This window comes from Vitis riparia, chromosome 19 (assembly GCF_004353265.1).
Source record: "Vitis riparia cultivar Riparia Gloire de Montpellier isolate 1030 chromosome 19, EGFV_Vit.rip_1.0, whole genome shotgun sequence".
NCBI lineage: Eukaryota > Viridiplantae > Streptophyta > Magnoliopsida > Vitales > Vitaceae > Vitis > Vitis riparia.
The window spans coordinates 18,244,217-18,316,305 of NC_048449.1; the positions used below are offsets into that span (position 1 = coordinate 18,244,217).

Consider the following 72,089-nt stretch of genomic DNA (forward strand, 5'->3'; position numbering starts at 1 on the left):
AATGTACTTATTTGGTTCCAATAATTGATTATTGTTATCATAGCCAAGTGTCATACTTTTGACTGAAAATCATATGTTACATAAGAGAACCAAGCATATTGATGTTGTAATGCATTTTATTAGAGATGTGATTGAACAAGGCACTAATGTAATGAAAAAGATCCCTATAGTTGATAATTTTATATATATAATAACTAAACTTATTTCTATGATTAAGTTCATGCATTGCTTAGACTTAATTGGTATTGACATTACTTGAAGTCCCCTTAAGGGTGTATAAGTGCAAAGTAACATGGAAGACTTTTGAGTTTATTTGAATCTTGGGAATTTGAGCCAATGTGGAGATTGTTGAAAAATATTTCAAATTGTTTTGAGTCAATTTATAAGTCTTTAATATTTTACTATTATGATATATTTATATAAGATATTTTTCTTTTATTATAAAGGAAATATCATATTATAATATTTTTCTTTTAGGAATAGTTATCTTTGATAATTACACAATTAATTCTCTATGGAATATTCTTATATAATCAAGAAAATAAAGGAAGAGATTTTGATTAAAAAAAAGTCCATTTTTAGTGTAGTTATGGGATTTGAGAGCTTTAGGATTGTAATCTCCTTTAATAACAGTGGAAGTTCTTCATTTTCACGGATAAATGTAGGTTTTAGGCCAAACCACATAAATCGTCCTACTTTACAACTTTTCTATTTTTGTTATTTTATTTCTTCTCCTTATTATTGTTATTTGCCATGGTTTTTCCATAACATATTAAGATAGCAATTAAAATAGTAGTAAAGGTATGTGCAAAGAGAAACATTTTTTAACTTTTAGCTAAGATGTACTTGTTAAGAATGATCCACTAGTAAACTTGTAATGCAATATGATAATAAATACACTTCTTATCAATATCATCATTTTAGGTTAATAAAAGCATAAGAAATTTTGAAAATATGTTTCTATAGAAACATGTTTTCATCATCATCAACATATTTTCTTAGAAGTATGCATCTAGTAAGTGATTACAAAGGAAACACCATAAAAAAAAAAAAAAAAAAAAAAAAAAAAGCAAAATAATAAAGAAAATTATAAAATTAAAATATAAACACCTTACATTGGATTCAAGTATTGAAAATAGAAACAAAACCATTGGAAGACCAAGAAACAATAGAAAGGATTAAAAAATATAATTGACAAAAAGCTTGGAAACAAAAATTGATGAGCTGATATTAAAGGGAAAATATGCCGTGTATGACTTATAGAGACTTGAACCAAGTTGCATTGGTTCATAAAACAAATACATTTCAAGGACATGCTAAACTCAATTGTTCGGCCTTTTAAAGAAAATCTTCAAGAGCATTAACAATGGAGATTATGGAGAATTTTGAATCCACCATTCCTCTCTCAATCAACAATTCTCTTAATTTTTGTTGAAATAATGCAATGCAGGTTCTGAAATATCAGGTTGTCTTCTAGTTTACAACTGTAACAAGTTAAATACATTTGTTCTTCTTCACCCTGCATCCAAAGAAATTTTTCCTGCATGGGCCACACCTATTGAAATAAGAGAAAAAAATAAACTTAAGATGATTTGAGCCTTTAAGAATAAAAAGGATAAAACTATCCCTAGGGAATATAACATGATTAAATAAAACACATGGAACTTACTTTTCAACATAATAATCATCTCTGAGATTCACATTGCACTTGTTGCATTGCAATAAGTCAATAGTACTTATGATGAGATTATGGACCATATCAAAATTAAAATTCTGACATTAATATAATAGTACAAAAAGAACTAGAAAATCATTATCCATCATAAAGCTAATTGTAACCATCTTTAAAAGTATAGAAAGAGTAGCATTCATATATTGTGAAATTGATCTACTCTATCTTCTTTTTTATCAAACATAGAAGTTATTTATTTTCCCTACAAATAATCAAACAAGAATTTATCATTTGAAATCCACTATAGAAAAAGATTAACATTAGGCTTGAATAATAATTTTCAATAGTTGAAACCTTCAAGCAAAAAATTTATATCAATGTTAAAAATATCATTAGAATGTGCTAGAAAGAGGATAAATATGCCTATAAATGTTTAAATACTCTAGAGTTATGTTGTTTGGAACAAACTGAATTCATGCTAAAACTAAGATGGTAGACAGTTTGAAAGGCCTTGCTTTAGTTTGAGTCCCACCATTTGTTATGTCACACATTCATTAGGGGAAGATCTTCCTAACATTGTATACATAGTAGACTTCTCTTAATAGTATAGATGAGTTTTAAAACCGTTAGAGCCCATTGGATTTAGACCAAATAATATCTATACAATTAGAGGTTGGTCATTATAAATGGTACCAAAGGATCTCACAATCCCATGTAATGCAATAAAAATTGTATTTGCATGATTGTGAATGTGATATCCCACGTTAGTTAGAAGAAGTTTTTGGTACTAGCAATATGACCATGTTTGGTACATGAGACTAGAGGATGGAAATGAATACTTTATTTTCATTTATATTTTTATTTCTTGAATTGGAATGAATTTAGTGATACCAATTCTTGTCATTGGATTAGGAATATTGTAAGGTTTGATTGATTATTTGTTTCTATTTCAATGTTAGATAGGAATGGAAATAATAATGGAAAAAGAAATAAATTTACAATAATATATGTACACATAATTTTACATCATTTGTATTTTCATTTTTTTAAAACTCTCAAATCAAACATAGATTAAAATATAATTTTTATTTTTACTTAGAAATAAAAAAACATCTTTTGAGAGGCCTTTTATAAATAATAAAAGTTTGTTTCATAGTGTGATAAGTAAATTAAACAAAAATAAATAAATAATGTGTTGGATTCATTAATAAGTCTAATAATTTTTAAAATTAATTTAAAAATCAAATAATAAACTAATAAATACAAAAAATCTATGGATAAAAATTAATTTAAAATGATTCTATTGTTTTTCTTTTTCACAAAATAATTTTTTTTTTTTCAATTTTTTCACTAGAGAGATGAATTTAAAATTAAGGGAAACTTTGTATTGAATTTATTAATGAGTTTAATAAATTTTAAATATATATATATATAATCACTACAAGATAATAGACTATTAAATGAATCAATATAAAATAAAAGATTCATTAAATGTAAAGTCATGACTTTACTATTTCCTCTATACATAAAACTATATTTTATGAATTTTCTTACTATATAAATAAATTTTAAATTAAGTTAAACATAATAAACACTTTCAATTCTTTAATGAATATTATAATTTTTAAAAACAATTTAGATTTCCAAAAAATTGATTAATTAGTTATAGATTAGATAAAAAAATTTAGAATACACTATTACTAATTAAGTATTAAGTGTGTATATGTAATGAAAAACTTATGTATACCTTAAAAAATTAAACTTTATTTATTTTTAAATCCATTTAAAATAAAATCGTACTAGTAATTATTATTGTATTATTATTATTATTATTACTTTTTTATAAAATAAATTAATTACGCTTTTATGAGGATAAGGATATTAATATTCATATTTTTATAATATTTATAATTATAAAAAGTGAACCAGGCCTAGTGCCCAAATATTTCTCTTCCAATAAATGCGCTAAGGAATACAAATATATGATTTTATTATAATATTAATATTAATATTTTATTAAAAATTATTCCTTGGTTTGGATGTTGGCCACTCATAGTGGCAAGACAAGAGGATCAAAATTGAAAATCAAGGCTAAGAAATGAGAACTGCCAATTGAACAAATGAAATACAAGTTTATAAATAAACTACCTTACTTAAAACCAACCTTCATCTCCCTTATATAAAGTCATTTCCACACCAACTCCACAAGAGGGTACGAAGCAAAATTAGAAATTGGAGCAAGGAGCACAACTTAATGGGGAGGTTGGTGGAAGCTTTTCTCAACTTTACCAAGCAATTGCAATAGTAGTCAATCTTTTGTTGGCATGGAAAACACTTGACAAGGAGGCTAAGGTAGCTAGAGCATGTGGTAGCCTATAGCTGGATAATGTAACAACTATTAGTTGGATGATGTGACAACTATGGAGTAGAAAATTAGCAACCAATACATGAAAATATAATGGCTAGCAAAAATGTGATATAAACATACCAAAAATGAAGGAAAATATTTAAAAAATACATTAAACCCAAAATTAAGGACTTAGGAATAAAATTGAGTAAAGGGATGAAACTAGAATTGGATATTAAATATGAATGCTGAAGTTTAGGCACACAAAATGTAATTATTTGGTTCCAATCATTGTATATTGTTATCATGGTATCAAGTGTCATACTTTTGACTAAAAATCATATGTTACATGAGAGAACCAAACGTATTGATGTTAGAATGCATTTTATTAGAGATGTGATTGAACAAGGTACTAATATAATGAAAAAAATCCCTACAGTTGATAATTATATATATATATATATATATATATATATATATATATATATATGATGACTAAACTTATTTCTATGATTAAGTTCATGCATTGCTTAGACTTAATTGGTATTGACATTACTTGAAGTCCCCTTAAGAGTGTATAGGAGCAAAGTAACATGAAAGACTTTTGAATTTATTTGAATCTTGGGAATTTGAGCTAATGTGGAGATTATTGAAAAATATTTCAAATTGTTTTGAGTCAATTTATAAGTCTTTAATATTTTCCTATTATGATATATTTAAATAAGAGATTTTTCTTTTATTATGAAGGAAATATCATATTATAAAATTTTCTTTTAGGAATAGTTATCTTTGATAAGTACACAATTTATTCTTTATGGAATATTCTTTTATAATCAAGAAAATAAAGGAAGAGATTTTGATTTTAAAAAAAAGTTTTTTTTAGTGTAATTATGGGATTTGAGAGCTTTAGGATTGTAATCTCCTTTAATAATAGTGGAAGTTCTTCTTCATTTTCACGGATAAATGTAGGTTTTAGGCCAAACCACATAAATCGTCCTACTTTGCAACTTTTCTATTTTTGTTCTTTTATTTCTTCTCCTTATTATTGTTATTTGTTGTGGTTTTTCCATAACATACTAAGATAGCAATTAAAATAGTAGTAAAGTTATGTCCAAAGAGAAACATTTTTTAACTTTTAGATAAGATAAGATGTACTTGTTAAGAGTGATCCACTAGTAAACTTGTAATGCAATATGATAATAAATACACTTCTTATCACTATCATCATTTTAGGTTAATAGAAGCATAAGAAATTTTCATAATATGTTTCTATAGAAACATGTTTTCTTAGAAGTATTCATCTAGTAAGTGATTACAAAGGAAACACCATAAAAAAAATTAAAAAAAAATAATAAAGAAAATTATAAAATTAAAATACAAACACCTCACATTGGATTCAAGTGTTGAAAATAGAAACAAAGCCATTGGAAGACCAAAAAACAATAGAAAGGATTAAAAAAAATATAATTGACAAAAAGCTTGGAAACAAAAATTGATAAGCTGATATTAAAGGGAAAATATGTTGTGTATGACTTATAGAGACTTGAACCAAGTTGCATTGGTTCATAAAACAAATACATTTCAAGGACATGCTAAACTCAATTGTTCGGCCTTTTAAAAAAATCTTCAAGAGCACCAACAATGGAAATTATGGAGAATTTTGAATTCACCATTCCTCTCTCAATCAACAATGTTAATTTTTATTGAAATAATGCAATGTGGGTTCTGAAATATGATGTTGTCTTCTAGTTTGCAAGTGTAACAAGTTAAATACATTTGTTCTTCTTTACCCTTCACTTAGAGAAATTTCTCGTACATGGGCTGCAACTGTATATTGAAATAAGATAAAAAATAAACTTAAGATGATTTGAGCCTTTAAAAATAAAAAGAATAAAACAATCACTAGAGAATAAAAAATGATTAAATAAAACATGGGGGAACTTACTTTTCTACGTAATAATCATCTTTGAGATTTGCATTACACTTGTTGCATTGTAATCTATCAATAGTACATACGATGAGATTATGGACCATATCAGAATTAAAATTTGGACTTAATATAATAGTACTAAAAGAACTAGAAAATCATTATCCATCATAAAGGCAATTGTAACCATCGTTAAAAGTATAGGAGTAGCATCCATATATTGTGAAAGTAATCTACTCTATATTTTTTCACATCAAACATAGAAGTTGTTTATTTTCCTTACAAATAATCAAATAAGAATTTATTATTTGAAATCCACTATAGAAAAATATTAACATTGGGCTTGAATAATAATTTTCAATAATTGAAACCTTCAAACAAATAATTTATATCCATGTTAAAAATACCATTACAATATGCTAGAAGGAGGATAAATATGCCCATAAATGTTTAAATAAATCTATAGAACTCTTATATAGATACTTGCAATATAAGTGCTAAATTAATCAAGGTAAACGTCCTCATTAGTGTCATAAAAAAATTTCAGGTACAAGTACAAAAACTAGTAAAATACCCAACCCATGAACTCCAATCGCAAAACTTGTGATGCTTTTGTAGCTTGATGATGCTTTGGTACAAATAAAAACAATATACACATTATAAACAAATTGTAGAAGTCATTAAAAAAAATTGGTTGTAAAGAATAGATGATAACAAATATATATGATGGACAATGCATATAAAATTAAGATATCGAAGATAGAAAGAATGATAAACTCAAGTTAACTCTTATACTATACATCCACAATCTACAACATTCAATATGAATCTCCAAAACATAACTGGTGCTTTGCAATCCTCATTGTTATAACTTTTCACATAGGCTTGGTAGTGATAGCAACTAGAAAATATACTTCTTAATTTTCTTTTGTTTTTGTTTTCAAAACATGCTGAACCAATTGTAAAATAACTTTATCAATTTAGCATATAAGTACCTGTTAATGATTGCAAACATGATTCGACACACAATTGTCAACTCAATTTTTTTTCTTTAAATAAAGATAGAAAATGTGAATAGCGGTAACACAATTTCTTTATGAAAGAGTTGTAAAATGATATATAGTGTCAAGTTGTTAGATTATTAAGTTTGGTAACCGCTAACGTATTGAAGCTCCTTTTAAAGAGACTTCACCCACCATTTACAACTTGTCAATATGAGTCTCCAAGACATAATTTAATATTTGAAATCCTCATTGTTATAGCTTTTCACATTGACTTGGTAGTGATTACATCTAGAAAGATATACTTATTATTCTTTTCTTTTATTTTTTATTTTTGAATATGTTGAAACAATTGTAAAATAACTTTATCAATTTAGCATATAAGTGCCTCTTAATGATTGTAAGCATGATTTGACACACAATTACCAATTCAATTTTTTTTTAAATAAAGATAGAAAATGTGAATAGAGGTAACACAATTACTACATGAAAGAGTTGCAAAATAATATATAGTGACAAATTGTTATATTATTAAGGTAGGCAACTACTAACATGTTGAAGCTCCTTGTAAAGAGGCTACACCTTTGAGATAAGGTTCATATACTTCACTTGATATTGTAAAAATTATAAATATATAGAACCTACACATATGTGAATACTATAAGACTTCATGCTAAAAAATTCAATTCATTATGACATGCATATATATGCTAGCAAAAATATTGGGCTATGAATGTTTTCAATGTGCACAAATTTATGGTCAAAAGAAGAGAGGAAAATGGAAATGAAGAAGATATATTTTTTTTCATTATAAATCCTTTAGATGCAAATGCAATGACATAATAGATGTCAATCGAGGATATGATATCGGTAACCCAACTAATGTCACTTATTTTGTGAATGGTCCTCCACTTTAACATGTCTTAAAGTTTTTCAAATTGGGTTCAAGTACCTTTAGAAATAGAAAGAATGATACTTTGATTACCTTGAACAAAAATGAAAAAAAACAAAAAGGATTTGAGAAGAGAATTAACTGAAGGGTTATACCAATTAAGTAGCATATGCTTCTTATTCAACTTATTATTCTATTGCACATGAGAATAAAAAAATCATTACTGCAAATAAAGTTGAAATTCCTTTTAATAAATCAATTCAAAAATTATAAACAATAAAGGGATGAAAAAAAGAAGAAAAAAGATAAGAATTATAAACCTGATTAATGAAGGTTGTATATAAGCTTGAGCTTGTAAGTTGGTGATGCAATTGAGCCAACTTTTCCCATATCCTTCAAAGATGCAAAACTTGTGAGCATTTGTCTCTAGAATAGTGAATAATGGTTAACCAAAACTAAATATTATTCTTTTGGTATTAGCCATAGTACTAAATTGAATTCAATATAATAATTGTTTAAGCCAAGTATCTTTACAATCAATAATTGATTATTACAAGCATGATACTAAATAGCATTACCAATATTTGATTTCTTTTAATTGAAAACCCAATTAAGTAATCACTTCTAAGTATATCCATCAATATAATAAAGAAAAAATAAAAATGAAAGAGTATAGAGAATACTATTCATGCAAGCATGTTCACCAGTGTGGCATGACATGTAAGAAATTCTTGCCTAGTTGATTACAAAAAAAATAAACATGAAGCAACAAATGGAAATAGAGCAAACTCGAAATATTTTGCAAAAGACTCATCTCATTTAAAGAAGACTTGATTCCTCTACACAAAACCCAATACAAAGATAAACTTTTCTTAATTAATCAATTTCTTTATGTGCATTTTCTAATATCTTCCATGCTTTCTTGGTAGTGCATGGTTGCATTTGAAAATTTTCCAAAAATTTTCTTCTTTTTTTTTTTTTTTTTTTTTTCCTTAAACCTTTCAAAAAATTACTTTGCTTTTAGAATAGTGGTTTTATGTTATGACTCCTTGTTTATAGCCTTCCTCTATAAGCTTTTCATGCATCTTGTGAATCAAGTAAAGGCTTCATCTTCATACTCCAATTATTGTAAGTTTTTTTCATTGAGCTAAAGAACTTATAACAAATATGTCCTACTTGTCATCTTTTTCTTACAACTTAATTTATTCAAGTAATAGAGTTGATAACACATAAACAAATCCATAGAGAGAAATAAGTCATGATGGAAAGTCAAGGTAAGAAGGTAAGTAATGGAGAAAAATCAAGAAAATGACATTATTTTCCACCACTCTTGTTTAAGTATCACACTTTTTTTTTTTTTTATGGACACCTTTACCTAACAAATAGATATTCTTAATAACAAAAAGTATAAAAAAATAACTTGTAAGATTTATGTATAAACATATAATTAAATCAACCACTCAAATTTGTAAATATTCTAATTGACTTTTAGAAAACTAAATCAAATCCTAATAATTGGGAACTTCCTAAACTCAAGGTTCCTTTCTAACTGGTTTTGAATGTGAATAAAAGATAAGGAAAAATATGCAATGGATCCAAGTAATTGTATTTATTGGGTTGGATGGTGGGCAATGTGGAAAGGGAATGGTGAAGTATTCCAAAAATCGATTTCAATTGAGGATGAAACCAATTCCTATTTCAAATTCAGATAAGAAATTGACTTGAAAAATGTTAGGAAATAAACCTCCCAATAGACCAAATTAATGAAGTGAATAAAAAAACATGGAAATAATAATAAAATAGAGCAAACAAAACAACACATGAAATTTACATGGTTCACCCAAAACCAACTATGTCCACAAAATTGTTGTAGATCTTCACCTTAGGGAGAAAAATTACCACAAGTGTATACGAGCATTGAATCCTCACATCCCAAATCTCGATTACACCCGAGAGAATAATAATTCTCTAATTCTTAAGAGAACCTCAATTTTCACTCAAAGAATTAGACCACTCTTTTTTTTTCAATTATGAGATAAATAAAATGAGGAGATTAGACCTCTATTTATAGGCTCCTAGTAGATCTTCGCATCTCGTTCACTACCTGAAAAAATCACAAACTTCTAATTTCTTTTTTAGAAAATAAACTCATACTTTCCTAGTAGAGTCATCAATGAAGGTGATGTAGTACAACGAGCCTTCAATAGTTGAAACTAGTGATGACCCCCACATGTCCATATGAACCAACACTAACTTCCCTACTTTGGATGGCTTGCTAATCTTTGAAACAAGAACCTTCATCCATTTCTCGCTCATATGACTGAGTCTCTCGTGCTAGATTTTCTACTTCTCATCTAATTCTACAACTTCAACAATATTCTCGATGCTATAAGTAACATAGAGAGTACCGTTCTTCTTTCCATGAGCTATGACCATAGCTTCCTTGGTGATCTTTCATTCGCTCCTTATCAAGTTAATCAATAGCAATTTTTTTTAAAAAAAAAAAACTAGGAATAAATATCATGTCTTTAAATTTCCACATGGGCCCATTTGGTAGCCTCACTTGAATATCGTTTTTTCTGGTAATCTTCAAGGTCTCAACATTGGCCAGGTCAACATTCTCATAATCACCACTAATGTAGTTCTTCATGACTTCATAGTAAGAGGTGCAGTGATACAATGCCCCAGAATCCAAAATCCAGGATTCAACTAGACTATTGACACTTAGGATTAGAGCATCGCCAATATCTTCGGCCACGTTCACGGATTCTTTTCACTGCCATTGTTCTTTTTCAGTGCTCTCTAATCTTTCTTCTAGTGATCATTCTTACTGCAGTTCCAACAACTATTCTCTTTCTTCCTAGACCTAGGCTTGCTCCATTTTAATCTGCTTTGATTTGAGTTTCTGTCATCATGTCTACCTCTAGATTCAATGTTTAAGGTAGAACTTGATGTTTCTCTTAGTTCTCTTTGGTGTATTTCTTTGCCTAGAATTAGATCTCGAACTTCCTTAAATACCATCTTCTTCTTCGCAGAAGAATTGCTCACTGTTGTTACCATCATGTTACAGCTTTTCAGTAGAGAGGATACAAAGATTAAAGCTCAAACTCCATCGTCAAACTTGATTTCCACCAAACTTAGTTGTGTTGTAATTGTACTAAATTCATTGATGTGAGTTGCTATAGACGCACTTTCTATCATTCACAAATTGAATAACAACCTCATCAAGTGCACTTTATTTGAAGCGAATGGCTTCTCATACATGTTAGAAAGAGTCGCCATAAGACCTATTGTGATCTTCTTTGCTATGTTGAAAGCGACATTATGAGATAACATCAATTGGATAACTCCAAGTGCCTGCCTGTCTAGTAGAGCCCACTCTTCATTCTTCATATCGGTTCTTTTCTCCTAAAAAATGCAAATGCACATCTTTCTGATATAGATAATCTTCAATTTGCATTTTTCTAGAAGCTAAAATCTTCACCATTGAACTTCTCAATTATGATGCTCTTTCCTTCATTTTCTGCCAGCAATCCCACTCAAATTTGGTTCTTTAGGACTTCTGCAAAAATTATACTTTTTACAGTACCTTTGTACTTGCAAAAAATTATAGAGAAACTTCCACCCAAAGCTTTAAACTAGTAAAAAAAATTCTGAGGAAAGACCGGAAGGATCACAACAATCCCACTTAAAACCTAGTCTTCTTAGACAAAAATAAAAGTTCCTAAGAAAGACTAGAGGGGTCACAATTGTCCTCTTAAATTCCAACCTCCTCAAACTACCACTAAGCTCCTAAAACACCATATGATGTGTCACTTTGATACTAGTTGTTACGAAATAAACTTCCCAAAAGATTAGAGTGATGAAGCAAATAAAAAAAAAAAAGTGGAAATAATAAGGAAATAGAGTAGACAAAACAAAACACGAAATTTACATGGTTCACCCAAAACAAGGCTACGTCCATAGAGCTACTATAGATCTTCATTATAGGGAAAAAAAATAACCACAAGTGTTTATAATCACTCACTCCTCACAATCCATATCCTGATTACACCCAAAAGAATAATAATCCTCTAATTGTTAAGAGAACCTCACTTTTTCACTTAAAGAGTTAAACCACTCTTTCTTTCAATTTTGGGATAAATAGAATGAGGAGAGGAGACCTTTATTTATAGGCTCCTTCCACCATCAAGTTTCTATGTAAATCACATGCTATTGCCAAAATATAAGTGATTCAGATTTGGCCATATCCACAATTTCCTCATCCAACATTCTTTATATATATCATATATGCACACACACTATTGTGAGATTTGTCATGTGCATCCCATGTCCTTAAATCAAAGACTCCATTGCCAACACAAAATGATTTGGAGCTCTTAGTCTAGTGATAGAAATTGAAATTTCCAATTTATAGAAAAGAGAGAAATTGGAGTTTCGATTTAATAGGAAAAAAGAGAAAAAAAAACATATTTGATTAAAATCAATTTAAAAATCAATTTGAAGTCTAAGTTTAAGCACCATTTCAATTTTCATAGTAAAAATTGAGGTCATGCTTTGAAAACAGTTTTCTATTATCTAGAATATAAAAAAACAAGAAAGTACAGTTTGATAACTAGAAAACATAAAAATAAAAAATAAAAAAACTTTTAAACAAAAAAATACAATGTTTTGAAAGAACATCTTTTAGTTATTTTTGTTTCTTTTTACTTCTTTCTAGAGTTGTTTTAAAAAAATCATTATACAAATGTGGAGAATGATTAAAAATAAAGCAATACATATGAAAATTATTTTTAAAAACATAGGAAACAAGTTAAGAACATTTTAGTTTCTCAAACAAACTTATGTGCTATAAAATATTAGAGAATAATTTTCAAAAGTTGTTATCAAGAAGTGTTTTTCCAAACTATTTTCTAAAACACTTCTAAAAAGAGACTAAAATTTTGGATTTGGTCCCTCTAAAATTGATTTGAAAGATAAAACATATCGTCCTAAGTCTCATCTACTTGCACATTATTTGGGGCTCTCCAAATTATACACACCAAAGATAATCTTTTAATACTTGGATAATGTACTTCATTATTTATCCAAAATAAGTATAGTTTCTCCTATACAGTTATTGGATTTTGATAAATTTTTTATAAATGGATTTTTGTCATTTATCGTATCAAAATAAAATTTATAACATAATTCAACTACGTTAAGGTAACTTATATAGGATATTTTACAATTAATTCCTTATAGAAATAGGTTTGCCTATAATATAAGAAAAGTTGTAAGAATTATCTCTATACATATTTTAATTAGGTCATGAGGAGAAAAAAGTAATAAGATAAAAATAGACATGAGAAGTTTATATGTAGGTAGAAATTTGAAAAAGAATATGAGACATTTTGTGGGGTGAAAGTCCATGGATCAGAGTGTAAATACAAAAAGTAGAGAAATATAGGATGTTTTTAGGATCTTAAATAGTTTTATATTTTTTTTCTATCTTCTCAAACAATAAATCGTATGAATGAATTAATATCTTCATGTCCTTGCACTAACATGTTGGTGTTCAAGCTTCCAACTACCCAAAAAGTATTAGCAACTCTCCGCTAATGCTATAACTTTCACATGCCAGCTTAAAGGGGCATGATAAAACTAATATTACTCAGTCATCTCCAAACAACAAACACATATGACAGAAAACCATTCAAGATCCATTATGTTGCAGTTTCCAAGAGCATTTCTTCTTTACATATAATTCAAATCCCAAAATACGCTCCTTGAGACAATTACAACTTCAATATTTTCTCAGTTCTTGCCATTTATTACTATTGTCTTTATCATTCTTAGTTTTTCTCGAAGTCATTAGTACATTAGTTCGATTACCAACCATCAAGCATTTCCAACACACCAGATACCAATCTATAGTTTTTTCTTGGTTGTAGTAATCCAAAGATAAAATTTCAAATAATACACTCCAAAGGAATTTTAATTCACTTGACTGCATTTTCTCATCCAAACTGCATTAACATTAAATAATTTACATTAACATTATTCTTTGGAGCTTCAATTTGTACTATAGCAGCAAAAGACTAAATAGACATTTGTTTTTTCTTATGGGGTCAAACTGCACATACCTTCCATAATAGCCGAGTATCATATCATTGTTTGTTCATTGTAGTTTATTCACCAATAAAATAGCAGATGCGTGAGCATGAAGAGGTAGCTATATAATAGAAGCAGTACAATTTGTTCAGACTTTGGAAGAAGATTAAGCATCTTAGGCACAAGTCCTTGGCAGTTGCTTGTCCAGTAGATTTGGCTTAATGTTCTTGCATTGTGACATGGCAAGGCCTTCATTTCCGTTGTTGTCACCAAGCTCGACATCTTGGCATGGTACTCCTTGGCTGCAAACAAGCTTGACAGCAACCTGAGTTGAGGTAGTGCCCTGGATGTTTCTGAAGCTAACATTGCTGAGCTTAATGCGTGATAGACTCTGAAAACAACGGATAGTTAAGTTCCAAACCAATAAAAATGAAGGGAAAAAGAGGGAAAATAAGCAATAAAAATGGCAATTTTCATTCCTTTAGAAGTACCTTTAAGTTGCATTGGTTATGGGGGCAATACTTTTGATCTATGATTATGGGATTGCCAACATTATTCATGACAATATCTTCAAGATGCATTTCAGAGGTAGTGTCTTGATGAGAGAAGCAGGCCATGTCTTCACTCTGACGCCATTCTGGGTGTTGATGAAGGTGCAGTTCTTGACACTAATGCCAACCATAGGTTCTTCATTGGGGTACTTTCCTAGACCTCCCACACAGATGCCATGGCCAAGTCTACAGGTTATTCTTTGGATATTAATTTGCCCACTGCCATCACCAATTGAGACACAATCATCTCCAGTTTCTATGGCTGAATCGGTGATATCGATCCCTGAGGAACGTCCAATGTGAATTCCATCTGTGTTAAGGCTGTCTGTTGGTGCACTAATTGCAACGTTGTAGAATGTCAAATTCCCGCACCCCAGAAGATTAATATGAAACTGTTTGCTGTCTCTTGAAGTTATGTCCTTGACCATGTTATTGGTGATGAAGTTGAACCTCAGATTCTGCGATAGATATTTCAAGTTAAAAAAAAATAGACACCAAAGCTTATACTGTTAGTGTCTTCATTATGCACACAATTACATCCACAATCCACAACTCTCAATATGAATCTCCAAAACAAAACTGAAGCTTATACCCTCATTGCTATAGCTTTTCACATGGGCTTGGTAGTGATTACATCTAGAAAGATATGCTTATTAATTTTTTTTTTTTGTTTTTCAAATATGTTGAAAAAAATGTAAAATAACTTTATCAATTTATCATATAAGTACCTATTAATGATTGTAAGCATGATTTGACACACAATTACTAATTCAATTTTTATTTATTTTTAAATAAGGAAAGAAAATATGAATAGAGGAAACACAATTACTTTATGGAAGAGTTGCAAAATGATATATAATACCAAATTGTTAGATTATTAAGTTAGGTAACTGCTAACATGTTGAAGCTCATTTTAAAGAGACTTCACCTTTGGGATAAGGCTGATATACTTCATTTGATGTTTTAAAAAGTATAAATATATAGAACCTATAGATATGTGAATACTCTAAGACCTTATGCTAAAAAATTCAATAGATTATGACATGCATATATATGCTAGCAATAGATTATGATATGCACATAAATTATGATAAAAAAAGTAAGGAAAATGGAAATGAAGAAGATATTTATTTTCATCATAAATCCTTTAGATGTAAATGCAATGGAATAGATGTCAATCGAGGATATGATATCAATAACCCAACTGTAGTTATTACTTGTTTTGGGAATGGTTCTCCACTTTAACTTGTCTTAAAGAAATAGAAATAATGATACTTTGATTACCTTGAACAAAAATGGAGAAAAACAAAAAAAATTGAGAAGAGAATTGACTAAACGGTTATATCAATTAAGTAGTGTATGCTTCTTATTCAACTTATTATTCTATTGCACATAAGAATAAAACAAATCAGTATTGCAAATAAGGTTTAAATTTTTTTTAACAAATCAATTCAAAAATTATAAACAATAAAGAGATGAAAAAAAAATGAGATAGGAATTATAAACCTTAACAATGAAGGTTATATATATGGATGCTATAAGGAGCTTGAAAGTTGGTGATGCAGTTAAGCCAATCTTTTCCATATCCTTCAAAGATGCAAAATTTGTGAGCACTTGTTTTTAGAATAGTGAATTATGGTCAACCGAAACTAAATATTATCCTTTTGGCATTAGCCATAGTACTGAATTGATTTCAATATAATAATTGATAAAGCCAAGTATCCTTACAATCAATAATTGATTATTACAAGTCACCATTTTGGCATGACAAGAAACCCTTGCTTGGGTGATTACAAAAAATAGATATGAAGCAATAAATGGAAAGAAAACAAACTTGAAATATTTTGCAAAAGGCCCGCCTCAATTAAAGAAGGCTTGATTCGTCTACACTACACCAATGCATTACCTTCTAATATAAAAGGAGTATGAGATAAACAAAAATGTCAACTTTGGAAAATTATTGATAACTAATTTAAAAAGATAGCAACAAGATGTCCAAACCATGTCAAATTAAATACTTCTTCCAACTTTCTAGACAAATATAGAACTTGACAATTTCCCCTACAAATAATAGCAAAGCCATGAATTCCATTTAAGGGCATGTTTTAAAAACAATATTTCGGGAGATCAATAGTGAATAAAATTACATAATGGAAGAAAAGGTTTTATTTTTTTTTTTTTCCTTACTGAAGTTGAACTTAGGCTTCAACAGTAGTTTTGAAGAGTTGAAACTCATAGACAAACACCACTCACAAGTCTACTAAATGTCATTGAAGCTTGGACAATAGACCATATACATAAAGCATGAATCTCAAGTAATGTCCAACTAAACTTCATAATTAAATTGCCAAATTACTCAAGAAAGCAATATCAGACCAATGATACTTGTGTTGTTGTCAAGATTAATGGTCATTTCTCCCATTCAAAAAAGAAATTTGAAAACATTAAATTATATAAAATAATGAAACATTTTATAAATATGAATACATGAAGTATATTAGTGGATAATAGGTTGGACATTTCATGCATGATATAATTGTTAAAAAGTCATTGAAGTCAATTACTAAGAAAAATAGGAATGATTATTTAGTTATTATAGCAATCAAATAATCATAATAAGATTAATTAATCACCTGAATTGAAATCCAACAAAGCACCTACGCACCAAAGTGAAAATCATCAAACCCTATTAACATCAAATGTTTTAGCTCCAAGGTACTTAAAGATTACCTGATAGCCGAACATCTATTACAAATTGTATATCATGCAATTAGCATGTTGTTCTACTGTCTATAAGAACAAAGAGATAAGATTTATAAATAGTGTACACCACTTTCTTAGAAATTGATGGCCATGTAATAGACCATAAAAAGACAAAAGGTTAAAAATGAAAAGTTTAATGATAAAGACATATTATATATGAACCTTGGATGACGACTAGAGAGGGCAAAGAAAAGAGAGTATGATACAAGTGCATTAAGTGTTTCCCTTGGCACTAGCCCTCAGTAGTTTTTCAACAAATAGGCTGAGCATGGACTATATTTAGCATCCTCACCATCACCATTTGTGCATTAACTTGAAAACTATCATATCTGTAATTAAGTACTTAGTTTAAAAAAAAATTAAATATATAAAAAGCATGCATGGACCAAGAGGATCATTTAAGAAAACATGTCTAATTTCTCAACCTATTTTTAGGATTGGGAATGAGGATGCTACAAATTGCCTTCTAATGAAAATAAAGATGATGAGAAAGACTTATTACCATCATTTTTGTTTGTGTACTCTAAGGTGTTTTAATTCAAACATGAAGAAGCTTGAGATTAGGAAGGTGAATAAATTGACAAACGATTTAGTAAGATGTGCTCCTCACTCAATTTGTTGGTATCCTATTACATATGGAAAAAAAAATCATCTCCAAATAGACTAACAATTTTTAACAAATTAAATAGAAAGTAATCAATTAAAAATCAAAAGTTTTTAACACATGTACATATAAGCATATAGTATATGGAAAGCAAACAATGTGATTTTTTTTCTTGATATGTCTTAATTCATTTGAGAATCAAGAAATAGAATTGTACAAAAGGAAGAACATCGATAAAATATTGATTGTAAAATAATTCAAAAAAATAAAGCCAACAAAAACAAGAGAAATGTAGGATTACTAACATGAAACATATAATAAATGACACACTTGAATTAAGGAGACCATGAGTAGTTTATTAATCAACCATGCTTAGGCCAATATTCACTTTTTCCTTTTGGCATTCTTAATAAGTGGTACGAGTAGTAGATTATGAGTTTCTATAAAGTGCTCGTGGGTCCTTTCTTGTAGTGATTTCAATTCAGGGCATTCAATAATTTGAAGTTGCCTATCCAATCTAACAAAGTTGCAAAACCATAGTACTTACACTTCTTAGAATTTCCAAACTGGTTACATGTTGAAACACCAATTGTATTGACAGCTTCTAAAGCTTCAAGGGCAATGAGGTGCTAAAGCACTTGAGCCAAAGACATTATGCTACCACACTTCTAAATTTTCAACAACTTAGAGAGAAGTCAAGTGTGGCAGCAATTGAGAAAGACATTAATCTATGAAAAATCATCATTTTCCATTTTTGCTTTAACTTGGCAACAAATACATTTGCAATGAAATAATTAATACATATGATAAGTAAGAAAACAATATTATAGAAAACAGAACATAATGCTCTTAACACATTGATACTAAAATAATATATAGCATTCGGAAATAGGAAAAAGACTGGAATTGCAAGCAACACACCTAATTTGAAAGAGAGAGAAATTTTGAATGCTACTAGATTCTTGACCCATGTAGTAGATATGAATTTCTCAGACACCGAGAAATGTTTGTGCCAAGGGATAATCATGAGATTCTTGAGCAAGGTGAAATCTGTTACAAAATAATAGTTCAATCGACCCTAACATTTTTCCCGAACTCTTATAATGCAAGACTTAAAGTAATATGATCAGTTTGGTCTTTAATTACTAATTAATTGAAGATGCAAACTTTTCAAATTAATCATCTAAGTCCTTTTTTATCTATATGCTAATACATACCATAATTACCAAATAGAATGTAAACAGAGTATATTGATAAAAACAAAACCATAACAAATGAGAAGGTTAGGATTTCAAACTTCAACTAACTCTATATTAATCCAATCTTCACCAAAATATCAATATCTAGGATTGAAGATTAATGGCCCAATCTTCACCTATTTCCCTTATAAGTCTTTCTAATAAACATTGACAATAAAAGATCATGAATCTTTGTTGGGATATAAGTGAACCAATCTCTTCTGACAGTGATGTGAATTCGAGGTAGCTATTAATTCCAGGGTATGTAAGTGAAGTGATGATGTCTATCAAGTCTGGTAATGTTGCCAAAATAGAGAAGCCTTGAATTGTGAGTGTCAATTGAGGTTTGAGTGAACATCTAGTCTGAAAGTGATGTCAATTCAGGGTAGCCATGAATTTGAAGCTCTGTAAGTGGTGTAAGGTTACCTATCAAGTCTGTTGAATGTTTCCAAACCATAACAGTCTCCAATTGTGAGTGCCCATAGGGTGTTAAGGACACACATGTCTTTGAGTAGTGATGCTAGTTTAGGACAACTATAAATTTGAAGGTGTTTGTAAGTGAAGATAGGTTGCCTATCAAGTCTGATAATGTTGCCAAACCAGAATTGTCCCAAACTATAGCTGTCTATAGAGTACTGAGTGAACTCATCTTGTGGCAATGATGTCAGTTAACAACAAAGATGAATTTTATGTTGTGTGAGTAAGTTGAGGTTGCCTATCCAGTGTTCTAATGTTGCCAAACCTAAACAAGACATAATTGAGAGAGTTTGAAGCATAGCAACACATTGAAACGACTCAACTGGGAAAGATGCTATTTTATTTATGTCAATTCAAGGCAGCAATCTGAAAGGCCAATGTGACATCAAAGTACTACCATAGAGAGAGTTCCTTACTTTTCGGTTACTTCTAAGAAGTTGAAACCACATCACTATTCGGCTTTGCTTTGACTTGACAACAATTATATCTTCAATAAAATAATTAGCCTAATAAAGCTCTTCAACATATAGAATGCAAGCAAGAAGTAACAAGGGCACACATTGATTATAACCATTAAAGTAAAAACACTAGCAATTTATGTAGTCTTCAAGAGGAGTAAGTGGGTTAGAATTGCAAACAACATACCTAAATTTAATAGAAACCAGAAGTTCTTAGCACAATCAGATGTCTTATCCATCTTGCAAATATGAATAATCAAAAGCTTTTTAAGCAAGGTGAAATCTACAAGAAAATATTAAAATCAAATTTAGTAATTTCCCAAGCCTGAGAATGAAAAAGCTTTAAAGTAACAGTGGAAAAGGTTCACATTATATGCACAAACATACATAAACACAGATAAGAGGGAAAGAAAGCAGTGTAAAACTAAAATGAAGTTATCAAAAACAAGAAGAGGGGTTGAAGTATGAACCTGAAGTACATTATAGATGGCATAATCAAAGAGCCCATCAGTTCTTCATGAATTAGAAGTCCATTTCTACTCCATATCAGGAACATGAGAATGCTTAGCGGCACATCCTTCTAGCAGTGATTCAAATTCAAGGTAGACAATGATTTGGAACTCATTAATAAATCTAAAGGCCCCCTGGAAGAGACAACAACTCAAGCTTTTAAGTCCTTAGGATTTATATGCCAACCTCATCCCTACTATGTAGCAAATGAAGCTTTTTGCAATATTTATTCTAAGGTCTCAAGAGTGATAAAATGTAGCATTTGTTGATATAGAGACCTAGTTTAAAAAACCCTAAATTCAACTTCTCAAGGAAGTCAATGCCTAATCCCCACAGTCATCCATTTCTGTATTGATTTGAGAACATTATATTTGCAATAAAATTGCTAGTCCAACAAGCTTTTGAAACATGAAGAATGCCAACACAAAATAACTTGAACAATATAGTTATTAGGCTACCTACTGATTAACACAATGACAAGCATGATTTCTAAATAAATAAATAAATCAACTAAATTATGATATATAACAATAATAAGTTTTTTGTTAGTGATATTTTTTAAAATAATGAAAAGCATAGTTGATACACACAAAGCAAATACAAGGGAAGTAGTATAGAAATTTTTTGCTCTACAAGTTGCAACTTTCTCAATCTAGTTACTGTCTTATTACATAAAAAAAATTAAGAAATATAATTACATCTTGTATGATGCTCTCAACAAATAGATAACAGGGAGATTACTTAAAACATAAGGCAAAAGTCTTTTTTGCTTTAACCATCTAGTAGATATGAGTTTCTAGGTCATGAGAAAATTTTAGGTCAATCTAAAACTTTTTGTAGTGATAGAGGAATGGAAGAATGGAGGCACTCATTTTAAGATGGACTAGAGAATAATCACAAACTTCTAAAGTGAAGTAAAATTTGCAATAATAATAATAATAATAATAAATTCAACTTTTGAATGTAAAATTTAAATCAATTTGATTAGTTTGGCCTTCAATTATCAAATGATTTGAAGAGAAAATTTTTCAAACTTACTTGTTTAAGCATTTTATCAAATGCATAAGGTGTAAATATAAAATAAATAAATAAATCAGTTTTGCTTTATATGCTAAATGCAATTACAATAAACTTTTACTCAACGACATGGATGCTATTATTTTAGGAACAATGTGCTTGATGGCCGTCAAGAATTTTTTACCCTTACTGGTAAATAGAATACTAATGTCCTATTTTCATTTAATCTAGTTCTTTATTCTATTCTCTACAAGAATTTTTAGCCCTTGTTAATAGATGAGTAGAATATTGCATGGATGTAGAAAAAAATAAAATTAGTTGGCACCTATCTTGTGGAAACCAAAAATTTATGAACCTTAAGATCACCTGAGACACTAGTTATCCTAGGGAATTCTATTTTAATCATGTTAACAAATAAGGTGCACTAGTAATAGTATAGAAACAGTGATAGGAAAAACACAAAAATCTAAAATTTGACCTTTGCTTTGATATATTTTGATATATTGAGAATGTTGCATTAGTTTCTTTTCACCTTGTCATGGTGTGAGTGGTTCCAAGTGTTGCCTAGGAGGTGGAAGCAAATCAATGAGAAAGGATTTCAAGTGCTTAAATATTTCCTTAGGCTTCTCTATAATAAAAGTATGCTCTATGTTATTAATGATCACAAGTTGGGCCTCCTCACCCAAAATGCCTGCATGCAGTAACAATCTCAATAGTGAGAAAGACATAAGCTAGTGTTTGTATTGTTGTAGGCATGTAGGCAGGTGATACAAGTTTACCTTTTCAATTTGTAAGTTGGTTCTACTGGGAATGTCATATCTTGGTCTCCCCAAATTATTAAGGTAGGTTGCATAACAAGTAAAGGTGAATTGTAACATAACAAAGATGACATAAGTAGAATTAGTGGATTGTAAATTGGATGAATCCAAATTCAACCTATGGGATCTTGGGCGGCTTTGAAAGTTTTAGTCTTTAGGAATATCTTGGATCAAATCTTTCTTCTCTTCTACAAACTCTATGCACATTACCTATCAATCTTATGTCTATATTAGAAAACGAATATGTCCAATAGCTAATAACAATAATAATAATAATAATAATAATAATAATAATAATAATAATAATAATAAACTTGAATTTTAATCACTCAACTGTGATCAAATTTTATGAACAGTTAAAAATGATATTTTGAATTATTCTAAAAAGAAAAAAAAAATCAAAGAAAATGTGATATCCAAACAACTTCAATGAAATTATTGAGCAAGCAAGAAAATCTAATATCAAAATAAAATCAACAAAAATAATATCAAATGGATATTGAATAAAAATGAAGTCATCAGAAAATGAGAAGGGAGGATTTCATACCTGACATGGTTCTCCGTATTGATGAAACCTTCACCAAGTATGGCCCTCTATATTCTTGGGCAAGTATTCACCTGTTTCCCTTTGGTATCTTGCAAGTAGGTGCATATAATGAAAGATTTTCCATCTGGAACACATCTTTTCCAAAGTGACATCAATTTAGTGCAATCACCAATAGAAAGGTCTATAAGTGAGTTGAAGTTGCCTTTCCAATGTAGTAATGTTACAAAACAAGAGCAGTGTTCAATTTGAGTTTGGATCATATCACCTGTGCATCCAATAGACAGAGACTTGAATGAATAAGTAAAGACAAAACATTACCTTAGATAGCACCTTAGCTCAATAAGAGATGTGAGGTTGTCTATTTAATTTGATGAAGCTGCTAAAGTAAAACATTTAGGTTATGTTTGGTTCCCAAAAAGTACTAAGAAAAAAATGATAGGGAAAATTATTTTCTCATATTTGGTTGTCCTATGAAAAATATCAAAGAAAATAAAATATAATTAAGATTAATTAGAAATTTATACATTTTCCAATTATTTAATCTTTATATCAAAGAGTTAAAATAAGTGAAATGAATTTGAAGTAAAATATAAAAATTTATACATTTTCCAATTATTTAATATTTATATCAAAGAGCTAAATTGAAACTACTTTTTGTATCAGGCATCTAGTAAATACAAATGTTTAGACCATGTGAAATCTTCAAGCCAATCCAAAGTTGTTTCCTTTGGGCATTAGGCCAATGGTAAGCTTCTTAGGAAAGGTGGACTCTGTGACCAATACTATTTATATTAGAGCTCAGTATTTCCTCAAACTCTTAGGATGTAAAACACTCAAGTAAAATTCTAACTTACTGAAGTAAGCATTTAATCAAACAAGGTGCAAATACAAAGAATCACCAAAACAAATTAAAACAGAGCATTTTAAATGTAAGATAATACAAATGAAGCAACAGAAAATGAGAAGAAAAGTTAGGGATTTCAGACCTGAAAGGCATTTCTATATCAATTCAATCTTCATGCATGTATGATATCAATTTATGCAATATGAGCAATCTTGGGTTAGTCTTCACCTTTCCTTTCGGCATCTTTCCTCTTAAGTGTGAACAGATGCAGATTGTCAAGTGTCAGCAGGTTTTTGAGGGAACATATCTTCTGGCAGTGATGTCAATTCAGGGCAGCCATGAATTCCAAGCTCTGTAAGTGAGGTGAGGGTATCTATCAAGTGTAGTAATATTCCAAACACAAAACAACGTTTAAGATTGAGAGTTATCATACCAGACCTCAGTATTTCCTCAAACTCTTAGAATGTAGAACTCCAAGTAAAATGATTAGTTTAGTGCTCAGCATCAGAAAATGTAGTCAAGCTGGAAAAAAATTTTGAAAAGTTATTGATGTGAGCATTTAAACAAACACATGAGGTGCCAACATAAAAGAATTACCAGAGACAAAATGAAAATATAGCAATCTGATTCTAAGTTAATAAAAATGGGAAGAAAGGTTAGGGATTTCGGACCTACCTCCAATTCCATATAGGAATCACTGTTGAAACGAACATGTGGGATATGAACAATCTTGGCCCGGTCTTCGCCTGTTTCCTTCTTGTATCTTTCCTCTAGGTGTGGATAATCACAGAAATAAAATGTCTGCAATTTTTTAAGGGAATAGATCTCTTCTGGCAGTGATGTCAATTCAGAGCAGTAATAAATAATAAGTTTCGTAAGCGAGGAAAGGCTGCCCATCCAGTGTAGTAATGTTGCCAAACCAGAGCACTCAACAATGTAGAGAGTTTCGAGAGTGGAAACACATTGAAGCGGCTCCTCTGGGAGAGATATCATACCATCAATCTTCCGTATATGCAAAGACTTCAATGAAGAAGAAGCAGAGACAAACATTAACTGCCTCAGTACCTCTGCTCTGACTCCACACAGGCTTAGTTCCTCAAGACGAGGTAATGAAGCCACATTGAAGGATGCCAAGTTAGGGCATTTTATGATCTTTAATTTAGAAAGACAACGGGACGGCGGCAGTTCCAAGGATGCCAAGTTATGGCAATTTCTGATTTCTAATTGAGAAAGAGAAGGAGAAGAATGCAGTGATGCCAAACCGGAGCATTTATGAATATGTAACTTTGAAAGATGAGCAAATGAAGGACCTTCCTCTGCTAGTAAGTCCATCCTCCACAATTCCTTCAACTTTGGCATGCCAGAGAGTTCGAGCGATTCAAGAGAAGGGAAGAGTGGCGTTGCTAATGAACCCTCCTTTAAGTCCATCACTTCTTTCATATCATCAAGCTTCAAAGACTTGAGAGAAGGAAGTTGAGAAAAGGGTGGCAGAATTTTGCATCTTGAACATCCCGAAATTTCGATTTTAATTAAGTCGGGAAGCAGGGAACCCAACCTATCATTCATCATCCAACTTGGAAACTCCGTACCTCCATAACCTTCTATAAAGATATCCTTTAGGTGTGGGTGTGGTTGAAGGCCTTCCATCACTGACTTATCACCCTCATCCCCCCCATCTTGGCCCGACCGATTCCATTCCAATCTCAAGGACTGAAGATATTGTTTTCCTTTCAAAATTTCTCCCCTGGATACCAGTTCAACATCCCTCACGTTTTGAAGATTACTTATGCATAACCCTCCTCTTAGATGGTTCAGGCTTTCCAACTCAATCAAGCTACCAATTTTGAGATTCCTTGACCACCCTGTCTCATTCCCAACAACAAACAATGGTAGACTTTGAAGTAAAGTCAACTTTCCTATTCCACGTGGCATATGAGTCAAGTTGCTCCATCTCTCATTCTCCAAGTGTCTAAGATTGATAAGTTGCCTTATATTTTTTGGAAGTTTTTTCAAATTCGGACACACTTTGAGTTTGAGTGTTTGCAAATTCTTTAACCTTGTAATAGCATCGGAAGTACCTCAAAAGTATTGTAGGAAAGATCAAGATACCTTAAATGACTCAATTTACCTAAACAGTTTGGCACCTTCTTTGACAGGAAGCCATTTAAGCTCAACACACGTAAACACATAAAACTTGAAATAAATGAATTCACAACTTTACTATCATATTCAAAATTATATCTATATTGGTATAAAAAGGTCCTTATAGGTTTTTCCTTTAGAGCCTCTATTATAGGATTCACCTTTTCAAATGATGATACATGACGAACTTCTTTTGAAATGTTTTTTACATCATTTCTTAAAATGAGGACCTCAGATCCTATAATTGACTGTGCAAGATCATGTATAAGGTCATGCATTTTATACCTTAATGTATTAGTAAAATGATCGTTTCCCGCCTTCTCCAACAATGACCTTGACAATAATTCCTCAAAATATCGATCCCCTATATCCTCTAATTGCTCATCATTATCATTTGAAGATTGAATATAACCTTGTGCTATCCATAGTTGTACCACCAACTTTTTCTCAATCTCATAGTCTTTTGGAAATAAAGCACAATATGTAAAACATTGTCTCAAATGAGTTGACAAATTATCATAACTTAATTTCAGCACCCCTAGAACATTCTCATTTTCATCTCCAAGTGACAGCAAATTTTTATTGTTTCTAATAGACAACCACTGCCCCGGTTCTCTTTTAGACTGCAATATCATTGCTAAAGACTTAATAACGAGAGGAACTCCCTTGCACATTCTTGCAATTTCTTCTCCAATATTTACAATTTCTGGCTTCAAAATCTCCTGTTCTGTAAATGCAAATTTTGAAAATAAAGCCCAAGACTCCTTTTCTCCTAGACCTTTCAAACTAACGGGAGACTTATCTTCCATAATGGATGCAACATTAAGTTTTCGGGTGGTTACTATAATTTTACTACCTTTAGCACCAACCATCAACAATTTTTTCACTTCATACCATTTTCCAGGATTTTCGTTCCAAACATCATCAAGTACTAACAAGTACTTCTTTTGACTTATTTTTTCGTGAAGCTTGTCTTTCAAACCATCCAAGGTCATACTCTCCACACCCTGAACTCCCATAGATTTTAAAATCTTTTTGACCCACAGTTTGACGTCAAGACCATCACCAGAATCATCAGAAATGCAAACCCATGTCTTATGCTCGAAATGTTTTACTCTTTCGTCATTGTATACCAACTGAGTGAGGGTGGTCTTACCCAATCCCCCAAAGCCAACAATGGCAACAACGGAAAGAATTTCTTCATTGTTAGATGACAGCTTCCTTATTATCTCCTCTTTGTTTTCTTCTCTTCCCACAATTTCAGATGGCAACGAGAATGAGTGGGTTTCTCTCCAACTATTCTCTTCCCCTGTGTTTAGTACTATGTCCCGTGGAATGAGATTTAACATGGGGATGTCGTTTGCAACATCATCTAGCCTTTCTTTGATATCCTCGAGTCTATGACTCATCTTAAAACGAAAAGCAACTTGATTTTCAGATGAGAAGAAGTCACTGACCTGCCTTGCCAATCCTCCTCGCTGAAGATAATGGGTTGCATAGTCATCCAGCAAGTCATCTGCGTCATAAACAACACCCCTGAGCCTCCGGACCCAATCTTTGACTGCACGATTGCTCTGCTGCTGCTGCTTCTCCTCAGCATCCAAAAGCACAGCCTTGATGGTGCCCAGTTTCCCATTGAGCTGGGTTATCTCCTTTGGAACACCATACATGAATCCAATTTCTTGAAACGCCGAGGACCCCAAGTTGGTCAAAATGTGCTCCACAACACCGAATGGAATTTGGTAAGCCATTTTGGAACAACTCAAAGTTGCAGAAAGCCAAGAAAATACAGCACGTACAAGATCAGAAGCTGAGGGAATTGTGAGAGAATAGGGAACAAAGTAAGAGATATCTTTATAGGAGTGGATGGGCCAAGTCACATGGTTACTGGCTGATATTATGGATTCGGTGGACAAGTCAACACGCTGCAATTAAAGGTTCTGAAGGTAGTCAATATAAAATTGATGTACCATTTATGCTCCTGTACTTCATTCATTTTATTTTTTTTCGTAACATTCAGTTACTTTTGGATCCGAAATTTGGAAAAATGCTAAGGTTAGGTTTGGTTCTTAGGATAAATAAATAAATAAATAAATAAGTTTTCTCTTTGGTTTCACTATAAATTTTTTTTAAAAAAATTAAATATAATTAAAATTAATTAAAAACTTATGTATTTTAAAATTATTTTAAAGGAAATTAAATGAAATAAATTTGAAAAAACATATAAAAATAATTTATTAATTTTAATTTTTTTTCTTCATTTTTTTTATTTTATATTTTCTCTTTATTTTTTTTCCCTCAAATTTTCCAAAATCCAAACATAACCTAAAAGAAAGGGGAACAAATTTATTATTTTTAAATACTATGGAAAAAAACAAGGGAAAACAACATTAACAAAAAAAGAAGGAAAATACTAAGGATTTGTTTGGTTATCCGTAAGTTTAATAGAAAATGTGAAGAAAAAAATAAATAAAAATTAAAGATAGTTTTTAATTTAATAAATTATTTTGTATGTTTTTAAAATTCATTTTATTTATTTTAACTTTTCAACATAAAAAATAAATAATTTTAAAATACAAAAATTTTTAACTAATTTTAATTATATCCGATATCTTCAATATGAAAACCAAACATTAGAGAATAACATTTTTTTTATATTTTTTATTGTTATTTTCCAATAATCAAATATAACAAAAAATATTTGAGGAAAGTTTGGGAATCGAAACTACATTGCAAAATAATAAGACAATTTAATTTTCTTTTTCTTATTTATTCCATACACATAATTTTTATTTCATAACCCTTATAGTGGTAAAAAGATTTGTAGCACATCAAGGATGAAAAGTTGTGAAATATAAGAGTAATTTTTAAAAAATGAAAAACCAAAAATTAAATTGGTTATGTTATTTTTATTACTTAAATGTTAAGTAAAAAAATATTAATTTTTAGTTTTTTTCTTCAAATTTAAAAGATGAATTTAATTGTAAGCCAAGATACATGGATAATATTTTCATAAAATATGTACGGGAAGCCAAGATAAATAAATATAATTATTAATTAATTTATAAAAAATAGCACAATCATGTAAAAATAAAATAAAAAATAAAAAAAGAATTAGAAGATTTTATTATTTAAATGAGGTTACTGATCTATCCAACATTTTATGGTATTATACAGTATGTAAAGTCTCCAAATTAATGAGGTAACATGTTCACTTTAAACTATTCAAAGTCCTCTGTGGCCTGGTAGAAAAATATGGACATTTATTATTGATTAGGTGAAGAATTTAAATTAGTGGTTGAAGATTTCAAATCAATTATTAACTTGTCTACCTAGAACTATTCCAAGTCCCATGTGACATGATAGAAAATATGGACATTTATTATTGATTAGGTGAAGAATTTAAATTAGTGGTTGAAGATTTCAAATCAATTATTAACTTGTCTACCTAGAACTATTCCAAGTCCCATGTGACATGATAGAAAATATGGACATTTATTATTCATTAGATGAAGAACTTAAATTAATGGGTGAAGATTTCAAATCTATTAAAATATGGACATTTCTTATTGCTCGTGATCAGGTCACATGTGTACTGATATGAATAAAAAATAAAAAAATGTGAATTATTATTATGGATACAACATGATTAAGGGTTGTTGAAGGGGTGTGGCTCCATTGATTTATATTCCAACTTTATATAAAATGTATACTATCTTTAACTGTTTTTTCATTTTATTTTTCTCTAAGTTCTCTCTCTCTCTCTCTCTCTTCTTTTTTGTTCCTCCTGGGTGTTTGGTTGATTAAAAAAGGTCCATATTTTATGGGATATTTCTAAAAAAGAACAAACACATATGGAAGATATATAGAAAAAAAAAAAAAACTAAGAAAAATTATTTTCTGGTATTTGATTTATAATAGAAAAATCAAATCAAAATAATTAAAATAATTATATGTATTTAAATTATTTTATTTTATATAAATAAAAAAAATAAATGAAATGAATTTGAGAAACCAATTAAAAATAATTTATTAATTTTATTATTTTTTTTTTTAACTTTCCTATACTTTTTTATATTTTATTTTTATTTTTATTTTTTTCTCTTGTATTTTTTGAAAAGTTTCTAAAAATAAAACTCAACCCTATAAAAGTAACACAAAATTACCATAAAAAGTAAATAAAAAAATAAAATAAAAAAAAAAAAAACAGGGAAATTGAACAGCTTCACATATATCAAAATTCAAGCTAATGTGGACATATCACATGGGTTACATGTAGTGGATGTGGTTTTTGATGACGCATCCGTGGCATGAATTTTACAATACAATAGGTGGAGAAGTGGAAAACATCATGCTTTATAGTATTCAGATTAAGATAAAAAATTCAACCACTAATATCACTCAAATGTATAAGAAAATCAAGAAAGACTAACTTATTATTTGTTTTTTTATTTAATTTTAAATAGAATCTTAATATTTAATAATGTTAAATATTAAATTATTTGTTTTTTTAATATTTTATTTCTGTTAAGTATTAAAAAGTAAAAAAAAAAAACTAATATGTTTTTTTTTATTTAGAAAAAACTACATATTTTATTTTTTTTTATTTAATAAAAAATTTATAATAAATTATAAAAAAATAAAAAATCAAACAACCTAAATTTTGAAAATAAATTATTTTTAACAAAAAGCCAAAAAAACAAAATCAATCTAAAAAATTTAAAATATTTACTTGTTTGAGAATCGTGCATAATTTTCTTTTTTATGAAAATATGATAATTTTATATATACAAAATTTTATAGTTATTATTAATGTTTTTATGATCAAAAAGCACAATGCATGAATCCAAAAAATTATCTGATTGGTGGGATCCATGATCCAATTACCATTAGTTATAAAATTAAATATTATTAAATCTAGTGACAAAACCATTTCCTTTTAAGTTAATTTTTTTTAGATATTTTGTTCAAATAATTTTTTTTTAATGAAATTTCAACTCTAAACAACAGTTTTCCATCATTTTCTATTTAGATTTCAAACAAAATAAGACTTCAAATGGAAAAAAAAAAAAATCACCAAAGTAAAATTTTGTCGGATCACACACAACCCATTTTAAAATGTTTGGATTCTTAAAAAAAAATATATGATATGAAAGAGTGATAGTCATTGGTGACTGGGCTGTCCACGAAAGGAAAAAATATGACAGAATCTGCAGAATATTTAGATGATATATATATCCCCAGTGGACTTGACTTGTGAGGCAAGAATCTGCAGAATATGATATGACTTGTGTGGCTCTAAATCCCACCCTTTTATGGCCACTGTTAGAGATTGACATTACAAATAATTTTCCTGCCAAAAAAATTACAATGCATTATGATGCTTTAGGTGAAAAAGTAAGACGTGGTCCCCTAATATGAAACCTTCTTCGTACCCTTCTAAAAGGGTTGGATTTTTCAAGATTCTCGTTTAATGAGAATGACCCCACAATACCCTTTATGGCCACTGTTAGAGATTAACATTACAAATAGTTTTCCTACCCGGACAAAGTGGCATTGAATGACCTTTAGGAAAGGGTCCATTAAGTAGTGGGGGTTATAAATCCCTCATGTTTAAAAAGAGATTTGGATGCAATTATGGATTTAATTTTTTTATTTTTATATCTGGATGGCAAATATGAATGTGATTCAGAGTGTCCAAACATAATTGAAATCAAATTGATTAAATTATAAATTTATATATTTTTTAAAATACTATCTGGATAGTCATACTTTGGTTGGGTCATTTATTTTGTATTTTAAGTTATATATATAAAACACAACCTTAAACCTTGGGCATTAGAAAGAAAGAAAAAGAAAAGGGCCGAAAATCTTGATTTTCATCCACAAAGTTGTGTGGATTCTACCTTTTCATGTTATTGATTTGTGTACAAGTCTATAAATAAGAATTATGTAGCCTTGGTCTTATCTTTTAAAGAAAACTCTATATCAATAGCTAGAAGTCTTGGTCTTTCCTATAAAGTAGTTCTAGCTTTTAAAGCACAAACGTGTCTAGTGGATTAGATTGAGAGACAAAAACTTAAGGTTGAAAAACTTCATTGTATATAAATGTTGTTTCCAAGTAAAAATAATCTTCACTTTCAAAGGGAGAAAGTTTTGTTGTTGAATTGTTTGTTTTGTACTTGCATCGATATATGAATCTTAACATTTATAATGTATATTTTATGATTTGTTTTTCAGAACATATGCATAAATATCGTACATGAAGTTACATTGATGAACAAAATTTTTCTAAAGTTCTAAGTCATGTATCTAAATACATATTGGTTTCCAAATAAAAGTAATTGTTGTAGGTAGCAAGGAATGTTGCTAAGATATAAATAGCATAATAGGATGGATGCTTTGAAAATATTAGATATAGGAAAATAGTACAACAATAAAAAAAAATGTATGATAAAAGTGTTGTTAAAGAGCATTTGAAAAAAAAAATTATGTTATTTGAGAGAAAATAGACATCAAATATATGCATAAAATCTAGATTTCCGTTATAAAACCATATGAAACTTCCTTATGTTATTACCCTACATAGAAGTCAATTAGTCTTAGCCTTCATATCACAAGGGCAAAAGTCTAGTCTTATCCATGGAAAATGTGGCCCATTAGATGAGTTAGGTACACGAAAGACATAGAATAAAGAAAGCAAAAAGTATTCGCCTTGGCCTTCTGTAGGCCTTAAAATTTGTCTCAATTTTATTTTTACATTAACTTTGAACCCAATTTTGTCTTTAGATTTTAAATCCCAATTACAAGTGATGTTTTTAGTCCACTCACTATTTAATTATTAGTTTTTATCATTTTATATTTTATTTTATTTTTACTATTATTATTATTTTTATTTTTATTTATTTTTCTTTTTCCTTTTATTTCCCTCATTTTTCTCCCCTCTCTCCCCTACCTACCCTTACCTACGCTTCCATCACTCCACGTCCAAGCCCTCCCCAATTTCTACTCTTCATAATTTTTTTTTCCATTTTTTATTAACATCTCCCCATTCCCAATGCAAGACTGGCCGGCCCCCCATTCAAGCCCTAGGGCTTTTTTTAGTTCATCTCCTCCATTTCCCAAATGGAGGATGGCCGGGCTGCCCCCACTTGGAGTCCCCATTTTCCCCCCCATTTTTTCTTCTTTAGTTTTTCTAACAGAGACACGACAGCCCAGCCCCTAATTTTTTTTCTCTCTTTTCCCCCTCTCTGCAACTCCACTTAAGCAAACGCCCAGGGATTCACTTCTTTTTTATTTTTCATCATTCCATTCACTCCACTACACCTCACCGGTCGAACACCCCTTCATTTCCTTCCCATTTTTTTCCTTTCATTCTCCATTTTTTTCCTTATTTTCTTTACTATTATTATTATTATTATTATTATTTTCAAAAACTCAACCCCTCACCGTAGTCGGGACACCGACCAGTCGCCGTCGGCGAGCCACTGTCGATCAGCGACCTCCTTCCCATCTCATCCGTTTCTCATTATTATTATTATTATTACTATTATTATTATTATTTATCATTATTATTATTCATTTTTCTTGATTTGATTATACTAGTAATTGTTGTTTGTTATATTTGAATTGTTGAATTAATATGAAATTTGAGTTAATTTGTTGGTGGTGAATTAATATGAAACTTGGGCTATTTTTGTTTTTGCATGGGCTCGTTCTGCGAACCTGTTGGCTGAGCATAAATTTATGACACGTGGAGCACAGAATTTCATGGAACAAAGTGAGAGTCGAAAAGCTGTAAATGGAGCATTAAACTTGTTGTAAGCCTACTGGGGTACATATTTAATTTCTCATTTATATTTAGTTTATTTCTATTGATTTCTGTAAATATTTATCCATGTATATTTACTTGTATGTACAGAATTGAACATCGAACAAACTAGAAATTTTGTTTAAATGAGAGGAATAATTCAGTAAATGTGTTTTGATGAAACAATGATTTTAAAATATTGTTTTTAATAAAAAAAAGTTTTTTTTATTATTTATAAAAATTCAGAAAAATGCATTTAGAAAAATCCAAAAAATTGTTTTTAATAGAATTCAAAAAATTGGTTTTAATGACGTTGTCCAAAAATTTCTTTGTTTAATAAAAATTGTCCAAAATTTGTTTTTAATAAAATTGTCCCAAAAATTAATTTTTAATAAAATTGTCTAAAAATATTTTTTTCAAATGAATTCTTTTTCCTTAATTAAAATGGGATTAAAAGTGTTTTTTAGAAATAGAAGATTTAAATATTTGTTTTTTTTTAATATTTCTTTTGCAAATAAAGTTATGTCATTTTAAATAATTTGTAAAATCACTCTTTTAAATGAAAATGAATCTAAATACTTTTGTAAATAAAATTGTAAAAATTCATCATTTTCTTGTAAAAGCAAATAAAAATAATTTTTGTGCCCAAATTGAAATTTTGTAATAAATTCTTTTGATACTAAGTGTAAATAACTTTTTTTGAAAATTAATTACAAACGAAGTTGAGAAATTAAATTGATTCTTTTTTGTAAGTAAATAATTTAAAATCATTAATTTAAAATCATTTTTAATAAAATCCTTTGAAATTTCTTTAAAACTTTTTTTAATGTCTTTTATTTATTTAATTCAATAAATCATTCTGCATAATTCTCTCATTATTTATTTTGTGTATTTTCGTAATTAGATTTCATCAGTATTATATTGCTTTTCACTATGACTTATACATGCTCATTTGCTTGATTATTAATTTTGGTATCCATGATTAATTAGTTAATTGTCACCATTGCTTCATTTTATTAGTAGAGACCCGACTTTAGGGACTTAGAGGGGTGCTGCGGTCTTTACCGTACCTTCTCAATAAGTAACCCTGATCCCCAAACCTGATCTGGTTTTTCACAAATCACCTTTTCCAAAATAAGGAATCACACTTAGGGTTTTTCTTTCTTATTTTGTTTTCCCTTTAAAAAAATTAAAATAAGTGGCGATTCCAAGTCTTTGTCCAAAAATCAAATTTCATCAAATAAAACAAAAAGCGAGTTTCGCCATCGAGTGGGAACGCATGAGCCGAAAATGCAGGGTCCACACCTTCATATCACTAGGCCAAAGGTCTAGCCTTATCCATAAAAAGTATGACTCATTTGGATGGCTTAGATACGCAGAAGACTTGGAATAGAGAAAGCAATTAGTCTTTGTTTTAGCCTTGGATAACAAAAGGGGCCAAAAGTTTAGTCTTCTCTACAAAAACTATAAAAGTATTGCCCATTGAATGAATTAGATATACAGATGGAGGCCTACATTGAGTGAAGTTTAGGTCCCCATGCCCTTAATGCTTTATTGTTATGTTTAGGCTTAATTAATTTGGCTGTTATGAGGCTTTCTCAAATTTCCATCCATTGAATTAGTTTTAAAAGCAATTCCATGATTTTTAATTTTCTCTTTTTTATCACTATCTTTTTTAAAATAAAATTTCTTTCCATTCAAATCTTCATAATTACTTAATGATTGCCTATAATATTGTGTTAGAAGTTCTTTAAAGAACTTCCAATTTTCCAATCAAGCATCTTGATTCAAATTAATGATAAAAACTTACATTTGAGAAAGTTTAATCCAAATGTTAGCTTGTGTTTGTATGAATATGATTCAACCTATCAAAGAGGAGAGTATTCCAATAGTATTACCATCTTATTATGCTTTCATTGATGTTAGGCAATATCTAGTCTCACTCAATTTATAATTTTTCATATTTATTGTTTGGGTGAAGCTTTGTTGAATATGTATTCATTGTTATATGATTCTAACCATAAAAAATGATAAGAAGTATAGTGAAAATGGAATTGAAAAATAGTGCATATAATTTTAATGAATTAAGTGTCATTCATTTTCTAAACTTAACAAAGACTTACTTTAAAATGATAATAACTTTTTAAGATTATTTGAAAAATATAAAGAATTAATAATTAGTGAGTGTCAATAAGATTTAATAAATAATAAAAATAAAAATATTTTTTTTAATATCTTAATTAAGGTTTGTTTTCAAAAAAATAAAAATAATATTAAAGCTTACATTAACAAAGTGAAAAAAGATTTTTTTTTTCTTTTTTTTTTTTGTTTTCTATCAAATGCGTGCACAAAATTTATTAAAGTAAAATTTCAATGATAGGAGTTTTGAATTTTATTAAAGCAAATTTTCTCTTTTTCAATGTTTCCTTATTACTCTTGTTTTTTCTCTTTAAATTTAAATTAATGCATACATTTTTGTCTTTTTCACTCTTTTCTTGTACATATTATTCATGTCATCTTTTTTCCTTTTTTTGAAATTTAATGGATTTTTCAATGATAGGATCTTCTCAAATAAATTATTTAAAATATGAATGGGGATTATTTTATTTCTATTTTCAATATTATAGATGCTCACATAGGGATGAAAATAAAAAGTAAAAAATTTGTTATAATAAGTAATGTATTTCTTTAATATTTTTATTAGAATAAATAATTCTCCAGCTTGAGTGAATTCTCAAATTTAACCTCATTTTTATCATTGTAGTTATATGTCTATTTTTATATCACTTAAGTCATGTCAATTTTTATATCACTTGTAGTGTCCAAGGAATGTAAATTTTAAATATAGGAAAATGCTACAATAGTTGAAAAATAAATATAATAAAAGTTTTGTTAAAGATTATTTGAAAAAAAAATTACATTATTTGAAGGAAAAGTGTATATATATATATATATATATATATATATATATATACATATATCTTATAGAGAAGTGTATGTACATGACTTGTAATATTGGAGAAAGCAATTAGTCTTTAGTCTTCATATCAATTGGATTTAAGTCCTCATGCCCTTAATGCTTTATTTTTATGTTTAGGGTTGATTACTTTGGCTGTTAGGAGGTTTTCTCAAATTTCCATCAATTGGATTAGCCATGACTTTAATTTTTTCTTTTTGATCTTGATATTTTTTTAAAATAAAATTTCTTTCCCCTCAATTATACCTATAATAATTTTCTTTGTAACTTCTTTAGAGGACTTCCAATTTTGCAGCTTGATTCAAATTAATGATGAAGACTTATATTTTAGAAAGTCCAATCTAAATTTTAATTTATGTTTGTATGAATATGATCCGACCTATAAAAAAGGAGAGTATTACAATAGTATTATTTAGACTCATTCAATATATAATTTTTCATATTCACCTGATTGAAGTTTTGTTGAATATGTATTCAATGTTAAATGATTCCCACCATAATTTTATTTTTTTTTGAAAAAAAAAATTGATAAGAAGCATTATATTGAAAGTGGAATTAAAAATAGCACAATACAAAACTAGTTGGGAGGTATATAATTTTATAAAAAACTACCAGAGACTTACTTTAAAAAGATAATAATTTTTTAAAGCTATTTAAAAAAATTAAGTATTAATATGTAGTGAGTGTCAACAAGATTTAATGAAAATTTAAAATAAAAATATTATTTTTAATCTCCTAATAAGGGTTGGATTTAAAAAAGAATTGAATAATATTAAAGTTTATATTAACAAAGTGGAAAAAGAATCTTTTTATCAAATACCTATAAAAAATTGGAATGTGCGTTCTCATAGGATAGCATTTATTTATTTATTTTGTTTAGTAGAACGAGTATCTATGAAAATAATTACCATTATTATGCAATTGAATTTTTAAAAATACTTTTATTAAAAATATTTTTTTTAAATTGTTAAAAATTTTAAGGAATTAAAACTTCTTGATTTTTAAACCCCGCTTTTAAGATTCCAAAAGCTCTTCCAATCCCTTTTTGTAAAGAAATATCTTCATGGTAAAATGAAATTCTTAGATACCCACAAATAATGATGATGGCACTAGCAACAAATTCTTAGATAACCAAGCCCAGTCCATTCAGTTGAGTACTAGGGCTTTGCCCCAAGCCCATTATTTATTTGGGCCTTAGTTGGAAGAGAAAAGATATATTACATCAGAAGTGACCTGTGCTTTACTCCCCTAATCTCACCATCTCATATTATAATAGCATCGAATAAATAATTAACAGTTTAATAATTATTCACAAAACATATTGTTAATAATTTTTATACAAAACCCAAGACGAATGTGAAAATAAAACTAAAAAACTGATAATATTTCTAATGCATTTTTTTTCTATCTTTGAACTAACCTTGTTTTTTTTTTTTTTTTTTTAAATATAACTAAAAGAAATAAACCTTTTTATTATGATATTTTTTTCTATTACCTATTTTTAGAATATTGCCTTTTTTTAATATGCCTGACTAAAGGAATAAATATTTTTTTTATTGGATCTTTTTATAATTTATTAAAAAAAATTACTCTTCTAATATTTCTTAGTTTTCGATATTAGAAGAGCAATTATTTCTAAATGTAATATATTTAGATAAAAGAAAAAAATTACATCTTTCTTGAAGAAAAAAAAATTTAATATATTCCTAAATTATTAAAAGATTGTTATTTTTTATTTTTTATTTTATATGTTAATAACTTATTAGGAAGATTGTTATTATTTTATTTTACACTCTGGAATGAAGGGATTTAAATGAAAAAGGAAATAATGGATTTGGAATAGAGGGATTTTTTAGAAGGAAAGAATTTTAAAGGATTTGATTGGATACTTTTGAAGGTTTTAATTTATGAGATTTTAATTTTATTAAAGTAAATTTTCTTTTTTGCTGACTAATTACTCTTACCTTTTCTCTTTAAATTTAAATTAATATATATATATTTTTGTCTTTTGCACCCTTTTCTCTATACATACTATTTCTGGCATCTTTTTTTTTTTTTTTTTGGAACTTTTTTGGAATTTTTAATGATAGAATCTTCTAGAATAAATTATTTTAAAAATGTATGAGGTTTCTTTTCTTTCTTTTTTCAATATAATAGATGCCCAAATAGAGTGGAAGAAAAAAAGAATTTGCTACAATAATTAATGTATTTTTTTAGTATTTTTATTAGAATAAATAATTCTCCAACTTGAGTGAATTCCCAATTTTAATCTCACTTATATCATTGTAGTTGTTATCTATTTTTATATCACTTATGTCATGTCATTTTAGTTATATCTCTATTTTTATAATTATTAATAGAGGAGTACAGGGATTTAAACAAAAACAAATATATATATATATATATATATATATATATATATATATATATATATATATATATATATATAATTAATATTTTTTTAACTTATTCAATACTTTAAGTGAATTAAAAAGTTGAAATCTAAGAAAATTTAGATCATACAAGAGGGATTTTAAATTTTAATTTTGAGAAGTGAATTTAAATAATTAAAATTGATTGTTTATGTGATATTTTAACTTTCCATATCAAAATTTCAATGTTTTCAAAGGGGAAAACATGATATTTCCCCTTTTAATTGGCACAAATTATGCATTAAAAGGTTCTCAAATATGAGATACAAGTTTCTAAATCTTAAATAGAAGTTGTTGAGTGAAGTTAGCAAATCTCTTATACCTAATTTATTCATTGAAATTGAAAAATGGGTATCTAAAGGAAGCATTTAAAGTCTCTAAAAATGGATGGTAAAATGAAAGATGATGAATACTAACATGTTAAACGAAGTTATCCTCCATAAAATAAAACAAAATTATTATGTACTGATTCAAATTCCAACAAAATAGAAATATGATAGGAAACTTTATCTTGACCATCTTCAAATTTGAGAAATATGATCATCTTCAAGTTCAGAGATAACCCACTTTATCAGGGATGTTGTTTTTTCAATATTATTCCATAGAACCTTATTTTAGTTTATTACTATTGTATTTTCTTTAAATGGTTTGTCAATGTTTTGAATTTTTTTTTTAAATCTAATTTGAGTGATATGTTTTATATAAGGACATTAATTTTACATTATAAGTATATTAATTTTATATTTTAACACATAATTATAGATTATATAATTATTGTAAAGTATATATATATTTTTATAGTAATTTAAACAATTCTTATATATATATATATATATATATATATATTGGTCATTCTTATAAAATGCGAAATCCCTTGTTTAGGAAAAAAAAATTTATATATTCTTTTCCTTTCCTATTTTTCCTATGATAATTGTTATTATCATCTATTTGATGCTTGAGGCTTTGAACCATAGAGGTTTCCAACACTTTAACAATCTTATTTCCTTTTCTTGTGTAATCATATTTCCTAAACAAAAATTTCATTTAATATACTCATATTTTAAGCATGATTGCAAGGTTCCCTACATCTATGGTTAAGTTACTAATTGGTTTGATTTGTAAAGAATCTCAAGTATTAATTTGGAAATTCATCAAAGGACCTAATGGATACAAAATCAAGACGTTTGGAAGACCTTTATTCATAGGAAAAAAATGTAAGATGAATGCATGGGTGCACTTAGGGTTTACATATCATTTCATGCATATTTGGAAAACTTGGTTTATTATTTAAAGCTACAGTTTCATTAAAACCCGAGTTTTATCAAATGCACTTTAGGCAAAATGTTTCAAAATTGGCATATTAATTTACCTAAATACATTGCCTAAGTGTTAGAAGAGAAAAGAATAGACAAAGATAGGTTTTCGGGGCCAAAATGTTGAACCAGTTGAGGCATTGAGCCAACCGGCTCAACCGGCCAGGGTACCAATCGACCAGTTCCCTTTGCCTAGTTGAGGTTCGGTCGAGGAGTGCAAAAACACTCTCTCTCTTCCAATAGCCTTCCCATCCGGTTGAGGTCCGGTTGAAGCAACGGTAACTTGCCAAAACATTAAATGCTCCAACAGTTAGTGAACTAGTCGACTCCCAGCTCGATCAGTTGAGACTATTTTTTGTTTTTCTTGGTTCCCAAGGTTAGAAACCTATAAATTGAGAGCTCCACTTCATTTATGACATAGAGAACACTTGCATTTATTTGTCTACCCACTTGTTCTTGCCTTAAAAGCTCTCATTTCTTTCTTAGTACATTAAATCTTCACTTGCATATCCTTTGATTCATCCTAGCTTTGATCACTACAACAAAAATAATTTATGGTGTTGCTTTTGAAATAATGACACCATATGACTTAAAATTCATAAAGGTGACACATCATATAAAAAATTTTAATTAGGATAGATGATATTAATTTTAAGTTTAGTGTCAGTTTTAAAAAAGTGACACCATATAAAATAAAAATTTTAAAATATTATAACTAAATGGGCCCACTTTGAGAATAATGATAGTATATAAAAAAAAAAACTCATTGTTTCCACATTCCCACAATCCAAAAAAATCTCATTCCATAACCCATAACTATAACTTTCTTCTACCTCTCTTCTCACATCCATAGTTCACACACAACTGCTCTTCTCTACTTCGTGGACTCTCAGGTAACCCAAAATCTCTTAGATCTATCATTTTCATTTTTGTTTTTCTTTTTTTTTATTAATGCCAAAATCTTTATTAGCACAACTGATTTACATTCATTGATTTGGTATATTTGTAATGTAGATTGCGTAAATAGTGTTTTTTTTATTGAGTTGCAGGAAAGTAAAAATTAGGTTTAACATTCCACCATATCTTTTGTTTCATTGTTAAATCCATAAACCCCAAAACGAATGAAAATAAGATAAATGAATGATTTTTTAATATCTTTCATACTCAAAATGAGGGATAAATATTTTACAGTATGACCTTTTCTTTTGATCTTGCAAGAAATTTCTTTTGATGAGATTTTCTGTCTGTTTTCTAGGAATATTATAGTATATTGTGATGAGGATATGTATCGGTGATATTTGAAAAATAATTTTTTAGAAAATTATTCTCGATATTGTCATCTCCCACAAAAGGAAAAATGAAATAGTTTCCATATCATGTTAGAGTTGGTTTAGAATGTTGGAATTAACAATGAGAAATTAATTTTATTTTCTATTTATTAATGTAAATGAATTGTTTTTTAAAATTTAAATAGGAATGAAAATTTTTATAATTATAAAAATGATCAAATCTCATATTTTGATTTTTTTTAAATTCTTTTACATGGTATTATGGTTAATATCTCATCTTGTTCTATTCATATTTTTTTTTAATTCTTAAAATATGTTTTTTGTTTTTTATTTTTACCTTCTTTTCTTATTGTTTTTATATGCGTTCACCAAAATTTAGAGTAATTTGAGATTGATGATGAATTTTCCCTTTCAAGGTTAAAAAATTTCTATAAAATCCTTTTATTACATAAATTTTCCTTCCATAAAACTTTTTTTTTTTTTTTTGAAAAAGATATTTTATAATTTTCTTTTGATTTTCTATGAAATTTCCTTTAATTTGTTTATTTTCTAAGAATATTATAATATGTTGTGATGAAGATATTGGTTGGTAATATTTGGAAAATAATTTTTGAGAAAATTATTCTCAATATTGTCATCTCCCTCAAAAGAATTCTAAAAATTTGTTTTATTTTTGTCTTCTTTTCTTATTGTTTTTATATGCATTGACCAAATTTTGGAGTAATTTGACATTGATGATGAAATTTTCCTTTCAAGGTTAGGAAATTTCTATAAAATCCTTTTATTACAAAAATTTTTCCAATCCCTTTCATAAAACTCTTCATTTTCTTCATTTTTCTTTTTTCTGAAAAAGATATTTGATAATTTATTGATCTAAAGAATATCAAAAGTAAATTTTAAAATATTGAATATATTTTCCTTTGATGTTTTTAATCTTTTATTATTTTTATTTGAACATATTTTTCATATCCAGATTTTTTATTAATTATTTTAATTAGAAAAAATAAATATTAATTGGAGTTATGACTGAAAAATTAATAATTTTTATAAAAGTTTCTTTAATTCTTTCTCATACTAATTTTTCTCTTAACATTTTTTAATAATGAATTAGGTTTTTTGTCTTATATACACAATCTTCGAGCTTATTCTAATATCATGTCCTCTCATATTTGTAATTGAAAACATTTTTATATTTTGTTACTAAAATTTTATTTTATATAATTGAGATGAAATTTAATGGACATTGTTTCACAAAATGAATATTAAAAAAATATTGAAATTAAAAAAATCCTTCCAAGAAATAAAAAAATATATAATAAGAATTAAATGTTAAAAATGATTTTTAAAAGCACAATGAATTATAAAATAAATAAATTTAAAAGGTGCATATTTTAAGTGGAAGATTACTATTTTCTAAAATTTTAGATTTATTTTTTGATTTTCTAGTTTTGCTTTATTTTTTATTTTCTTGAATTGTTTTTATTTGAGTTCAAATGTGATTGTTTTTCTATGAGATTCATTAAAGAGATAATTGCTGATTCTACAATTATTATATTAAAGGTTTTACTCATTTAATGAATTGTACTTAGTTTCATACTTCCAATTATTATGATATTAATGTTATTCTCATTTGATTTCAGTTTTATGATATATAAAAAAAAACATATTCTCAGGTAGAATGTGATGAAATTAGAGGAGAATTAACTTCTTTTGTGTTATAACTAATCATGAATCATATTAATAAATCATGATCATGCATGGTGAGTCCCTTAATTGTTATATGAATTTTCCATTGGTATTGTATAATATTACTAATTCTTTACAAACTATTTTTATATCAAAATGGGAAAAAGAAAAAAGAAAACATTAGTACTTAGATTTGTTTATTTTTTATAACATCAATTAATTTTTATTTTCAATAAAACTCTAAATCTCATTAAACTATGAAATGCAGGTATACACTCTTGGGAAGACATTATGAAGAATAAAAAGAAAGGAGAAAGAAACAACAACATTTTGGGTTTTTAGATGTGACTCTTATGCCATACATTATAGGACATCAATGTTACTTTATTAGCTAGGTATTGAGAATTTTGGGTTTTTGGATGCAACTCTTGTGTCATTTTATGATTAGTCAATTTTATGCATATGAAATGCAGGTATACATGAATGTTGGAATGCTTAACATTTCTAAATCATATTTTAATATGTATTCACTTTTCTTTTTTAGTTTCGGTGGGTTTAATGTACTATCATTTTGTAAACATTTGATATACAAATATCACTGGATGATGTAATGTATTATAGGTTAATCCATAAGCATTACGAAAATATAAGTTAAATGTGATATGATTATTATATTTATGGACAAAATATACACAAGTTGATCTTATTTGTTAATAAGCATTACAAAAATCAACAGGCTAATTAATAAAAAACAACCATATCTTCTATAATCATTTACAATGATGTGACACCATAACTCAAAGGTGATGGATTTAACGTGACACCATAACTAAAAGGTGATGCATTTAATATGACACCTTATATATCTCATGCAACTCTATATCAAATTAAGTATAACTAAAAATATATGGTGTCGCTTCTGAATATGTCACCATTTATCTGCTTGGGCGTCGCTTCCAAATACGTCACCAATTGGTACCCTCTATGGTGTCAGTGGATAAGGTGATGGTATGTAGTAGCAACACCCTATGTTTATAGTGACTCATTATAAATGTCACCATATCTCTTTTTTCTTGTAGTGGATTTATATTTTAGCTATCATTGAGCTAGGTTGATGGATTCATTCTTGTAAAATTGAGTGTTAAAGCCTTCAAGTGAGTTGAATCTTGAAGAGATTGTGTAAGAGCCCATTAGATCCGGAATCAAGTGTAAAGAAGATTAGAAGCTTGGTTGAAGCTTCAAGTTAGTGGAACCCTCACTCAGTTAGGAGCTTAAGGAGAGTGGAAGTAAGCAAGGAAGTGTCAAACCACTATAAAATTTGAGTTTGATTTCTCTAACTCTATCTCTTTATATTTGCTTCTATTGTGCTTGAATTTGTTGTATTGAAAAAGATTTTAAAAAACCCAATTCACCCCCCTCTTGGGTGTTTTTCTCTTTAAGATTAGCCTTTATTTTCTCAAATTTGAAACTCGAGTTCATTTTTTTTTTCCAAATTATCTAGAACCTTTTAAAACTTCAAAAAACTTGAAATATACAATCAATATTCCTCATCAACTCAAATACATGGGGATAAATGTGGAGTATGTATGTATTGTAATACAAGAGAACAAAATTAGGGGTCTAGAAATATGAGGCCAGTTGTTCGTTTGTGATAATTTGATATATGGAGTATGTCCATTATTATTCAAAAGAAGTGTTATTTCTCATATATAGTGATTTTGAAATGTGGCAAAGATGAAGTGGTTAAATAGTATGATGCCATGGTATGAAGGATGTGGTTAAATAGCCTCCAAGTGGAGTACATTAGCCAAGTGCTTTGACTAATTGTGATGAATCAAAGCTTTAAGTAAGGCCTAAGAAACATTCAATAGAGGACCCATTTAGCATAAATTTAAGTTTAATATATATCTTACAATATTACAATTGCATTGTCTTTGCCTGGCTGATATCGGAGTTTCCATAAGCCCAGGCACCATATTTGGTAACGTAAAAAATGATGTCACCAGACACTTTTGCAGTAGATGCTAGCAATAGCAAAAGAGAGGTTGCTGTGATATTCAATTTTAGGCCCATCTTTTCCTTGTCTCTGTCTTCTCCTTTGTATGGTAAAACTTGTAAGCAATTAACAATGGTGAAACCTCATTCTTCTCAAACCATTTTATAGTGTAATTGGAGAATCTCAACACCTATAAAACCTTTAAACAATTACTATCTAATTAAGTCTTATAGTTTCAAATAAGTTGTGATGTTTGGGTCAACTTCCCTCCTATTATTGGCCTTAATTGTCTCAAATTTTATACTCTAAATCCTTTTTTTATGAGTTTTTTTTAAGGCTAATCACAACCTCTCAATGACTAAGTAAAAAGATTAAAGTGCAAAGAATAGTTGATATGAAGATTTTTCCTAATTATAAAGGAAATTTTATCAGTTGCTTACAAGTAATTGTGAAGGTGGCCTTTGAGAAACTTTCTTAATTAGACTTGTATTGATATCTATCTTCTGCCATTTTATTACAATGCTATTAGTAATACTATATTTTAATGGTTCCAAGTAAAAACAATGTCTAGGCATACATGCCATTTAAAACCTGCATTGTACCATATAATTTGATAAGTACCAATTGTATTAGAGAGAGAGAAGATATAATTTATTCTTCATACATTTTGCATTTTTCTCCCATACTTTCTTAATTTCGTCAATAACTCTGGATCTGCAGATCATTACAACCTCAAGGAGTTACCAAACCTTGAATTCCAACTTTTGGAAAACTTTCATAGGAATATTTTCCAAGTAAGCATCCTTCACATATATAATTGATCTGAATAATTTGTAGAGGGCAATCCTTATACCATTTTTTTCTTGATCAACAATTTCAATCCTCCTAAATTAAGATGTTGATGATATCTTAAGTGGAAAATCTAGATGGGAACATTGACACAAATTTTTAGCAATTTTAATTACAAAAACATTATATTTCTTGTCATGACCACATTTGCATGGAAGTCAACTTATTGATATCTTATTGAGAGAACTTGATTTTTCTTGTGAATATTATATCTTTTTTAAAAGTTAATCCAAACTTAATTAATTTTTTTCATAATCAACACATAATAGATATTTGAAATAAATTAATATCTTCCATTTTTCGAACAAATTAAGATTTTACCTTTGCCTTTTTTGAGAATTTTGAATAGATTCAAAAGTAACATGATTAGTGTCTAAATATTCATCAATTTCAAAGAAAATATTTTTGAAGCTACATATATGGCTGTTTTCACCATCGAGTGAATACCATGTATTTTTCTCCTTATTACTTTTATGTTTTATATGCCAAAAATAAAGTGGCTAGGTTCTTCTTTACCTATTTGTTTTAACATGATTGGCTTTTCTTTCCATATTGCTAGTAGTACTTTTTATTTCATGCACATAATGACCAAATTTTTTATAGTTATAAGGTTGAACTTGAGATTTCTCATAACTTCTCCTTTCATTTTTGTCTTTAGTTGTGCTCTCTTTCATGTCTTCTTAAAAAATATGGGTTTTGACATGCATGTTCTTGATTATTTGATGAAATAAAACCACATCTTTCTATGTTTACTTGGTCATAACCACTCCACGATCATTTTGACTTCTTTTATTATTAAGATTTTCTTCAGTTTCTTGTCATTTAAGTTTTGTTTGAAGAACTTTTTCTTGGTTCTTATTTTTTAATCTAGCTTCATACTACAATGAAAATCATTTTACTATCTAATGAGCACAACAACCAAACTTTGAATCTATAGACTAAATTATTTGTTCAGTCACACAAGTATGATTTAAAATTTCATTGTTTCATTTTAGTTGATTCATGGGTGATCACTATAACTCTTGAAAAAGTAATGGGAGATTGATTCTACTTCTTTTATGGTCAAACTTTTAAATTATCCTCTAAGGGTACAAAGACAAACTTTTCTTAATTAATCAATTTCTTTATGTACATTTTTTAATATCGTCCATGCTTTCTTGGTAGTGCATGGTTGCATTTGGAAATTTTCCAAACATGCCTTTATCTATTGCTTGATAGATAAGGGTAAGAGCTTTCTTCTTCCCTTCCTTTTGGATTTTTTTTTTTTTTTTTCATTTTCCATATACCTTTCAAAAAATTACTTTGATTTTAGAATAGTGGTTTTATGTCATGGCTCTTTGTTTATAGCCTTCCTCTACAACTTTTTCATACATCTTGTGAATCAAGTAAAGTCTTTATTTTCATACTCCAATTATTGTAACTATTTTTATTGAGCTGAAAGACTTATAACAAATATATCCTACTTGTCATTTTTTTCTCACGACCTAATTTGTGCAAGTAATAGAGTTGAGAACATAAACAAATCCATAGAGAGAAATAAGTAATGGAGAAAAAACAAGAAAATGACATTACTTTCCACCATTCTTGTTCAACTATCACACTAACTCCTTTTTTTTATGGACACCTTTATCTAACAAATAGATTCTTAATAACAAAAAGTATAAAAAATAACTTGTAGGACTTATGTATAAACATATAATTAAATCAACCACTCAAATTTGTAAATATTCTAATTTACTTTTATAAAACAAAATCAAATCCTAATAATTGGGAACTTCCTAAACTCAAGGTTCCTTTCTAACAAGTTTTGAATGTAAATGAAAGATAAGCAAAAATATGTAATTGAGTCAAGTAATTATATTTATTGTTTGGATGGTGGGAAATGTGGAAAGGGAATGGTGAAGTGTTCCAAAAATCGATTTGAATTGAGGATGAAACCAATTCCCATTTCAATTTTAGATAAGAAATTGAGTTGAAAAATGTTAGGAAATAAACCTTCCAAAAGACCAGATTAATGAAGCAAATAAAAAAATGTGGAAATAATAACAAAATAGAGTAGAAAAAACAACACACAAAATTTACATGGTTCACTCAAAATTTACGTGGTTCTCTCACTTGAAGAGTACTTACTTCAGTTATGTATTCACACAAGATCAATGCAACAACTCATCTTTCTTCTTCTATGTTTGTAAGCCAATTGAAATCGAACATAACTTTAGTTTGTGAATTGTCATTGTCTTTGTTAGCATATATGCGGGATTTCATTTCCATGAATCTTCTTAAGTCTAAGAACTTTGTCCTCCAAAAGAGATCAAATGAAATGATACTTTGTTTGAATATGCTTCATTCTGGCATGGAAGGATGGTTCTTCACAAGTGAAACACACTCTGATTATTTGAATAAAAGACATTGTTCTCCTATTTTTTTCCTAGCTCTTCCAAGAAACCTTGAAGAGAAATCATCTCCTTATTGGTTTTTTTAATAACAATATATTATGCCTCGATAGGGGAGAGAATTGCAACTTTCTTGAGAAACCCAACTCACCATAGTTCATTTAAGAGTATACACATATCTTTTAGTGCTCTTTCTATTTTTGACATCTCCAACGCCTAGGTGAGTATCAACAAAGCCTTCCAGTTTCATATCTCCACTTCTTAAATAGAGTGCCTTTTTTTAGGTATTTTGAAAAGATCTAAGTATCCATTTAATTACTTCCTAGTGCATCTTACCATAATTGTTCATGTACCTGCTCACCACTCCTACTACTTGCACAATATCTAGTCTCGTACAAACCATAACATATATCAAACTTCCAATGGTTGAGGCATAAGGAACTTTTTTTATGTGATCACATTCTTTCTCTATTTTTGTTGATTGCTCTTTGGAAAATTTGAAATAGGCACCTAAAGACAGGCTCACTGGTTTAGCATTCTACATATTGACCTAGAGAGTACTTTGTTGATGTACTCTACTTGTTATAACATCAATGTCTTTGCTACTTTGTCCCTGCAAATCCTCATTCCAAGAATCTAGTTTGTAGCACCTACATCTTTCATTGCAAACCGCCTCAATAATTTTCTTTTTAATTCATTTATCTCTTGCATATCAGAACCTGCAATGAGCATATCATCTACATACAAAAGTAAAATAATAAAGTTGTTGTCAAACTTTTTTATATAACAACAATGATCTACTTGACATCTTGTAAAACCGTTGCTACTCATGAAGCTATTGAACTTTTTGTACCACTATCTTGGAGCCTGTTTCAGGCAGTATAGAATCTTCTTTAGTTTGCACTTGAAGCTTTTTTTGCTTACTATCATGAAGCTTTTTGATTGCATTATATAAATCTCTTTCTCCAAATTGCCATGAAGGAACATTGTCTTCACATCTAACTGCTCAAGATGCAAATTTTCTATAGCTACCATCTTTAGCACCAATCTAATTGTCATCAACTTCATTATTGGAGAGAAAATCTCAGCATAGTCGATTCATGCTTTCTGCTGAAATCCTTTGACTACCATCCTAGCTTTGTAACGCTTGCTTCCATCATGCTCTTCTTTGATTTTGAAAACTGATTTGTTATGTAAAGCTTTATTTCCTTTTGGTAGTTCAATCAAATCCTATGTCTTATTTGACATTAGGGAGTCCATCTCATATTTTATGGCATAATCCTACTTGACCGAATCCTTAACCTAAATTGCTTCATCATAACATTGGATCTCTATTGTTAGTCAACAATAAATAATGCAAAGAAGGTGAATAACATTATATCAATTTAGGAGTTCTCAAAGAGCGTCTCACTGCTGCTACAGGAGTGTGTGGTTCTTCTTGAGATACTTCATTTATAGGATTCTTTCGATCCCTTGATTGTATTTCCTTCTTAGATTTTTCCTCAAACTTAATGTACTCATTTTTTTCATTTTTGACTTTTGTGTTGATAGATTCTACAAATGACTTGTCCTTGTACATTGCTTTCTCATTGAAGATGATATCCCTGCTTTTGATGATTTTCTTATTTTCAAAATCCCAAAATCGGTAGCCAAATTCATTAATGTCATATTCAACAAAAGCACATTTCTTAGACTTCGTGTCGAGCTTGCTCCTTTTAGATAAGTCAATATGCACATAAGAAATACAACCAAATAATCTCTAATGTGAAAATTTCACCTCTTTATCGCTCTATACTTCCTTAGGTAACTTTTCTCCAAAAGGCACTAAAGGCTCATGGTTGATAAGGTAGCTCGCTATGCTAATGACTTTAGCCCAAAACATCTTAGGTAAGCCTGCATGTATTCTCATGCTTTTAGCATGTTCATTGAGAGTTTTGTTCATGCGTTGTACTATACCATTCTACTAAGGTGTCTTTGGAATAGTTTTTTCCAGTTTAATTCCATTAGCTGCACATAACTCTTTAAGATTCTCGTCTCCATACCCTCCTCCATTGTTGAACTTCAAATGCTTCACTTTCAAGCCCGTCTTGTTCTCTACCATGGCTTTCCATTTCTTGAAAACATCACAAACTTTTGATTTTTTTTTCAGAAAATAAACCCATACTTTCCTAGTAGAGTCATCAATGAAGGTGACGTAGTAATATGAGCCTCCAATAGATGAAATTGGTGATGACCCTCACATGTTTGTGTGAACTAGGTCTAACTTCTCTACTTTGGGTGGCTTGCTGATCTTTGAGAAATTGACCATTTTCTGTTTTTCGAAAATACAATCCTTGCATAGACCGATGTCTACTGATTTTAGATTTGGCAGCTTCCTCTTTGAAACAAGAACCTTCATCCTTGTCTCGCTCATATGACTGAGTCTCTACTGCTAGATTTTCTACTTCTCATTTGATTCTACAATTGCAACAATATTCTCCATGCTAGAAGTAACATAGAGAGTACCATTCTTCTTTCCATGAGTTATGTCTATAGTTTCCTTGGTGATCTTCCATTTGCTCCCTAAGAAGGTTGTATGATGACCTTCTTGATCAGGTTGATCCATTGAGATTAAATTTCTTTTCAGACTAGGAATAAATCTCATGTCTTTCAACTTCCAGACAGTCCCATTGGGTCGCTTCACTTGAATATCGTCTTTCCTCGTAATCTTCATGGTCCCATCATCAACCAGATAAACCTTCCAAAATCACCATTAATTGACGTAGTTCTCCATGATTTCGTAATGTGAGGTGCAGTGATATGATGCCTCATAATCCAAAATCCAGGATTCAACTAGACTATTGACACTTAGGATTAGAGCATCGCTAGTATCTTCAGCCACGTTCGCGGATTCCTTTGCACCGCCATTGTTCTTTTTTGGTGCTCTACAATCTCTCTTCAAGTGACCATTCTTATCACAGTTCCAGCAGCTATTATCTTTCTTCTTAGATTTAGACTTGCTTCATCTTGAATTTAATTTGCTCCGATTTTAATTTCTATCATTGTGTTTACCTCTAGATTTGATGTTTAAGGTGGAACTTAATGTTTCTCCTAGTTCTCTTTGGTGTATTTTTTCGCTTAGAATTAGATCTTGAACATCCTTAAATACCATCTTCTTCCTCGTAGAAGAATTGATCACTATTGTTAACATCACGATTCAACTTTTAGATAGAGAGGATAGGAGGATCAAAGCTCGAACTTCGTCATTGAACTTGATTTCCACTAAACTTAGTTGTGTTGTGATTGTACTAAATTCGTTGATGTGAGATGCTACAGATGCACCTTTTGTCATTCACAAATTGAATAACAACCTCATAAAGTGCACTTTATTTGAAGCAGATGACTTCTTATACATGTCAGAGAGAACTGCCATAAGACCCACCATGGTCTTCTTCTTCATTATGTTGAAAGCAACATTGTAAGATAACGTTAATCAGATAACTCCAAGTGCCTGTTTGTCGAGTAAAGCCCATTCTTTATCTTTCATGTCGGTTGGCTTTTCTCCTAAAAAAGGGAAATGCATGTCTTTCATATATAGATAATCTTCAATTTGAATTTTCCAGAAATTAAAATGTTCACCATCGAACTTCTCAATAATGATGTTCTTTCTTCATCTGCTGCCATCACTCCCACTCAAATCTGGTTCCTTAGGACTTCAACAAAAATTGTACTTTTTACCGTACCTCTATACCTATAAAAAATTATAGAAAAACTTCTACCCAGAGCTTTAAACTAGTAAGAAAGTTCCCAAGAAAGATTGGAAGGATCACAATGATCCCATTTAAAACCTAGTCTCCTTAGACATAAATAAAAGTTCCTAAGGGTCACAATTGTTCCTCTTAAATTCCAACCTCCATAGACAAAACCTCCTTATAGTACCACTAAGCTCCTAGAACACCACAGGACATGCCGTTTTGATACCAGTTGTTAGGAAATAAACCTCCCAAAAGACCAAATTAATGAAGTGAATAAAAAAAACATGGAAATGATAATAAAATAGAGTAGACAAAACAAAACACGAAATTTATGTAGATATTTTTCTCCTACAAGTGTTTATTAGCACTCACTTCTCACAATCCAAATCTCGATTACACCCAAGAGAATAATAATTCTTTAATTCTCAAGAGAACCTCACTTTTTCACTCAAAGTTAGACCACTCTTTTCTTTCAATTCTAGGATAAATAGAATGAGGAGAGAAGGCCTTTATTTATAGGCTCTTTCCACCAACAGGTTTCCATGTAAATCACATGCTATTGTTAAATACAAGTGATTCAGATTTGGCCATGTCCACAATTTCCTCATCAATCATTTTTTATATATATCACACGCACACACACAGTTATTTATGTGCACACACATAGCTATGAGATTTTTCATGTGTATTCTGTGTCCTTAAATCAAAGACTCTATTGCCAATAGAAAATGATTTAAAGTTCTTAGTCCAACGATAGAAATTGAAATTCCCAATTTATAGAAAAAAGAGAAATTGGAGTTTTGATTTGATAGGAAAAAAGAGAAAAAACATATTTTGGTTAAAATCAATTTGAAGTCTAAGTTTAAGCACCATTTCGATTTTTCATAGTAAAAATTCAGGTCTTGCTTTGAAAATAGTTTTTAATTATCTAGAATATAAAAAAACAAGAAAGTATGTTTAACAACTAGAAAAAAAATTGCTTTTAAATAGAAAATACAATGTTTCAAAAGAACATCTTTTAGTTATTTTCATTTCATTTTACTTTTTTCTAGGGTTGTTTTAAAAAATAATTATACAAATATGGAAAACAATAAAAAATAAAGCAATGCATATGAAAATTATTTTTAAAATGTATTTAAAAATATACAAAATAAGTTAAGAATATTGTAGGTTCTTAAACAAACATGTGGTATAAAATGTTAGAGAATAATTTTCAAAAGCTATTTTCAAGAAGTGTTTTTTCCGAACTATTTTCTAAAACACTTCTAAAAAGAGCTTGAAATTTTGGATTTCGCAACTTTGAAATTGATTTGAAAGGGAAAACATCTCACTCAAGGTCTCATCTACTTGCATATTATCTAGGGCTCTCCAAATCATACACACCAAAGACAACTTTTTAATACTTGGAGCATGTACTTTATTATTTATCCAAAATAAGTGTGGTTTCTCCTATACAATTATTGGATTTTGATACATTTTTATCAATGGATTTTTGTCATTTATTGTATCAAAATAAAATTTATAACCTAATTCAACTATCCTAAGGTGGCTTATATAGGATATTTTACAATTAATTCCTTATATAAATAGGCTTGCCTATAAAATAGAAGTTGTTAGGATTATCTCTCTATATATATTTTAATTCGACCATGAGGAGAAAAAAGTTATGAGATGAAAATAGACATGAGAAGTTTAAATGTAGGTAGAAATTTGAAAAAGAATGTGAGACATTTTGTAGGGTGAAAGTCCATGGATTAGAGTATAAATACAAAAAGCGGAGAAACATAGGATGTTTTTAAGATCTTAAATAGTTTTATATATTTTTTCTATCCTCTCAGACAATAAATTGCATGAATGATTTAATATCTTCATGTCCTTGCACTAATATGTTGGGGTTCAAGCTTCCAACTACCCAGAAACTGCTATCAACTCTCCGCTAATGCTACAGCTTCCACATGCTAGCTTAAGGAGGATTGGTAAAACTAATATTACTTAGTCATCTCCAAACAACAAAGCCATATGATGGAAAACCATTCAAGATTCATCATGCTGTAGTTTCCAAGAGCATTTCTTCTTTACATATAATTCAAATCCCAAACTACACACCTTGAGAGAATTACAACTTCAATATTTTTGTCGGTTCTTGCCATTTATTACTATTGTGTTTATCATTCTTAGCTTTTCTTGAAAGAGAAGGAGATGACTGCAGTCCCAAGGATGTCAAGTTTGGGCAATCACTGATCTCAAATTCAGAGAGACAAGGAGATGAATGCAATTCAAAGGATGACAAGAGAAGGCACTCTACAATCTTTAAAGTAGAAAGACGAGGAGAGGACTGCAATTTAAAGGATGTCAAGTGAGGGCATTTTTTGATCTTTGAAGTAGAAAGAGAAGGAGATGAATGCAAGTCAAAGGATGTCAACTTAGAATATTCTTCAATCTCTAATTCAGAAAGATGAGGAAATGAGAGACCTTGCTCTGCTTCTGAACCCATCCTCCACAATCCCTTCAACTTCGGCATCTTGTTGAGTTTGAGGAATTGAAGAGCTGGGAAGAATTCGGCATTTGTTGTTGATGAACCCTCTTTCATGCCCTCCGCCTCTTCCATATTCCTAAGCGCCAAAGACTGGAGAGCTGGGAGTTGAGAAAAGGGTGGTAGAATTTGGCATCTTGAACATCCCCTAATATCAATTTTAATTAGGTTAGGAAGCAGGCCATTCATCATCCAACTTGGAAACCTTTCACCTCGGTAGCCACCTATATAGAGCTCTTTTAGGTTTCGGTGTGGTTGGAGGCCTTTCATCATCAACTCATCATCCACATCACAGTTACCTTCTTGGGCCTGGGCCTACAACCGTTCCATTCTAATCTCAAAGACTCAAGGCATTCCTTTTCTTTCAAAATTTCTCCTTCTGATACCCGTGCATTTTGACGATTTTTTATGCGTAGTCCTCCTCTTAGTTGGTTTAGCCTCTTCAATTCAATTAAGCTGCCAATTGTATGATGTAATGCCCCAAACCCAATTTAGGGGTAAAATCCTAATTTAGAAATTAATAATTAGTTAAAGTAATTTAATAAGGGTAAAAAGGTATTTTTGTATTTAAAATCCCTAGATATAAATTATATTTTCCCTATCTTCTCTATTCAGAAAACCCTTTTACACAGAGATCAGAAAGATTAGAGAGCATAGGGCTGAAGATTTGGAGGTTTAGGGTTTGAAGATCAATTTTTCAGGTAAGATTTTAATCCTTAAATTAATATTTTATAATCGTTAATTAGTGTTAAAAACTTTAGATATTCTTTGAAAGATCTCAATCTAGATTAGGGTTTGTTAAATTAATTTTTAGATCAAAAGACTAGAAATTTATGAATGTGAATTAATTTGTAATGAAAATAGGAAAATTTAGAAATTTTCTATTAAATAGAAAACAAAATCAATGAAAAATCAATGGAAGAAAAGAAATTTTAGATTTAGAAAATAAATAAATAAATCGTTTGTGTAGGCTTTAGACTTGAAAAAATAAAATAAAAATTGGAGTACGCATGTGTTGCGAAGGTGTTGACTTAGGCATTGGAAAATATTGTATATGTAAATATATTTTATAATAATAAATAATGAGAAGAAACATGAGACTTACTGTTTTATTCTTAGGGCTTTGCGCGTATAATGAAGATAGGAGAGTAATAGGTTGGTTATATATTGAATTTGAAAATTAATAAAAATTATAATATTTAGTTTTAAGCTAACAAAGGAAATATTAATAATAATAATAGTTTCCTATATAGGTTTTAATTTAAGTTAAGTATATAAAGAAATAAATAGTGAAGGTAACATTAGGGAAGAAAATGAATTTTATAATAATTCGGAAACTCACTAAATTAATTTATTACTGTTTAGTAAGTTGAAAAAAATAATATTGGGTAGTAATAATATTAAAATGAGAAATTAATTAGGATCCCTAATACTAAATAAAATATTTTTAAGATTGTAAAATATATATATATATATATATATATATATATATATATAAATAATCAATAATCAATATTGTGTATGATATTATGTTAGGTGAGGAGAAATTTTTTAGAGTTAAATACTTTAAGATTTTGAGTGCTTCTTCAAGGTAAGGGAGATTAATGCAGATTTTTACAAAAGAAAATAATTTTGTTTTTATATTGTATTTTGAAAAGTGTAAAAATATTATTTTTATCTTTTTGCATGAATCAAATATGTGTTTTGTATAGAAAGTATATTTGAGAATCTTCTTTGTATATTTATGAAAAGTGAAAAATTTTGGAGATATGATATTTTGTTTTGCAAGTTTGAATTAATAATAAAGTGTTTGACTCTGGTTCCTATGGCCCTAGTCAACGGGTTATAATTGTTGACATTTCTATGGCCCTAATCAACGGGTTATAATAGTTGATATTATATGACCCTAGTCAACGGGTTATAATAGTTGACCTTATGGCCTTAGTCAATGGGTTATAATAGTTGACCTTATGGCCTTAGTCAACGGGTTATAATAGTTGACCTTATGACCCTAATCAACGGGTTATAATAATTGATATTATATGGCCCTAGTCAACGGGTTATAATTGTTGACATTTGGTTTTGTTCACCTTAAATGGAACAAATTTGAAACTAGTCACCCATTTGTGAAGTCCCACCTAATTGGGCACCATTTGTTATTTGATAATCATAGTAAGATATTTTGAATGCATTTGATTTGGTTTTAATGAGAAATTGCTTTGAAATGGATATGAGAAAGTTTGTTGAAAAGTTTAAATATATTAACATTTTGAATTCAAAAGTTTTTATGAAAATAAGTATATGTTATATCTCCTATTTGCAAACATGATTGAAAACGTTTAATCCATGAAACTGCATTGATGTTCCTTATTGAGCTTTAAGCTCATGCCCCTTTGTTGATAATTTTTCAAGTACTCTCAGTTTTGGCGATGAGTGATGGTTAGGTTGGGGAAATTTTTCTTTGTTAGGATTTTGGTTCAAACTTTATTTTGGACATTGTTTAGATGTTAAAATTTATTTTTCTTTTAAATTATTTGAAATTGGAGTTATTTGGACAATAGCATTCTAGTTGATGTGTTAGTTTTTTTTAAAAAAAAATTGATTCTTGGATACTTTATAATTTTGTCCTACTACTCTGAATAGGAATTTGGTAATTGGTAAATTTCTTTCCAATTACAATACGAATGTTTGTGTCGTTTCCACTTTGAGCCTTTGGCTTTGAGGTATGAAATGACCGTTATGCCCTTGGAGTGGGTTTTGGGTGTGACATATGATCCCTGGACAACTCTCTCTCTTCCCTAACAACAAATTTAATCTCCAAAATTCTAATTCTTAAATTTAATTTTCAAAATTCCAATTTTCAAATAATTTTCAAGATTTCAATTTTCGAATAAATTTCAAAAATCTAGTTTTCTTTCAAATAATTTTAATTCCACTCCAGTTTTCAAATATTTTTAATTCTACCACTTTTCATCCTTCATTAGGGTTTTAAGTCACTAAAAATCTCGTTTTTAAATAAACTTGCTACATTTCCCTACAGGTAAGCACTTTCCTAAATTTTCTTTGATTTTCAAATATTTCTTTTGTTTCTCTTGATTTTAAGTAAGTATGAATATGATTTTCATAATTCCAAAGCAATGAAATTTGTGAGATTAATTCATGCAAAATCAATTGGGCTTTGGTGGGGGCCTACATATGAGTTTTCTCTTCTGGTTGTCAACTGTCATGCTTAACGAATATTACTTGATCTTTGTCTTGCTCTTTGATATGCATGTGATAAGTTTATACTTGAGCTAACCTTATTTCCATGATAGCGCATTATTACTTGCTGCTAAGGTACAATTTCACTCTCACTGTGCTTATTTTTATACATGATTCGTTTTATTATTTGATCATTTATTGGTATCCTTTAATTTCCTTATCAATTGTCACACTTGTTTCACTTTATTTAGTAGAGACCCATTTTTAGGGTTTAGAGGGGTGCTACAGCTCACCACCATACCTTCCCAATAGGTAACCTAACCCCCGGACCCGACTTTGGTTTTTCACAAACCTGTTTTTCCTTCAGGAGTCACACTTAGAGTTTTTCTTTCTTATTTTATTTTTTCCCTTTAAAAATAAAACAAAAATAAGTGGAGATTCCCAGGTCTTTTTCAAAAAATCAAAATTTTCACAAAAAAAAAAAAGAGTCACTCTATTGAGCGAAAATGCGGGGTCCACAATATACTATTTTAGTATATGTTAGAATATAAGAATATTAACATCTTTGTGATTTTTTTTTAAATGAATAATTATAATTATTAACAATATTTTATTTAAAATAAATAATAAATAAAGTATAACTTTTTAACATGTAAATGAGTTAAGTTTTTCATTTCATATACATATTTATTATTGAATTATAAACGAAATAATCTAAAATGTTTTGATTTATTTTGCAATTAATTAGATCAATTTTTTGAATTCAAAATTATTCTTGAAAATTAAAAAAAACCATTAAAGAATTTAAATTATTAATTACATCTGAATTTAAAATGTAGTTACCTAAAATTTAAAAATACAGTTGTGTATATAAGAAAATAGTAAAGTTATGACTCATAATATAACGGTTTTGATCTATTTTTTTATTGATTAGATCTATTTTTTGAATTCCAAGTTATTTTAAAAAATATTTAAACCCTTTAACAAATTCAATACAAAGTTTCACTTAATTCAAAGTTCAATTTTATAGTGAAAAAATTTTTTAAAATATAATTATGTGCATAAAAAATAATAGATCCATTATGAACCAATCTTTATCTATAGACTTATAATATTAATGAGTTTATTATTAGAGTTTTAAATTATTTTAAAAAATTACTAAACTTATTAATGAATCCAACACATTAAGTTTTGTTTAATTTGGAGTTTATTTGTCTAGTAAAAGAAATTAAAAAATAATTATTCTATGTAGAAGAGAAATAATAGAGTCATTCTAGACCAATCTTTGTTCATAAATTTTTAATATTAATTGGATCTTTATTTCAATTTTAAGTTATTTTGAAAAATTATTAAACTTGTTAATGAATCTAATGCATTAGATTTTGTTTAATTTAGAGTTCATTTTCCTAATGAAACAAATTAAAAAATAATGATTTTATGTAGAAGATAAGCAATAAAGCCATTCTACACCAATTTTTGTTAATAAATTTATGGTATTAATTAGTTCACTATTTAAGTTTTAAGTTATTTTTAAAAATTACTAGACTCATTAATAAATTAGGATTATTATACAAGTTCTCCATTTGGGGTTATTTTAGAATTAGTTTGAGATTCCAAATAAGTTAACTTGTCTACTTAGAACTATTTTTAAGTCACATGTAGTCTTATAGAAAATATATGCATTCATTAAGTAGATGCCAAATCAATAAACTTGTTCACATAGAACATATCAATATCTATTGTGCAATTAGACGGAGATTTAAATTCAACTATGTTGTCTGGCTAGAAGATATATAGTAGGTGAAGACTCCAACTTAGCTAATTTGTTCACTTAGAAATATTTTAAGTAATCTACTTAGAAAATATGAATATTTATTGTGCATAACATAGAGATTAGAGATATCCTTTGTCCACATTAAACTATTTTAAGTCATGTGGGACCTAATAGAGAATATAAACATTGATTATGTATGAGGTGAAACCAAATCAAGTAACTAGTCCACTTATAACTATTAAGGTTGAGGCTGTTTGACAACCCCAACTGGATTAGCATGAATTGGGTTAAGCTAAATCATGATTGGGCTAGCATGTGCTCTCTGTGTGCCAGAATCTGGGCCCAAAGAACCCACTGCACCCCCTTTGGGCCTCAACTGTCAGCCTGTCAGTCACTCATTTGTTGATGATGATATGATAAACAATTTTTTAAAAGATAAAATTTAAAAGCACAATTTATAAATTGAAATACATATTATTTTATTTTAAAATAAAAAGCTTTTTATTTGACTATGAAAAAGCTAAAACGCACTTAAATTAAAAAAATAATAATAATAAAAAAAAAGGGAGAAGTTTGAATGACAGAAGCTTTGTATACGTATGAGATAAAAGTCAAGAGCTTGATATAAATTCATTGATATGGAACTGATTGAGTCCTCTCCCAAAAATTAAAACCAACTTTAGCCCTCAAAAATCGGTATTGGCCCTCAAAAGGAGCCCAACAATCCTTGAATTCATTGTCTGATGGGCTGGCTGGAGCCCAACAAAAGAAAAAAGAAAAAAAAAAAGCTCTTAAATTACTCCACCTTGCCTATAAGAGAGAGATTCAGGAATTCTGAAAGAAGAAGTTTTCTATCTAATAAATAACTATAAATATATAATAAAAATATCATTTTTAATACAAGATCATATATTTTGATGGGAAAGAGTTTGAGTTGAAGTAATAGAAAATAACTTTTGAATGCATTCAAATCATGAGATAAGTGATAAGCAAGTAACCTCTAAAATAATAACATAATCCAATTCGCATGAATTAATTAATGTTTTATGAATGCTTAATTAGTCTTCTATAGCAAAGACTTGTAGTAAAGACCAATTAAATGTTTCATATTAAGATAAATGTATTATGTGGACGAGAGTTTAGTGAAAATTTGTAACCTAAAATGGGAATTTGGATTTCATTAATTTACAACCCTTTCAACATCATTCTTTTAAAAAATCTCCCTTTGTTCCTAACAAAAATTTGTTAGTCTTTTAGTGATAAGCAATCAATTGCATCTAATTCTCTGCAAAACCTTGTGAGTTTTACCTTTTCTAATTACATAACCCAACATTTAAAAATACTTTTGGTCATGATATATAAATAAGTTAAATTGTAGTGATGATTTGAAAATATTGTTACTACGTATTATTCCATTTCAAGAAAGAAAAAATTAAAAAAAAAAACATTTTTACAACTTCAAAGACTCTTACTTCATTAATCGCAATACATGTTATTTGTTTACATAAGAATGCAAAATTCATTAGTATCATTCACCACAAAATACAATATCATAGAAATGGCCTAACTTCTTCTTGCTCCATGCCTGCGAGTGCTCTTTGTTGACCTTCTAACCTTCTTGTGTCTATCTCCTTCAATCATTCTTACAAACCATTTAGGCTTTCTTGTTAAGAAGACGAGGCACCCCATAAACAACAATCCAACTACTAGTCCACAGCCATACCCCATCAATATGACTTTCCAATCAAATCCAGTATCGGATTCCACCTCCTCTTCTTTGGGAGGTTGTGGTGCTTTATCAACTACACATTTCTTAGACAAGGGAAATCCACATAACCCTATATTCCCATTATATGAATTATTTGAAAATGTATCAAATTGGTTGCCTTGAGGAATGACTCCAGTGAGATGATTTTTCGAAAGATTTAGGATCGCAAGAAATGTCAAACTTGTCAACTCCCTTGGAATTCTCCCATTGAGATTGTTTGAAGAGAGATCTAATGATTCAAGGACCATTAGATTCCCCAAAGATGGTGGAATATGCCCTGTAATGTTGTTATGAGACAAGTTGAGTTCTCGAAGTGAACTAAGACTACCAATGAAATCTGGAATGTCTCCTTGGAATCTATTGCTTGACAAATCAATTATTGTGAAGGTAAACAAGATTCTTACAAGTTCAAAATCAAACCCCTTGATTGTTACAATGATCGAATCTCGATAAGAGTATTCCCCCATATATTTCAATTCCATTTTATCCTCAGTCACATTCATCATTGCCTTGAAATTCTTCAAATACATTTCCGGTAAACTGCTAGAGAAACCATTGCGTGAGAGATCCATTATTCGTAACTTGGGAAATGGAAATTGGAAATTTGAACCCCTTACGTGACCATGGAACCTATTCGAACGCAAGATCAAAACTTGTAACTCTGGAAGAGTTTCCAACCAATGGGGGAATGTATCGTTTATTCTGTTATTTCCAAGGTCTAAAACTTGCAACCTTCTACAATTGATCAAAGATCGTGGTAGAGGCCCTTCCAATTGATTTCCATTGAAGTCAAGATTCCTGATAAGATTGCCCTTTGAAAACGTTTCAGGAATGGTACCATGAAGTTGATTCCTTCGCAAATCCAAAACTGAGAGAGACTTACTGAAGTTTCCCAAACATTGTGGAATTAAGCCACTCAAGTTGTTTTTAGAGAAATCTAGAACTTCAATATAACTCATTTCACAAATCAATGATGGAAGTGGCCCTTGAAGCAAGTTGGAATGAAGGTCAAGATATTGCATAATCCTCCATGGAAATCTCTCAAACCTGGTTAGCATGTTTTGAGAAAGATTTAAGTAAGACAATGTCTCCGTACCCACATTCCATGCCCATTTCGGAAGTTGTCCATAAATCTTGTTGTTTGAAAGGTCTAAAAACGCCAATAACTCTTGACTGCATAAAAATCTTGGGAATTCACTTATGTTGCAAGAGGACAACAACAATGTTTCCAAGGATGGTAGCGCACAGTTGGAATGGCTGTAGTTGCTCAATGTCAGAATGTTATACGAAAGGTCGAGATAGACAAGATTTTCAAGATTCATGAACATGTCTGTCTCCACAATGCCACCCAAGTTATATGAAGAAAGCTGGAGATATGTAAGATTTACAAGTTCAAAGATGGAACTTGGAACTGGCCCATCTAACTCATTATTACTCAAATCAATGGACTCCAATGAAAGGGATTGGAATTCATCAATATGACCATTGAGTTTGTTATGACTGAGATCTAACCTTATCAATGATGGTAGACTAAACAACCAAGATGGTATTGTCCCATTCAACAAGTTATTGGACAAATGGACTTCGGATAGACTTGAAAGTTCCTTCACATGAGAAGGAATGACACCTTCTAGCTTATTGTTTGAAAGGTCTAAGAAAGAAAGTTCTGTTAGATTGTAAAGTGATGCTATGAACTGACCTCTGAAACTATTACTGGAAAGATCTAATACAATTAGCTTTCTAATCTTATTGAAAACATTTGAAATTTCACCATCAAATTGATTGCTTGAGAGGTCCAAGTGAGTGATTGTGTGAGGTTCCCTAACACCGAGGGAATGGACCCTGAGAAATTGCAGTGAGAGAGATCCAAACTTTCTAAAGACTTTAGACTGCCTATTGAACTAGGAAGCTTCCCACTGAAATTTGTAGAAGAAAGATCCAACAACAGAATGGAATTACTCTTATTGAACTTTGGGAAATTCCCACTGAGATCATAGTTACCCTTTAACTTGAGAGCCTTAAGGTTGGGCAGCTGAAGATCATCATCAGGGAATCTCCCATGCAGTTGACAGAAAGAGAGATCCATAGATTTCAAAGAAGATAAATTCAGTAGGGAGCTAGGTATAATGGAAGAGACATTTATACCTCGGAGATGAAGTTTCTGCAACTTCGTTAGGTTTTGAGTAAGTGCAATGAAGCTACTTGTTTCAAGTCCTAATCCACTATAGATGGAGAGATCAAGCGAAACCAAGTTGGATAGGTGGGAGATTTCTGGAGCAATTACACCTGAAAATCCAGAGAAAGAAAGGTTGAGATGAGTCATTCTCCGGAATTGTCCAAACTTTGCTGAAATAGAGGACTTATTGAAATCATTAAAAGCAAGGTTGAGCCTTCGTAGATGAGGCAAGAGGAAGAGGCTGCTGTTGGAATCAATGGTGCCATAGAGGCCACTGCAACTAAGGTCGAGCCCGTTTACATGGCCTGTAACCCTATTGCATGTGACACATCCCATGAGCAACAATCAGTGCCTTCCAAGTGTCTGTCTTGGCAAAAGAAGCTAAATTGCAATCATCCGAAGAAGAAGCGGAGACATCTATGGAAAATAATTGCTTAAGTCGAAGCAAGGCAACATTCTGGTGATGAGGACACACCTTCGTAGAATTAGAGAAAGAGAAACAAAATACTCGAGAATATGAGAGAAAGAAGAGGAAGCAAAGGATTCGATACATCGTATCTTCAAAAGCTATAACAAAAATTGGCTGATGTGTGATGAAAAAAATATACTTGAATTTACACCCAAAGGTTCCCTTATAATTTAAGTTTAAATTTTCATTATTAGAAACTTCATCAAAGTTTCTAATTCAAATGTGGGACCATTGACTTCAAATCAAAGAAAAAATTGGAGACACTTCCACATTAAAATGAAAACGTGGGTTGGTTGTCCGATCAAGAGTCGAACTATTTTGACCACTTTTAATCACAAGTTAAGATTTCATGGAAAAAGTGGGAGGGCAACTAAGTAGAGTATGGGACATTGGGTGGACTTAGATATGCAGAAGACTTGGAATAGAGAAAGCAATTAGTATTGGTCTTGGAATTCATATTGCTAGGGACAAAAGTCTAGCATTCTCCATAAAAAGTGTGGCCCATTGGATATGAGGCCTAGTCTTCTCCATAAAAAGTGTGGCCCATCGGATGACTTCGATATGCAAAAGACTTGGAATAAAGAAAGCAATTAATTAATCTTAGTCTTGCCTGTGTATCGCAAGGGGCAAAAGTCCAATTTTCTCCATAAAAAGTATTATTGCCCATTGGATGACTTAGATATGCAAAGATGGTAGTTTGCATTAAGCGAAGTTTCAGTCCTCATTCCCTTAGTGCTTTATCATGATGTTTAGGGTTAGTTACTTTAGCTCTTAGGAGGCTTTCTCCAATTTCCATCAATTGGATTAGTTTTGAAAGCAATCACATGACTTTAATTTTCTATTTTTTTAGAATAAAATCTCTCCATTCAAGTCCATAGAATTACTCAATAATTACCTATAATTTTATGTATTATAAGTTCTTATGAGGACTCCCAGTTTTTCGATCAAGCATCTTGATTCAAATTAATGACAAAAACTTACATTTGAGAAAGTTTAATCAATGCAAATGTTAATTTGTGTTTGTACGAAGACATGATCCAACCCAACAAAGAGGGGAGTGTTCTATTAGTATTATCATCGTATTATGTTTTCATCAATGTTAAGCAATATCTAGGCTCATTCAATTTTTAATTTTTCATATTCATTGTTAGGGTGAAGTTTTGTATTCATTGTTAAATGATTTCAACCATTAAAAAAATGATAACAAGTATACTGAAAATGGAATTAAAAAATAGTATATTCACAAAACTAGTTGTGAGGCACATAATTTTAATGAATTAGGTGTCATTTAAATACATCTTCTACTTTTAAAAATAGAAAAAAAAAATAGCAACTCGAACTTCATAGAAACTTACTTTACAAAGGTAATAATTTTTTAAAGCTACTTAAAAAATGCTAGTATGAATACATAGTGAATGTCAATAATATTTAATGAAAAATAAAAATAAAAATATTGTTTTTGATATCTTAATAAGGGTTTGATCTATTTTTTTTAAAAAAATAATAATAATAATATTAACACATATATTAACAAAGTGAAAAAAGAAACTTTTTATGAAATACATATAAAAAAATTCAAATGTGTGTTCTCAAAGGATAGCATTTAACTTGTTTGTTTAGTAGATTAGGTAATAATTATCATTGTTATTCAATTGAATTTTATACTTGAGAATTATATTTTAAAAATACTTTTATTAAAAATAAGATAATTTTTTTATATTATTAATTTTTTTAAGGAAATAAAACTTTCTTGACTTTTAAACCCACTTTAATTTTCTTCCAATTCCTTGTTATAGGTAAATATGTTCATAGTTTTAACAGGTGAATTCTTACATGTATTTAAAGAAGAAAAATGAAATTCTTAAATATCCACAAACAAAGATTAAGGCACTAGCAACAAATTGTCAAATTCTTAGATAACCCAATCCAATCCAAGTTGAATAGTTGGTGCTTTGCCCCAAGCCCATTATTGGGTTGGGCCTAAGTTGGAATAGAAAAGATATATTACACGTGGCCTACTTACAGTGACTCTTTGTACTTTGCTCCTCTATTCTCACCATCCCAAATTATAATACCAGCAGATAAATAATTAATATTTTAATAGTTATTCGAAAAGAATATTGTTAATTCTTTTTACGTAACCCCAAGATAAATATGAAAATAAAACTAAAAATTTGAGAACATGAGGATATATGGATTAAATGAAATCACATTTATGAACAAAATTTTTCTTAAGACAAAGGTGGTGTTTGTTTTTTTACTTAATTCTAAATGGAACCTTAATACTTAATAGTGTTAAATATTAGGTTATTTATTTTGTAGTATTTTATTTTCATTAAGTATTAAAAAGTAAAAAAAATCAATATGTTATTTTTTCTATTTAAAAAAAGTTACATATTTTAACTTTTTATATTTAGTAAAAAGTTTATAATAAGTCATGAAAAAATAGAAAAACAAACAACCTAAATTCTGAAAATAAATTTCTTTCAGTAAAAAGCCAAAAAAACAAACACCACCTAAGTCATCCATCTAAATATTTTTATTGTAGTGTCCAAGGAAATAACTTCTCCACAAAAAGCATAGCTCACTAGATGATCTTATTTGCATTGAATGAGGTTTAAGTCTTCATACCCTTTATTATGCTTAGGGTTTGTTACTTTGGCTATTGGGAGGCTTTCTCAAAATTTCTACCAATTGGATTAGTTCTAAAAGCAATTTCATGTCTCTAATTTCTTCTTTTTTATCTTCTATAATTTTTAAAATATAATTTTTTTTATTTAAGTCCATATAATTACTTAATAATTACCTATAATTTTCTGTGTTGTAAGTTCTTCGTAGGACTCCCAATTTTCCAATAAGGTGTTTCGATTCAAATTAATGATGAAAACTTATATTTCAAAAAGTTTAATCCAAATGTTAAATTGTGTTTGTATGAACATGAAAGAGGAGAGTATTACCATTCTATTGTGTTTTCACCAATTTTAGGCAAAGAATTCTTTTCCTTTAGGATTTGGTAACATAACTTTTGAACTATCTTTGAGAAAAATAATATTTACATCAACATATAATAATTAGTCATCCTAATTAAAGTATTAAATATAAACTCTAATGTAATCAAATATAAAAATTTTACCTTTTTGAAATAAGACACTTAAATGCATAAAATAAATTACAAGGAAAATAAACATCACAACTCATACCCTTGATGTAACTACAAATAATATCCATACATTTCAAATATCTAGTCTAAATTATATACAATGACATTGAGCCCAATTCATTCCTCAAAGACTCATATTCACTAGCCTTTCATGAGTTCCATCAAAAAGGGTGGTACGACATCTAGCATAGCTTGTCTTCAAGTTGTTCAAAACACTCTTGTTCAATTGGCTCACACTCCTTCAAGTTGAGGAGGGTGTATCTCACATCCTTTTATTAGACATGGATTACTTGAGTTGATCTTGAGATCAAGTGTTGTTTATATATAAAATTTATTTAAAAGACACAACTCCTTAAGAAATCAAGAAAACATGGGTTTTTGTGCAATGGTCAAAAAAATGAAATGTCTTAGGCATTTTTACAAGAATGAAAGTCATGTTTCCTAAAGTATCTCCGTCATTAGTGTTGTGGGTGCTTCTTCTACCTTTGTGAAAGGCTCCATTTTGAACACTATGAGACATTGATGAGTCCAAGTCTCACATAAAAAAAGTAAAAAACTCCATTCAAATCATGAAAAGTATCAAGTAAAGCAAAAATATTAGGAAAAATCTTAAATTTTCTTATTTGTATTACAATGAAATTATGACGAAAAATAACTTACAAAAACTCTAATCAACTTTCTTGTGATAAGAAAATAAAATTGCATAAAAAGGACCTTAAGAAAAAAGAATTTGCATTGAGTGTAGCTGAAGAAATAGTGGATATGAAGCCAAAAACATACCAAGAAGCCATCAATAGCAATGAGGCTGATCAGTGGGTAAAAGCTATACAAGAGGAGATGGATTCCTTAAGGAAAAATGAGACTTGGGAATTGGACACTAAACCCAAGGACCGAAAGGTAGTAGGCTCCAAGTGGGTTTTCAAAAGAAAGCAAGGGACACTAGGGAATGAGGCTCCAAGGTACAAGGCAAGGCTGGTGGCTAAGGGGTTTTCACAAAAGAAGGGAGTTTACTACAATGAGATATTCTCTCCTGTAGTCAAACACAGTTCAATCCGATTGTTATTGGCTTTTGTAGCTCATGAAGACTTGGAGGTGGATCAACTAGATGTGAAGACAACATTCTTGCATGGAGAACTTGATGAGCTGATTTATATGCAACCACCCGAAGGCTTTGGGGAAGGAATCAAGGATGGTCAGGTATGTTTACTTAAGAAATCTCTTTATGGCCTAAAGCAATCACCTAGACAATGGTATAAGAGATTTGATAAGTACATGCTGGATATTGGATTCAATCGGAGCAACCATGATGGATGTGTATATTTTAAGCTAACTGAAGACAGCATGGTATATCTTTTACTATATGTGGATGACATGCTGGTGGCATGTAAGGAGAAAAGACACTTGGAGCAGGTCAAAGAGATGCTTAAGGCTAAATTTGAAATGAAAGATCTTGGTTCAACCAAGAGGATTTTGGGAATGGAGATAGAAAGAGACACGAGCAAGAAGGTACTTAGGCTTTCTCAAAATTCATACATCTCAAAGGTACTAAGCGGATTTGAGATGAATAATGTAAAGACAGTGAGTACTCCTCTAGGACACATTTTAGACTTTCCACAACACAAGGACCTGAGACTATGAAGATAAAAGGTTTATGGAAAGGATACCTTATGCTAGCATGGTGGGTAATGTGATGTACACTATGGTGTGTTCTCGGCCTAATCTTGCATATGCGGTTAGCATGATATGTAGATACATGAGCTGCCTTGGAAAGCCACATTGGCAAGTAGTAAAGTGGCTTTTTCAATACTTAGCTGGTACTAGAAGCTTGGGCCTGGTTTATAGAGGTAATAGTCAGTTGGGAACTCAGTTACAAGGGTTTGTAGATGCTGATTATGCTGGGAACATTGACACCAGAAAGTCTCTTACTGGATATGTATTCACAGTGTTTAGAGGAGCAGTGAGTTGGAAGGCCAACCTTCAATCAGTGGTAGCTCTCTCAACCACTGAAACTGAATACATGGCAATGACAGAGGTTGTGAAGGAGGCAATTTGGCTGAAGGGTATTACAGAAGAATTGGCTATGTACAGAGGTAAAGTTATTGTATATTGTGATAACCAAAGTGCAATCCATTTAGCCAAGAATCAATCCTTCCACGAAAGGTCCAAACACATTGATGTAAGACTGCACTTTGTGAGAGATATCATTGCTGCAGGAGAGATTGGAGTCGGAAAAGTTCCTACTAAAGACAATCCATCCGACATGTTGACTAAGTCTCTAAATGTGACTAAGTTCAAACACTGTTTGAATTTGATCAACATGGGAGATTGCTAAAGACTTCCCATTAGAGAAGGTACTGAGACCTGAAGGTAGTTCAGACACTTGTCAACTTAATAGGTTGTCAAGGTGGAGTTTTGTAGAGTTTTCCAACTATCAAGTGACAAGTGGCAAGGCTGTTGACTAAGCTCAACTAGCAAACAATAAAGTTGGCTGAGAAAATAACGGATGGGAGCATTTGTTAGTTAGTTAGAGGTTTGTGATTGATATAAAAGGTGCAGTCTCGGGAAAACTAAAAAGGGGGCATTCAGTTGTATAGAACAGAGAGCAAGAAATCAAGAGAGCTTTGCAAATCCATAACCATAGGTCTGTTTAGGTTATCTTGAATAGAAGGAAACAGAGGTGAGGAGGGTTCTTGGGGAAAAGCTTGTAATCTCTTTGTTTTTTATTTTTGTGTAATCTCTGTTTGGCACAATTGAATAAAGGCTTCAGGAAATCAGTGTGGATGTAGATCAAGTTGATCGAACCACAATAAGTCTCTTGTGTTCTTGATCTTGGCTGATTGTGTACCAGCTGTTTGATTTTATTCCTAAGAGAAGTTCTTGCAAACTGGTTGTTTTTCCTTTTAGTTTCTGCTCTAACAGTCCCTAGTTCAAGGCTGGTTCTTCTTCAACAATGAACCAATGGTACTGTGATAGTTCAACTTGTTTGCGTGATGCAAACTGAACTTAAGTGTGAAGCCTAAGATTTGGAAGTGATCCCTAGAGTCCCAACATGTTTTCTTTTTCCTTTCTGTTTGGCATCAATTTTGGCATAAGAGCAAGCTGAGATCATGATTACAAGACCTAGCAGGAGTTTCAAAATAGATTTATCTAATAGTCAACATGATGAGATACTATTTGGTGATGGAACAGCTTGATAGCCTGCATATTTGACTAAGCAACATTGATACACAAATATCTCAGCCCACTAATGATTTAGCACGTGTTGTGCAAGGAGAATTATCTCAAATTAATAACAACAAAAACTTGGAGGAACATCAGACATGGACCACAATATCCTATATCTGAATGGGCTAGAGGACTACCTGAAACAAGGTGCAAACCTTGTGAAACTGCTGAAGATATAACAAGGAAAGTAAAGAAGATGATCAGGGACGATGGGAGAACTCCAACTGAAACGTCGTCGTTCAGCTTAGGGCCCAAAATACCCTTGGACTAATTTTCTATTCAGCTTATACACATCATTCAAACTGGCCTTACATGGGCTACTCAAAATGGGCTTCGACTTAGGCTTGTGTGGGTAGGCATTTTATTTATCCTGGTAGGCACTAACCCGGTGGACGGAATTTTGCAACACAGAGAAGCCATGGCCCACCAGACCCATGGGCCATACCCATAAGATGCTTGTACATAGACAGGCATGGATGGGTTTTTTGCTGTTTATCTAAAGGAGTAGTCAGAATAATTCAATAATGACAACACCCAAATGGACCGTCTCAGAAGAGGTAACAAAGATGGGCCCTACCCAGAAGGGCCCATGGAAGAGTGATAGTTGGAGAATGTAAGAAAATCCAAGGGCTAGGAAGGCCCATCGGTGTCCCACTCACAAGGAAATAGTTTGAAGTTTTTTACTTTGTAATACTTATGGAATCATCTACAATGATGATAAGATCATCATATCAAAAGTGGAAAAGTGAAAACCAAATTTAATCACAACAAAAAACCAGCCATGAGGTGATTGCCTTATGCTATGTTTGGTTCTGAAAGATGCTAGGAAAGGAAAAAAAATATTGTGAAAAATCATTTTCCTTAGTTTGGATGATGTGGAAAATACCATGGAAAAAACATATAAAGAAAAATGCTAATAAAAATATTATAATATTTTCCCTACCACTTTCCTTAAAAAATAATGAGGAAAATAGGAGAGAAATAGATGGGAAAAGGCTAGGGAAATTTTATCGGGCTCACTATATCGTCTTTACCGAGTTTCTTGTTTGTATAACCTCTTTATCGGTTGTTATGACTTCTCATCGCCATTGGCCCTTTCAATGGCCACCACCATCACTCTAATCACCTCCTAGTGCCTCCAACAATCTACCCTCTTCGAGCACACGAGTTCCCATGGATGAAATGCGTTCTTCAAATCAAATTCTCATGGATGAAATGCATTCTTCAAATCTGGTGAATGTGTTTGCATCCATATCTTTAGATCAAGTATGAATTGTCGAAACTTTGGTTTGTTCAAATATGTGGCCTCTATTTGACTTTATTTTTCATGGAGGATTCAGCGTTCATAGAGAAATTGGACTCTCTCCGGTTCTTCTCCAATGTTCTTTCTTCGAGAAGTCAAG

The 72,089-nt window shown here is 29.8% G+C and overlaps 2 protein-coding genes and 1 pseudogene across 2 annotated transcripts; all 3 read right to left on the reverse strand.

Moving 5' to 3' along the window:
* Window positions 1-13,810: 13,810 nt before the first annotated feature.
* On the reverse strand, window positions 13,811-14,635 carry LOC117909273 (exopolygalacturonase-like). Its single transcript, XM_034823230.1, has 2 exons — window positions 14,424-14,635; window positions 13,811-14,323 (listed from the first exon to the last, which is right to left on the reverse strand). Exons 1-2 carry the CDS (start codon window positions 14,547-14,549, stop codon window positions 14,108-14,110), a joined length of 342 nt encoding a protein of 113 aa, XP_034679121.1. The 5' UTR covers window positions 14,550-14,635; the 3' UTR covers window positions 13,811-14,107.
* A 221-nt stretch (window positions 14,636-14,856) lies between these two features.
* LOC117909272 lies at window positions 14,857-27,704 on the reverse strand (annotated as a pseudogene).
* A 33,747-nt stretch (window positions 27,705-61,451) lies between these two features.
* LOC117908287 (receptor-like protein Cf-9) lies at window positions 61,452-64,168 on the reverse strand. The gene is made up of 2 exons (XM_034821899.1): window positions 63,428-64,168; window positions 61,452-63,023 (listed from the first exon to the last, which is right to left on the reverse strand). Exons 1-2 carry the CDS (start codon window positions 64,166-64,168, stop codon window positions 61,452-61,454), a joined length of 2,313 nt encoding a protein of 770 aa, XP_034677790.1.
* Window positions 64,169-72,089: the final 7,921 nt, after the last annotated feature.

Bases quoted from the DNA above. Each gene is read 5' to 3' on its own strand.
- LOC117909273 (XM_034823230.1), bottom strand. From the start codon at position 14,549: ATGGCCTGCTTCTCTCATCAAGACACTACCTCTGAAATGCATCTTGAA. The intron at 14,324-14,423 runs GTACTTCTAAAG...CGTTGTTTTCAG, and splicing joins ATAACCAATGCAACTTAAAG to AGTCTATCACGCATTAAGCT.
- LOC117908287 (XM_034821899.1), bottom strand. From the start codon at position 64,168: ATGGGATGTGTCACATGCAATAGGGTTACAGGCCATGTAAACGGGCTC. The intron at 63,024-63,427 runs GTGAAATTTCAA...ACATATCTCCAG, and splicing joins CTCAAGCAATCAATTTGATG to CTTTCTTCATATAACTTGGG.